This window comes from Pipistrellus kuhlii, unplaced genomic scaffold, assembly GCF_014108245.1.
Source record: "Pipistrellus kuhlii isolate mPipKuh1 unplaced genomic scaffold, mPipKuh1.p scaffold_m20_p_4, whole genome shotgun sequence".
NCBI classification, from domain to species: Eukaryota; Metazoa; Chordata; class Mammalia; order Chiroptera; family Vespertilionidae; genus Pipistrellus; species Pipistrellus kuhlii.
Genome location: NW_023425540.1, coordinates 54,687,984 through 54,760,072, shown reverse-complemented (window position 1 = coordinate 54,760,072; position 72,089 = coordinate 54,687,984).

Genomic DNA, 72,089 nt, shown 5'->3' with positions numbered 1-72,089 from the left:
TATCTTGATTTCCCTGCTCTTCAGGGGTGTGTGTGTGTGTGTGTGTGTGTGTGTGTGTGTCCCTCAGCCTGCCCTGCACCCTCTCCAAACTGGGACCTACTGCTGGTTTAGGCCGGATACCAAAGGGCTCAGGCCTAAACCAGCATTCAGACATCACTCTCAAAACCTGAGACTGCTGGCTCCTAACCACTCACCTGCCTGCCTGCAGCATTGCCCCTAACCACTCTGCCTGATAGCATGCTTGTCACCAACTGCCCCTCCTTGCTGGCCTGGTCGCCCCCAACAGCCCGCCACTGCCAACCTGCTCACACCAACTGTCCCCCCTGCCAGCCTGATCACCCCCAATTGCCTCCCCTGCCAGCCTATTTGCCCCCAACTGACCCCCTTGGCTTGATTATCCCCAACTGCCCTCCCCCCCCTGGTCTGATCGCCCCTAACAGTCTCTGCCTTGGCCCTGCCACCATAGACATCCTGAAGGTCTCCTGGAATGTCTCCCAGTCTAATTAGCATATTACCCTTTTCTTAGTACAGATTGTCCCATAAGAAGGTACATGGCATTGCATTCACCCTGTCAAGAGTTTAAAATCAGAAAATGAGAAACATGACACTGTTAAAAAAATAAACAAATATATATATATATATATATATATATATATATATATATATATATAATTACAGCAGTGTTCTTTATTTTGAACACACTCTTGCATGAATTTTCCAGCACTCTGCCTTTTAAAAAAATAAATAAATGTTTTTATTGATTTTTACAGAGAGAGAGAAAGAGAGATAGAAATATTGATGTGAGAGTCACCCATCAGATGTCTCCTGCATACCCCATACTAGGGATTGAGCCCTGACTAGAAATCAAACCCAGGACCTCTTGCTCCATGGGATGATACTCAACCTAAATGAGCCACACCAGCCAGTCTCAACACCTCCGTCTTCTATCATTCAGGTTCACAGAGGCATTGTGGAGTGGAGGGGAGTAATGGACCAAAAGCTCAAAATCTTGGGTCTAATTTACGTTTAGCCATTACATTCATTCAAAACTTTTTGAGGGCAATTATTGTGCATTGATCTTGTTTTATTTCCATTTTTTTAAAAAAAACTTGGCATGGACTAAGGATTAAATAAATATTGGTTGAATGAGTGACCACATGAGCTCACACAAATTGTTAAGGCTGTCTGAGCCACAATTAACTCATCTGAAAAATGGAAATAATAATATCTGAATAGTGAGTACAATAAGAAATGATATGTGTTTCTTTAATATCTTTATGAAAATGTTCTATAATGTGTGTAAGCTATAAAGTACATGGAAATGTTAAAACATTATTTTTGTTAATTCTGGAATCCTTATTGAAGATACTGAGTGAAGAAAACAAGCACTTTCTAATACTCCCTATGATAAACATTAAAAATTTATAAATCTAAAATAAAGTTTATAAATACAAAAAGTAAGAATACTACTATGCTTCTAGCTTTTGATAAATCTCCCTGAACCAAACACTACACATTTCTTCTCTATGAGGCAAAATGAATACCACTTAATGCTGTCAATAAAATCTTCAAGGAAAAAAAATTAATGTCTGATTAAAAAACTAATATGTCAAATAGAGACATTCCTCTTACACTGCACTGCCATTAAATATTGATATAAAACAGACATTCATTAAAATAAATTAGCCAAGTGATGGAAACAACTCAAATGCCTTTCCATAGATGAGTGCATAAAAATAGCTGTGGTACATTTACAAAATGAAACATTACTCAGCCATGAAAAAGAATGAAATCATAACATTTGTGACAGCCTGGGTGGGTATAGGGGGTATTATGCTCAGTGAAATAAATCAGTCAGAGAAAGAAAAATATCATGTAATTTCACTTGTATGTGTAATCTAAAGAACAAAATAAGTGAACAAACAAACAACATTAAAACAGATTATCAGACAGAAGAGAGAACTTGTGCTTGCCGGAGGTGAGGGTGGTTGGGGGGAAAAAGGTGAAGGGATTAAGAAGTATAAATTGATAGTTACAGAATAGTCACAGGTATTTAAAGTACAGCATAGAGAATATACCCGTAGTCAATAATATTGTAATAACTATGTATGGTATGAGATAAGTATAAGACTTACTGGGTTGGTCACTTAGTAAGTTATATAATCACTGGGTCATACACCTAAAACTAATATAACACTGTATGTCAACTGTAATTAAAAAAGAAAAAAAATATTTAAAGTAAAATAAAGTAGCAAGTTTAACATTTGGCCTATTTGTAATTTTAGAACACTCATGGTGATTGATAAAAAATGAGGTAGTGGGAGCAATTCATCTGCAGTGTAGGCCATTCATGAGGTGCACTGTCTGTAGAGAATTAAAAAATAATAATAATAAAACTTGACTAAAGTTGGTCTGCTTTTTATTAACACCGTGCCTCAAGTCAGTGATAAAATTTTCCATCCAGAAAAAAAATCTGTGTTGTTTAAATAAATCCTAAACAATTGCTACATTTACTGTTGAGTTTTAATAATGGATATGTAAACTTCAAATTAGCACATTTTTATTACTTATCCTTTAGGAAACACTGCATTCTACATGGAATTTAACTCTCACTTGGACAGCTGGGCATGAGAGATGCATGTGTTTTTAGAATGAGTTCATAGAGATATGGAATCATTTGAGCTCTCTCCAAGCTCCACTTAAACAGCAGAGAAGAAATAGCTCTATTTTAACAGCACAGTAGAAATAGACAATGACAGTTAAATGATTATAAAATGAAGAAACAAAACCTAAATTGATCACCTGTATTTTTATCTGTGTTTTTAAATATTAGAAACTGTTAGAAATAATCCTAAATAAGTAGGCCAGTATTGCTTTAAAAAAAATGTATTGTAAATGGGATTTTCATTACCCTAGTCCAAACTTTATATTTTACATTAAAAAAAAAAACAAAAAACTATGTAGCCGAAACCAGTTTGGCTCAGTGGTAGAGCATCAGTCTGCAGACTGAAAGGTCCCAGGTTCAATTCCGGTCAAGGGCATGTACATTGGTTGCGGGCACATCCCTGGTGGGGGTGTGCAAGAGGCAGCTGGTCAATGTTTCTCTCTCATCGATGTTTCTAGCTATCTCTCTCCCTTCCTTTCTGTAAAAAATCAATAATATATATATATATATTTTAAAACTATGTACAATATATCAGTTGTATCATTTGAAAGAATTTTTTTTAAATTAAAGTGAATGAAAAATGGTTGTCAACCAACTATGATCAGAGATAGTTACAAATCTGTCTATATGTCTATTGAACATAAATATTTTAGGAAAATTAATTTTGATAAAGTCATTGACAAATCTGTAGATTACAATTCAAGGAAAATTTTAAGTCATTATAACTCCTTAAAAATGTAAAACAATGTATATCTAATGTAATTTCACATTTAAAAAATGTTTTTACTGATTTTAGAAAGGAAGGGAGAGGGAGAGAGAGGGAAACATCAATGATGAATGAATCATTGATTGGCTGCCTCCTGCAAGCCCACTTCTGGGGATCTAGCCCACAACCAGGCATGTGCCCTGACCTGAAATTAAACTGTGACCTCCTGGTTCTTAGGTTGACATTCAACCACTGAGCAAGACCAGCCAGGCTCCCATTTTTAAAATAATACAATAATACCATTTAAAAATACTAATCTACTATATTATTTCCTTTTTGTATTGTAATAGTAATTCCAAGTTTGTATTTTAAATAGATCACTGACTTCATATGAAGTTCAGTAAAGTTAAACCTTTACTATCTGTGTACTCTTTCTGCCCGTTATTATAATGTCATTTATTTCATTATAGTCCATACTAGATGCCCAGTGCACAAATTCATGCATGAGTGGGGTCCCAAGGGAGACCTGAGGGGGGCATGCGAGAAGCGATTGGCCCTCCGGGAAAGTGGTGGGACACCCTTGCCAGCCCAGGATCCAGATCCATCCAGCTGACATTCACACCAGTTGTTGAGAGCCACCTGGCAGCCCTCTCGCACTCTGGGACCCCTTGGAGGATGTTGGAGAGCCAGTTTTGGCCGATCCCCACAGGCCAGGTTGAGGGACCCCACCTGCTGGAGGGACCCCATTCACTCTGCAGATGCCGGGAGGGACTGAGGGAGGTTAGCTCCAAGGTGTGTCTGGCCTGTCTCACCCAGTCCCACCCCACAGGCCACCTTCTAATTAATTTCCTTTCAATGTGCAGGAATTTGTGCACTGAGTCACTAGTTACTGTTATTGATCTACTCAGGGTGTCACCTATGCTAGGCCTGCTACTAGTAATGATTTCTAACCTATGAATTGTCAAATGAAGAAAAGAATCTTAAAACTGGATATGTCTATTTTCAAACTATATGGAAGGATTAATTTATTTTTAACAATAAATATATTCAGTTCTCAATTGAGGTACATATAATCAAAAGGGAAAATTTTAAGGCTCTCTTCTGTGTTTATACATACAAATGTATAAATTAGGGATGCTGTTGGAATAATTAGAAAGGAAAATATTCCCCTGATTTTGGTTTAAGATTTCTATTCATTAAAAGATGCTGTTCCAAACATGAAAAATGTAAGCCATGGAGTGAAGGAAGATTATTTGTAATACATGTAAACCACCAAAGATTCAAATCCAGAATGTATGAGGTGTTTTCATAAATCAGTAGAGAAAAAGACAGGAAACACAAATGAGAAAAATCTTGAATGGGATATTCAAATGGCTAATAGGCACATAAACAAGTGTTCATTGTCACTGATATAAAGGGATTGTAAATTAAAACCACAATGTGATATCATTATAAACTCATTTCAGTAACTTAAGTTAAAAAAAAAAAAAGAGAGAGAGATTGATAATACCTATTGGTGACAAAAAAGCAGAATAGCTAGAATCTCAGGTTGTAAGAGTGTAAACTGGTACAGCACTTTGGAAAATAGGTTTTCATTATCTACTTAATTGATCATATGCATATTCTGTAATTCAATAATTTCTTATATGCATGACCTAGCAATTCATTCATGATAACTAAAAGCCTTAATCAACCCAATTACTTATCAACATTAGAATACACAATTGTCAGTAGTACACTAATAGAATTGAATGTTACATAGCCATGAAAATTAATAAACTGCTACATGCAATAAGTATATTCTCACAAACATTATTTATATAGGATATATAAAACCTATATAAAAGCATATATTACATTTAAAATTGTAAAACTAATATATAGAAATACAAATTAGGATAGTACTACATTTGACAAAAAGTATTGGTGACTGAATGCGATCTTTAGAAGAAATTTGGGTTTTCTAGTAATATTCAATTTGTTAAAGTTTTTTATATGCATGCTATATTCCAATAAAAATAATTAAATATTGCACTAATTAGAATTTCAATAACATAGCAAATTTATACAAGAACTCTACTGTATAGCAGGACTACAGAGACCGTATCTTCTGTATATAATCACACTAAACATAAATTGACCTTATGGAAGCCGTTGTTGTAATGCACCGGCATAGCTTTTTATAATATGATTTAACCAAAACCCTTTTGAATATAAGGCTCATTAATAAGTAATTTAGATAAAATTGGATTTTGAGATTGAGGGAAAATCTATTACATATGTTTCTTATATGACGATTTAATATCTCATTCACTATTTAATCATTATCTCACATAGAATTACTAGATTACCTAGTGGAATTACCAGATAAAGAGGTGCAGAGAATGCATGTGTTACATTATTCTTAATATTTCCTTTATGAGTTTTCACAGATGTCTTAAAATGTACACTAGAGACAACTTCTTTTCCACATAATTAATGCTTTTAAATTAAAAACTGGACATATTAAAGGTAATATCATATCAGGATTATTTTGACTTTTTCTAATTAGATATATGATACTATTTATTAATAGCAATTTCATTTTTTCCAAGAAAACACAAATAAAAAGGAAAATTCTCTGTATGAAAATTCTAAAAATCTTCCCCAAAGACAGAGCATAAAGTAATAGTAGTAATGTGGTATAATGACAAGAAGTATAAACATCTGCCTTTTTATTATTATTATTATTAACTAAGGTTTGGTAGTGTTTGGTATCCATAGAAGTGAATTTTATCATTACTACAAATCACATGTGAAATTTCATCAAATATATAATTACTATAAGTTATTGGTGATTAAAGCTTTCATCTCAGTGTTGTTTGAATACATTTATCTATATTTAATCAAAAATTCAAAACATAGAAAAAAAACTTTACTAACCAAAATAATGAAATTCTGAAAGGCTTGACCGACGACTTAAATAAATTTAATCAACTATGTCCTTTTATCAAAGATGAGATTTTTCAAGATATGTCTATATAGTAATGTTAGTTCTTCAGTCATTTTTAAACCACAATTCTATTGTATATAAAATAAACTCAGTGAAATTTTCTTATAAGTGTCAGTACCAAATATTAAATTATTTACCTGTATAAAATGGAATTTTTAATGCACTGATATCCCCCTAAATCTTGAAAATAAATATATGACTTAAAATAATTAATGAAATCTGGGAGTCAAAGTTCAAAAGTACAGTCTACCGTTTGTTTAAAAAAATTGAAGGGCATTAACTATGTATGTTCTTTAGTATGAAAATAATGTTATTTGTCTATTAGTCAATAAAAATACAGGGGGAAATATAAAGGGTTTGTTATTCATGTGAGAGAATATTGTGTATTACTTGCTATTGGGACTCATGCTCTTAACTACCTCAGGCTCCCACATTGTTCACTCAGACTCCGTTTCAACTTCATGGATTCACAGGATGAATGTACCCAAGACTTATCTGGTCCATCTATAAAGCTGACTTAGACTCAAATTTCCTGCTGTTTTAAACTTTAGAAAATAATGCTAATAGTATGTGCTCAGCAGCCAATGATTCCTGAAGAAATGTCCTGAGAGAATTTTTTAAAATGTTAATGTCATGATCTTTAAAAACACATGCCCTATTTCAAAAGTTTGCATGTTTGTAACTAATTCTAAGAATATTCCCTTTAGGAAGAACCATTCAGAACAATAATTTCCTAACTATTCAATGTCAGCAATATCTCCTACTGTTTTAACATTTTGTATTTTTGTATTTTTGTTCCTATGTTCTTTTATTGATCTGTTAACTTACAGATGAATACTAAAAATGTAATATACACTGCAGAAAAATTCATGAAAATGAAAGTTAATTCATATACATTGTTCTTATTCCTGAAAGCAGATTGTTACGAGTACGGATGAAAGTTCTTCCTGATGAGACTTACTGTAAAATATTTTGTGGCAGAAAAATTTGGGAAGACACAAGCCCTCTCCCTGGGGCTGATGTTTGGATTATACTTATAAAATGAGGAGATATTTCAATATTTCATTGTGGAGACTAGAGCAGTCTTAACCAACAGACCTGCAGAGTAGTGAACCCTAATTAGCAGTGCTAAGGACCTCTTTATATTTTCTTCTATTGTTGCTCTAGAGTTGTATGTTTATCATAAGCTATTAGAAATTAAGGACAAACTTCTGTCAACTCAGTGCAAAGAAGTACTGAGCATTCAATCTTTCATTGTCCGCACGTTGATTACTTAGGAACTGTGTTAGAAACTCAGGGTATAAAAAATAATGAAAATAGACATGGCTCCTATTTTCATGACATTATTTTTAGTCAAATAAAGAAGAGAAAATAATCAAATAATTATCATAATATAACACTACTAATTAAGAAAGTGCTCTGAAGGGAAAGAATATTATTCAAAAAATAACATAAAGCAAAAGAATCAATTCTTAATAATTAGAAAGAGATAATGAGGACAGGTACAATTTTGAGGAAATAAAAGCCTGTCAGTAAATGTTTATGGAACATACAAATATTTCTCAGCCAATCCTAAATTTTGGTTGAAAGGTCTTTTAAAATATTTGAGCATGGTTCTGACACTCATAATATTAACATTGAATAAAAGAATTATGGCTGAAAGTAAGAGAGATATGAGCTATTTGGTTTCTATCTCAAAACTGATTGAAAAACAAAGCCTTCTTCCACCCACTTATTTGTCATGATGACCAACACATGACAAATTGGGAAAGCAGATAACTATTTCTAGTCAACATTTTTGACTTCTGGATATGTCCAAATACAACTTTAACTGCTATTTCAATACAAACTAAATGGTTGAGTGATTCTATTGACTATATGAGTATCAGGGTAACTTCATCTGACTGGAAATGCAGAGAGATTTATTATAAACCACATGTAAAATAATCATAAATAACCATGTGTAAAACTATGAACACAAGCTGAACAGATTTAGAAATGCAATTTTTCTACACACCATGAAGTATTTCTCTACTTCAGCAATTTTTTGTGTGTGTGTGAGACAGCAAAGACACTTACATAAAGAAATCAATGTGTGTGTGTGTGTGTGTGTGTGTGTAATAAATGTGAATCAGAAGATAGCATACAGGAAATAATTTATAGAGAAAAAGATAAAAAAAACAAAAGAACAATTTTTTATTTAGAAAATATTGTGGCCTAGTATCTGCCTTGCCCACATGAACCATTATTCACAGAAGATAAGTGGTGGCAGATGTGGTTTCATTATGAAAAGAACTTAATGTCCAGGAGCTGAGCAACTATGCTTCTTAAAGAAAATTAATCCTGAGCTCTCCTAATTGGACTTCCCTCTGCGCCTCTTTCCTCCTTAAATTTCCACCTGGCGTTTTCAGTAAACCATACCAGTCTTGATAGAATCTAATGGTCTGAGAAGTAATTTTTATGCTGATCACATTCATAAACACCTTTTGTAAGTACCAGTGTCCATGGTGGAATGATTAATCTGAAAACATGGTCATTTATTTCATCAGAAGCTGATTAGGAATTATATATTATCATGTTTTATTTTTATGTAATATGTATATATTATAATAATCCTTTGTATAGTATATCTTTTCTTTTCTGTTATACTTTCCTCTAAGAGCAATGGGATAGGCATATTGATAATATTAGCAGGGTTAATTTATAAGAAAATAAAAATACCTCTTTTATGTATTTTATACATTTAACCAGGAAATTTGAAAATTCCAAGAGTATTCTCCATGTGACTTTGGAGATATCACTGGGTAATAAGTATAATGCAGTGGAGGAGGAAGCTAGTGATATTTGATATGGGTGCCACTCCAGGCTAGGGAGCTGCAGTTGGAAGGACTGTGATCCAGGGAAGCCTCCCTCCTCTGGGGTGAGCCATCCTCCACAGGGAAATGCTCCCTCATCTCTGTGTCCTCTACTCTGGTTCTGTGTGTGCAGACCTTCACTAACTTGGATTCTGATCTTGCTATCCATCATCTTCTCACAAATGCTTCATGGCATTTCACATCAGTGTTGTCCAAGAGAAATATTATTCAGGCCACATCAGTAATTTAAAATTTTAGAATAACCACATTAACAAAAGTAAAAAGAGTGAAATTAATATGAATAATGTATGTTACTTAACTTAATATTTAAACTACTATTTTAGCACATAATGTAAAAATCATTAATGAGTATTTTACCTTCTTTTCTTACACTAAACTCCCAAATCTGGTAGATATTTTACACACACAGTATATCTCAGCGTGAACCAGCCACACTTCAGGTGCATAACAGAATGACTATTATAAAAAAGGACAAAGATAGCAAGTGCTGGTGAGGATGTGGAGAAAAGGTAACCCTTCTGCATTATTGGTGGGAATGTAATCAGTATAGTTATTATAAAAAAATAGTATGGAATTTTCCTCAAAAATTTAAAAATGTAACTACCATATGATCCAGCATATAAAATATATTTTATAAATATACATTATATTTATACAGGTGTGTTTAATAATATATTATATGAATATACAAAAATTTATATAACAAATATTATGTACTATATTATATTTATATTAGGGGCCCAGTGCATGAATTTGTGCACCTTGAAAGGAACTGTGAGCCAGGAGGCTGTAGTAGTCACAGGAGCAGTTCTCTGCTCATCCTCTGCGCCCCTGCCCTGCCACTCCTGCCACAGCGCAGGTCCCCTGCCTACCAGCAGCCCATCTCTCACTTCCGCTGCTCCTATGCACTGATGGCACTGGCCCCACTTGTACCAGCTGATGGTGTGAAGCAATTGGGGCCAGCACCAGCAGTGGGTGCAAGCAGGGCTGGTTCCATCAGTGGGTGTGAGCAGTGGCTGCTGCCCTGATTGCCCCTCATGAGCAGGGGGAAGTGGAGAAGCCCGCAAAGCCAATTTGGGCCAGCAGCCAACACTCACACAAGCTAATGGTGCCAAGCAGTTGGTACCAGTGCCAGGTGCAGCTGGTGCAAATGGTGGCTATGGCGCTGTATGCAGGTGTGAGTGGGGCCGTTGCTGGCATCAGGTATGAGAGGCACTGCTGGCCCCAATTGTCTCTCAGAAGCAGGGGGAGGTAGAGAAGCTCTGAGGGTGATCGGGACTGGCAGCTGCCACTCATAACCACTGATGGTGCCGAGAAATCAGGACTGCTATGGGGTGCCAGTGGGGCTAGCACTGGCACCAGATGGGAGCACTTTGCAGGACCACGGTGCTGCATGGGAGCAAAGAATTTTCAGTAATCACCAGAGGCTGACCCTGAAAACAGCAACTGGGGCCCTGCCTGGCACCTCTGGCACCTCTGCTCACCTGCTCTACCATCCCACCACAGCTGACGCCCACCATGTTCTATGCTCTGTTGCCTGCTGCTGATGCTTGCCATGTTCTGCACACACCCCCTGGTGCATGTTATAGCAACTGGTTGTTTGGTTGTTCCTTCATTGGGTCTATTTGCATATTATGATTTGATAGAAAGATAGATATAAAAAGAAAAGAAATTTGTCATTTTTAGCAACATGGATGAACCCTGTAGGCATTTTGCTAAGTGAAATAAATCAGACAAATAAAGACAAATATGTACAATCTCACTAATATGTAGAATCTAAAAACAAAACAAAATACAAAACTTGTAGACTAATAGATCAGATTTGCATTGACAGAGTGGAAGTTTAGGGGGTGGGGAATTAGAGAAGGGTGATCAAAAGATGCAAACTTCCAATTATAAAATAAATAAGTACTGGGGGTGTAATCTGCAACATGATGATTGTAGTTAACACTGCTATGTAGTATATTTGAACATTGTTAAAAGAGTAAATCCTAACAGGTGTTAGCACAAAAAAAGGATGTCAACTAAACTTACTGTGATAATTATTTCACAATATATTTAAATAAAATCATTATGTGAGTGTATAGGTTAAATTTATACAGTAATATATGTCAATTGTATCTCAATAAAATTGGAAAAATCTGAGAAGAAAAAAAGATGATTAACATTTTGTATTAAATAATATTTTGAAGGAAAATCATTGCTTTTAACTTTTCCTGTCCAATCAAGCTTATATCAAGGAAATATTTTTGTGTATCTATATTTTCTATTTAAATTAATTATAAATTACTTGGTAATTTGGATGTGAACATATACTAGAGTAATATATCATTATTTTTACACCTGGGCTCTTTACTTAAAGTACTTCCACTATAAAAGAACAAAAACCACTAAAGGGTAAATTTTTCATTGTAATGGCTTAAGAATTCTGGTCTAAACTTTCAGGAGACTTCCAAAGCCAATATTAGAGCTTATGATGACAGGTTTATGTCAAATAAAAGAGATTATAATTCTTTACACATGATCATCTGGGAGAGATTTTAGATGAACTTTCTACTTAAAACTTCAATATATTTTTATTAAAGAGAAGTGGTTGCAAAAATATGCCTCCACATCTCCCCCCACCCTTTCTTTTCCTTCTTTCCTTTCTTCCTTCCTTCCTTCCTTCCTTCCTTCCTTCCTTCCTTCCTTCCTTCCTTCCTTCCTTCCTTCTTCATAGAGAAATAATGCTTCATAGATTGATAGATTGATGTCAAGTGAGTACAAGAAATGAGATCCATACTTCATTGCCTTTAAAGATCAAAGACTATTGCCTGAAGGGGAAATAAGCTTGTCTCTGGTCTTGTAACTACTTTGTCCAAGTGAATGGTATGCACTATCCTGGTAAAGAACTTCCTGGAATCCTATTCTCTATCTGCTTGAAATGCTGTTGGCAAGATATCTAACTTGCAAGGACAGTAGCATATGATCCTCAGATGCCCTGCTCTACCTTCACTGTATCCAGATTCAAGCAAACGTGAACTGGGTTTAATGAATATAGGTCAAAAAGAGACCTGAATTTTCAGGAAACTTAGCTTGAAGATGAATTGAAATTCAAAGGCACTATAAAAAATGAAGGAAGTCATCAAATTAATGAGCATTCTCAAGCCATCCTAGTTTCCGGACCTTTATACAGCTCAAAGTTGAGTCAGAGGACTCCATCCAGGAAGGTTTATAGATTTCTAATTATGTCTTTAAGTTATATAACTATTTACTAAACTAAAAATTACAGAGAATTAAAAAAAAATTCAAACAAAAAGTGCAAAAGATGTTTCTCTCTCATTGATGTTCCTCTCTATTCCCCCTTCAAATATCTCTTTAAAAAATCAATAAAAGAATATTAAAAAAATTTAAAAAGCAAAAACTCTGCATTATTCAGCTTTCTGTGTTTTCAATGAGTCACCTATAAAGTAAAATAATTTGGCTGAATAAATGAAGGTTAAGTCATCAACAGAAAAATAATTACTTTTCTCATTTCAAAAGATCTATAAAAGAGCATAACGGGGAGGAAAACCAAGATGGCAGCATAAGGTAAACACCTGTATGTGCTACCTGTCACAACCACACCAAAACTACAACTAAAAGACAAAGCAACTATCACCCAGAACCATGGGAAAGCTGGCTGAGTAAAGTTCTACAACTAGAAGGAAAGTAAAAAGTACATTGAGACCAGGTAGGAGGTCCAGAGGTGCAGAAAAACAGAAGTATGGAGGCACGCAAATTTAACTGGCAACTGGGTGTGCTGTTTTTTGGTTTTTTTTTCAATCGGGAAGGAGATACAAGCTCCCAACTGCTCTGAATTCGAATTCGTTTCTAGTGAGACTCTGGGGACCCAGACTCCTATGGGGAAAAGCTGGACTGTCTGGCATCGGGTGAAAAAGTGAGGGTGGCTTTTTCGCAGAGGTGCTTGCATGAATCATTGTTTATTGAGCTGGGGTATGGGACATGGGGAGGTGGAAATGTGGAGATGCAGAGGCAGCTGATTGGCAGACATTGCTGTTTGCTATGCCCTGGTGAGTCTCTGATACTCTGCTCCACCCAATTTACAAACCCACCCAAACTGTATGCAGCAGCTTTTGCATATGAATGGTCTGCCCTTTCGCAGCTTAACCTAACAAATTTCAACTGGGTCAGAGAGCTCCAACATTTCCAAACCCCAAACAAAGAGGAGAAATCTGCAGATCTTGCTGTAGCTCCTGATAAGTGGACTCAGACAAGTGCTGACTTGCATCTCCTTGGAGATCCTGGAGCCAGTGTATCTAGTTGTCAGTGTGAGAAGACACCAGATTTCAACTCCTCACATACATAAATAACACACTCAAGATGTAGACTCAATGAGCACCAAAGCCCCACTGAAGCAAGTTCTGACCCATAAGGGTGTTTCCAGCACAGCAGTTCTTCCATTATAGACACAGCTGTTCCTCACAGCCAATTGGCCTGGAGGACAATTCCTCCCAGTGTACCAACAGCAATTAAGGCTTAACTACAACAAGACTGTGCATCCAGCTCACAAAGGAGTGCACCAAGAGTGTTCACCTGAGGTGATTCCTTATATTTCAAAGGAGGAAGGAAAGAAAGAAGGAAGGAAGGAAAGAAGGAAGGAAGGAAGGAAGGAAGGAAGGAAGGAAGGAAGGAAGGAAGGAAGGAAGATGACTGGGAAAAAAAAAAAAGCTCATAGTGGGGCCCTTGATCTGATCATTTGCAAGCACAAATATCTGAAGAAAAAACTTGAAATGTGCATCAAGGTTGCAGTTTCAACAATAAGTAAAAACTAGCTTCTCGCTAAGTCTAGCTTTTCTCAGATACAAGGCAGATCAATTTATAATTTGTATTAAAAGGAACCTCATATTTGGTGACACCTAACCTATACATCAGAATAAATAGGGATTATGTTATTTGTAATTACATTGATTTTACTCCATATTTGTTATTAATCCAGTTGGCATACCAGTATGTATATATTAATTGAGAAACATTACATAGTTATCATAAAAAATAATATATATAAAATACATTCTATTGAACCTAGAGGTGATAGATTTGTGTATAACTCTTGGTGATAAATTTCAATTTTCTGGCCTTAGAGTCTTTATTTATAAAATTATCAATGTAAAAAAGTAAAGGGCTAGAACTAGATGTCTGAGGAGTTAGAGCATTTTTGGGTGTGTGCATAATGAGATATATGGCCATGCATGTATCTATATTTTCTCCTCTTCCCAATATAAAAAGCCTGATTGATTGACTTGCTTATTTTCTTGATACTAAAGAGATGTATTATAAAGCAAAATAAAGTCTGTTTATTTGGTTTTCCAGGTTTTGCTCTGAGGAATTAGTTTGTTTTGTAAGAAAGTATTAGACAATTCTGTGAAGCTGTATTAAGAATAAGAATAAATCACAATTACAAAGCAGGTTTATACCAAGGTTCAATAATGAACAGATGTCCTTGACTCTTTTACTTTTTAAAAACTACACAAAATATTATACCTGACTAATCTAGTTATCTTGAATTCTGATTTATCCCCATTAGATTTTAAGTAATTATCTTTTTGGATGAAGTAAAGAAATACATCATCTCCATTTTATATGAGGTGTTGACATTTATTGATTTAATGTTCTCTTAAATTCTTTTGGGGAAATGGTTTTAAAACTATAATAATAAGTTGACAGAAATTAATGGATCCACCTAAACTAGAATAACATTTTTGATATGTATTTCATTGTTAAAATTTTGGGTGTGAATTTTATTTTTACTCTTTGTTGGAGCAAGGAAAATTATGCAGGCATATGCAGGATTTATTTATTTATTTATTATAATTTGTACTGCTCCTCTGTGAGCTAGTGTTTGAGGATACTGCTCTATTAAGAAACATAATTAATTTTTTCAGATTCTGACCATGCATTATATTTGCTGGCATTGTTAGTCTGAATGTTCTTCAAAAGAAAATCTTTGGCAAAATATTTTACTCCAAATCATTTAGAAAGAAGAAATAGATAAAATATTATAAAATGTACTAAGTGATTAACATTCAGACACTTTTGCATCAATATTTAATAAGAAACGTGTTGTAACATAACATGCAATGTAAATTTTACTAAATATGTAAAAACATGTAGCGTAAAAATCATTCAGATATTTTCTTACCATTCTCCAAGACAGCTGTAACTAAACAAATGGTGCCTTTCTAGAAATACATAAATAGTCCCCCCTTCTTTTTTACATCATAATTCCTTTCATGTTCTTTACCTTGCTGCTCTATCAGCTTTCCATAATAATTTACATATTACCTATCCTCTTTGGTTTTACCTTTAGAACAACAGGAGTGTGGTTTCTCTTTGTCAATATGCAAATATATCACATTTAGAAATAATTACTATTTGTTCAGGTATAATTGCATCTATACATGCAAGCTAAATATAATATCTGCATACAACTGTTTCTTTATATCAGTTCCATTCTTAAGCATCTTTAAATCAGAATTTTTCTAAAACCAATAACAATTCATTGTCAACTAATTATATTAAAGGGGCAACTAATGGAGCATATCAAGGTCACTCAAAACAAGTAGCATGAGCTAAATTTTGCCTGAGTAGGAAATATAGAAATAGTAGGAAGTTCCAAATATCACATTTTTATCTTCAGCTATCTATAAATTCTTGCCTTATTTGAAATCAGAGTAAAGGATAGCCCATTTTAGGAGCCTGCATCTAATTGTATTGCTTTTTTATATAAAACTATTTTTCTTATTACAAGTTTCTATGTCACATTGCTAAATCTGAAGTCTGAGATCAAGGAATATAGTACCACCCAAATGTACCATATGTGGCATTGTTGCATACTTCTGTCCTTAGGATGATGGGAGTTCTAAGAGCTAAGCTCTTAGAATTTACCATAGCTTAGCTCTAAAAAAAAAAAAAACAACAAACACAAAATCCAAAAAACTAAGACATGGAAGGCAAAAGTTAGTCTATGGAATGGTTTAAACAACTTTTACTGCAGGAAATAAACCTTTGGCTTGAAATTTTATTTCATATTGATTAGGCAAATGAGCTTGAAAGCATAATTTCACTTCAAAATTAGTGCTTTTTGTATAATGTTCTCAGTTTGATTTGGAAACCTTTCCTTCTCTGCCAATTATGTTACCGCAAATGGTGGTTGTTGTTTTTTTGCATTATTATTCTGTAGGTTATTGTATTTTGTTGTACAGTTGTAGTATGCCTGATATTCAAACCTTTAAAAGAAATCTTATTTTATGCTAGAAGCCCAGCATGCTGAATCCCGCAGCCCTGCCCACCCACAGCACCCTGCCACGCTCACTGCCCCACACACCCACACCAGTCTTTGGTCATTATGGCATTAGGGAAACAAGACATTTATAATATAGATTAAAGGCATAGACAAGTTTTTATATGTGGATAAATAAAAGCCTTACTGAAAGTAGGAAAATCATTCCAAAGAATGTACAAACCTGACTTGGCAGGTTTTGACTTACTGAGTTAAGCAGACTATTTAGCTGGAGAGTAAGTTCAGGAAATATAATCATTGTTAGAATTATATTAACCCCTCTTGGGACTTGGCCTTTAAAGTTGTTTTAGTACAAACCTTATACAAAATCTCTATGTAAAAATCTGTCCTTAACTTTCTCGTGTGTAGGTCCTGACACCTAGTCATTTCCTATTGAATGTCCATCAAGTGTTATTCTTTTGCATTTTTTAACAATTTAAAGTCTCATATATCCAATGGCACACTCATTCAAAATCCCATCAGCTCTCACCATGATTTCTCACATTCCTGATTAATCCTTGAAGCACAGGGGAGAACTCACCTAACTGCATGAACAAATAAAAATCTATAGCAAGAGAGAAGCCTAATGATTATACATAGAAAAGCACTTTAGTCTCATTTTTTCTATTTCATGTATTAACAAGCACTAAAAATCAAGTAATATGTTTTTATTATTTGATTTGGTAGAAAAGCTTAATTACTTTCTGTTTATAAACCCTTAAGCTAACACATGTCATAAGTTACCAAACAACAAGAATGTTATGGATTCTACATAAGATATATTTGGAAGAATACTTTTTGATGAAATTAGTATTTCAAATTTTATTTTATTACTTTACTTATTATTTGTATTTTAGGCCAATCAATTTTAACATGATTAATTATTGTCAGCACATGCAGTGAGGTAGGTGTGATGCTTTCTGAAAGAAAATTTGTGGTGATTGCAAGTTTTCTGTGCATTGCTAGAGAAGCAAGTGCTCAATTTTGAAGGCAAACATAAAACCTATGATAACATCCATATCAGACTTTAAGATGAGTATATAATAAGATGACAAAAATTCATTAAATCACTGGAGATCTGGTCCACCCTTCTGAGTTAGGTGCAATTGGTGTCACAAAGCTGCAGAAGATCGGATCCTCTTTCAAGCTCCTCTGATAAAAAGGGGTTGTGCCCTATATTTTTCATGTTATTTCAAGGGTTCACAGAGTTACCTATTATTCAGAGTAAACACCACTGGCTTATAAGGAGAGTGTTAACAAAACTCTGAGTCACCATGAGAAAATTTTAGCAAGGCCAATAGCATTATGAGGATACCTGTGGTTTTAGAAAAGAAAGAGAGATGGTTGTTCATGTTGAGAATCTCATAAAAAATCTCAAGTCTGGGCTGCTTCAGCATTCTGAATAATCCTGCAAGTTTGATTATTTCTAAATGTGATCAAGTGAAAAAAATATTATGGAAAATTTCTGTTCAGGCTTTAAATGAATGTAGTTTAGATAAAAGCTGAGACATCATGAAAAATGAGTACCTTGGAGTTATAAATAAATAGTTTAAAACCATGACTATTCAGCAAAAGTTTGAGACAGAATTAGGAATTCTTGATTAAATCAATAGAGGGGACAAAGAACAGAAAAATGGAAAAAACTGAAAATATGATTTTAATGGATTTTGTCAAAGACAATATTCTGTGCTGTGTAGCTTTGTTGAAACTTTTTAGAAGGTCACAATAGTATCTGTTCTATGCCTGAGGACCTGAGACTTCCATTACTTGCTTCCCTTTCTCATCTATGATTCATGGTCGTGGCTGGATTCTTGGAACATAGTAGATATTCTGTTAATAAATCAGTGAAATACACCTTATACCATGTAGTTAGTGGACATTTTGTGTTTATTTTTCCATAAATGTAATATTGTAAACGATTTGACATTCTCAGTTAAATTTTTTTTTTTACCGAATACTCTTTCCATATCTAGTTTGAGACATACTTAACTAGTAGAATGGCCTCAACAACCTGTAATGATATAAAATTCTCTCTCTTAATTGCTCTTTCAAGGACGTGAATTTGTATTTCTTTTCACATTTCCTCCAGAAAATATTTGATAAGTACTTATTAATTGTATTTGTGTTAAAGAATAGGATACATCATTTATAAGAAATATCAAGTTCTTGCCTTTAATGAAGCTTATATTTTATTGAAAGATAAATACATAAAACATAAAATTATCTATACTAATAAAAGGGTAATATGCTAATTAGACCAGATATCCTTGCAGATGACCTTCCAGACAAAGCCAGGGCTGGGAGGAAAGCCTGGGTCCCAGGTGCCGGAGGGAAGTAGGTGCTGGCAGCTGCGGAAAGGAAGGCCTATTCTTGCACGGATTTTGTATATTGGACCTCTAGTATCATATAATATCAGATAAATGAAACCAAAAGAATAGGGAGTAACAGAGGCTATTTTAGAGAAATCAAGGGAGGACTCTCAGCAGAATTGGCATTGAGAAGAAGATATTTCAGGAAAATGAAATGGCAAATATAAAGATTCTAATGCAAGGTAGAGCTCTATAAAGTGGAAGATTAGACATCCAGTGTAGGTAGAAATTATGAGTAAGGTGGAGACTGATAAGAAATAAATTGGAAAAGTAAGCAAAACCAGATATTATATGACCAAGGAGGCATTTGTATTTTATTCAGATTGTGATGGAAGCCACTAGAAGATTTGAACAGGGAGAGGTCTGATCTAATTTAGGTCTTAAAATGAACATAGTGGCTGAAACCGGTTTGGTTCAGTGGATAGAGCGTCGGCCTGAGGACTGAAATGTCCTGGTTTCGATTCTGGTCAAGGGCATGTACCTTGGTTGCGGGCACATCCCCAGTGTGGGGTGTGCAAGAGGCAGCTGATCGATGATTCTCTCTCATCGATGTTTCTAACTCTCTATCCCTCTATCTTCCTCTCTGTGAAAAATCAATAAGATATATTTTTTAAAAAATGAACATATTGACTGTACTGTGGCAAATTGACTGAAGAGACAAGAAAACAGGATAAAGCAAGAAAATAAGGGATCTTCAGTAGCCTACAATGATTAAGGTGGGTCATAAGAAAAGTGGTAAGAACTATTTGGATTCAGCATTTATTTTAGGGCAGGGACAACAGACTTGCTGTATATTGGATGAAGGTAAAAAGAAAAGACAGGAGTCAAATATGACTCTTCGTATTTTGGCTAAACTAACCCATAATAATATTCCTGCTTATCAAAGTTGGGGGGAATATAAATGATCAGATTTGGGGTTGGGAATTCAGGTTTCTGTTTTAAGCATTTTAATAATGACATGCAAAGTCAAGTGGATATTAAATAGCCAATCAAAAATATTGATTGGTATAATCTATGAGTTTAAACCTTGAAAAGATGATAGAATTTATGTTTAAAATGAAAATCTTTAGCATGTAAAAACAATTGTATTACAACCATGAACAATTGGGTCTTCTTACCCAACTTATGCAATGACATTGGAAGTTTATTTGGTACAAAGTTGCCAGTTCTGCTCCCATTTATTTATTAGAGCAAAACCTGGGATTGTGACCAGTCCTCAGATTAACCCTATTTTCTGGTGTTTTGCTTCTGCTCTCTCCACTTGTGTGACTGTTGATGGTAGTGACTCCGCAGGTTTTGATGTTATCATACCTGCTGCATGAATGATTCTACTGAAGGTTTTAAGGAAAAGGTGTTTTAGAAAAAAGAAGTGTCTTTTTCCCATTTTACTCTCAGCTGTGATTTGCTTCTAGAACTTCTCAAACTTTCTCTATGCATACAAATCAGCTGGATATAATTTTAAAAATCAGAACTTGATTCATGGGCACATCTAAGAATCTTAAGTGGCTAGTCCATGAGCCATATACTACCACACCCAGAGACTTCTTGTGTTATGGCTACATAGCTAATGCTGACTTATACTCAGCTGTTATTCCTCATGAAGGCCTATTGCCTCAGAATGGCTGATCAGAAAGGCCATTATTTTAAAAAGTGTTTTATATAATTGTGGAGATATCTTAATTGTCTACATGTTCACAAAATTTACTTTATTGGTCTACTGAAGAATTTTTTAAAAATGTTTCTTGCATTTTAGCTATCCTGCATCCATTTCCTCTGATTTAGTTCAGATAATCTCCATTTCTTTTTCTAGAATTGTTCTACCTCCACTATATCAGGTTATGGTGGATCTTTCAATCAATATATTTTGATTTTTTTTTAATGAAAGAGCAGATTTGTGACATCCAAACCAATTGGACTTCTTCTCCTAGTGCTTTTCAAAAAGAATGAAGTACAAAGAAAAACAACTTATATGCTTTTATACAAAGATAGTTTCTTAATGAAAATCTGGAATGGTCCCAACCAGACAGGTATTTTCCAAGCCTTATTATATAGCTGTTACTTATTTATGTCCCTTCCTATCATTAAATAAATGTCTTTATATCCAGTTATTCAGATTTGGTTTATAAATTCATAGACACTAAAATTTAGCTGTGTGAAACTTTCTTTTATCTAAAGAATTTGAGTATCACCCTTTTTGATTAAGAGAAGATGTGTTACTGAGGTTAATTTCACAAAATAATCTTCCAGCAATAGGCTTTTTTTTTTTTTTTTTTTTTTTTTTTTTTAACAAAGTTACCTTTGAAAAACATAGTAACTAAGATAATCTCAGTAGTGGATTCATGATAAAATATTTCTTGAGGTATGGTAATTAATTATTCATATACCATAATAGGGCCAATTCTTGTTCATTTAAATTATCATTCATGAGAGCTAAAATTAATATCATATATTAAAAAAAACCCTGTGCCCTCAAACTTAAAAAAACATCCTTTTTAATGTTTCATTATATATAACCAGTGATCCAATGCATGGATTAGTGCACACTGAAAAAAAAATAATTGGAAGGTAGTGGCGTGTCAGGACTGGACGAGATGGGCCAGACATGCCCTAGAGCCAACCTCCCATGGTACCTCCCCAGTTTTCCGCACCTGGGGTGGTGCCATGGCTCAAAGGGCATCTGTGGATTGAGTTGGGTCCCTCCGGCAGGTGGGGTCCCTAGGCCTGGCCTGTGGGGATCTAGCTGAAACCAGCTCTCTGAGATCCCCCGAGGGGTCCTGGAGTACAAGAGGGCACTCTGCAAAGTTGCTGTCGTGGAACACAAACACAAGTGTGCAGTACACCAGATTTGGGGCTGACAATGCCCCAGAAGCAACATAACACACAGCCAAAGGTGGAATCTCATGGTCCCTTGAGGAATTGGGCTCCCTCCTCTCTGGTTTCAGGATGTGTCACCTGAGAACCACAGCTGCCAAGTCACTGCAGCTCAGCAGCTCCTGCATTGAGTGTCTGTCCCCTGGGGATCATTGTGCATCATAGAGACATGTCAGAAGGGCAGAGGGACACTTAGCATATTAGCCTTTTATATTTTACTAGAGGCCTGGTGCACAAAATTCATGCAATTGTGTGGAGGGGTGTCTGTCAGCCTGGCCTGAGCCCTCTTGCAGCTTGTAAGCCACCCAAAGGATTGCCACTGCAGAGGGAGGCTCTCCCACCTGCTGCAGCCTTCCAGTTGTGGTCTGGGCCTCCCTCTTTGGGGCAATCATAGAGCCCCCTGATAGATTGCCCTGCTGGCTGGTGGCCTGGGCCTCACTCTGCAAGGGCGATCATGGGGCAATGGATGTCAAATGGATGCCCCAATGTCAAATCTATCAGTATTATGGTTTTTAGTATTTCTTTATTATTTCTTTATTATACCAATCACATAGCACCCATCTTGCCTGGGCAGGCACCATTGGGTGTCATAGTGTGGTCATTTGGATGGTTGTTCCACTGTTCAGCCATTTGGCTGATTTACATATTACACTTTTATTATTATAGATAGGTTAACAGTAAATTAACTGGTGATATATAATGCCTTTCATGAATAAAGCTCTTTCACTCAATCAAATTAATTTTGAATGGCAGTGCTTCATGTTGAGTACTTATTTATTTATTTTTGGTATGAGTAAATTTCCAAAGAGAGTTCTGATAACTTCTACAGTCTGTAAAGAGCCATTTAGAGGCTTTATATATTTGATCAGCAGATGTTCTGGAATTCATTTTTCCATAATTCTTCAGTGCTGTTGACATAAACTCTATCTGGATATCCTGTAGATTTATTTCTACTAGAAATATATTTCAGAAGCATGAAATGATGAGAAACTATTGTAATGTACATCTGGGGCTTATAAAAGTATGTCCTTAATACTCTCAAAACTTTCAAAAACATACATATCTGTAATATTTCTGTTATTTTCTCTAATGTAAAATGAATGCTCACAGCATAAAAAATTCAGGTAACATCTGACTGGCAATAAATTCTTGGTATATAATAACTATTTTAAAATTATAATGCATATGTTTTGAGGGAGTTATCCATTTAATCTAAGATGTCAAATCTATCAGTATTATGGTTTTTAGTATTTCTTTATTATTGTTATGATACCTGCAGGATATTTAGTGATATCTCGTTTCATTCCTAATATTGGCAATTTGTATCTTCTCTTTTTTGGTCAGTCTTGCCAATTTTACCAATATTTTTAAAAAGCCAGGTTTTGTTTAAATGATTTCTTCTATTATGTTTCTGTTTTCTATTTCATTGATTTCTTCTCTTGCTATTATATCCTTCCTGTGTTTTCTCTGTTTTGTTTTGTTTTTTCCCCCCTTGTTTTTCCATATCTTGAGATGGAAGTTAAGATTACAGATTTTATTTAGAATTTTTTCTCTTTTTAAATCTATGCGTTTAGGGCAACAAATTTCTCTCCTAGTACTGAGTTAGTTGTGTTTTATAAATTATGACATATTGTATTTTATTTATATCAATTTATTTATAAATTTCCTTTGACTCAAAGAGCACCTAAATGGTGATTTAGTAGTTTGTTTTAGTTTTCAGGTGTTTGGTGATTTTCTAGTTAAATTTCTGTTATTAATTTTGAATTTGATTCTGTTGTGATTGTAGAACACACTGTGTATGATTTCAATTCTTTAATATTTTCTGATATTTGTTTTAAGGTCTAGAATATGGTCTATTTTGGTATATGTTCCTTGAGTGCTTAAAACTATTATGTATTCTGTTCGTGTTGAATAGCGTGCTCTAAAAATGTTGATTAGTTTCTGTTGGCTGATGGTTTTTCTAAGTTCTTAAATATTCTTGCTGATTTTCTGTCTCGTTTTATCAGTGACTTAGAGAGGGTGTTAAGTCTCCAATTATAACTGTGAATTTGTTTAGTTTCCTTTCAGTTCAATTAGTTTTTATTTCACACATTTTGCAACTGTTTGGTTCGTATACAATTAGTACTGATAAGTTTTTTTTGGCCAGGGTGGTGACACCACTTTAAGTGTGCAAAATCTTGGGAGGGTAAAATCCCTCAGACAAAGGAATTCTCTTCTCTCTTGTTCCTTTTGTTTTACTCCTGCTATCTTGTACTTTGGATTCATGCTATCTTTTATTTTTGGTCTTTGAGGTCTTCTCCTATCTTTCAATCAATTCAATAATGCATTTAGAATGATATTTTAAAATATTTTATCCAGCATTTTTAATTATTCTGAACTAGAGGCCTGATGCATGAAAATTCGTGCAAGAGTAGGCCTTCTTTCCCCTGCTGCCTCACTGGCTTCCCTGCTCTGGCTGTGCAATTGCTGGTTTAAGCTTTTAATGATGGCTAGTTTTGAAGTTTTTATCAGATAATTCCTACACTCTTTCATCTCAGTGTTGGCATCTATTTTGTCTTTTTCATTCAGTTATTCCTGATTCTTTTTATATAAGTGATTTTAGTTTGAAATCTGAATAGTGTAATGTTAAAATTTTAATTTACCCTTTCCTGGTGACTAATAAGATTGAGCATCTTGCAATATATTTACTGAACTTTAGATATCCAGTTTTTGGAGGTGTTTATTTGTGTTTCTTGCTAATGATTTTTAACATGTTTGGATTTTCAGCACCTATTGAAATTATCTCACTATTGTTTTTCTCCTTTATTTTGCAATGGTATGATTTATGTTGATAGGTTTTCAGTATTAAATCAGTACTGCATTACTTCAATAAAACTCTTGTGTTTCATCTATTTTTCTTGAATTCACTGCTGGAATTGATTAACTAACATTCTCAATAGAATTATTGCCACTTTCTTTCATTGTAAAGTCCTTTTAAATTATCTCAATGTTGTTAACTTTCAAGAATAATCCAGGAAGATTTATTTGTTATTCCTATTTCATAAAATATTTAAGTTTAGGGATATTATTTTGTATCTGTTTGGAAGAATACAATATAAAGATTATTAGATTTAAAGTTTTCTATGTAGTGAGATTTTTATTTATAGTTTTGTTAAGTGATATAAAGATATTTTGATTTTGAACTTTTGTGCTTTCCATTACCCCTAATGTTTCGATAAAACTATTCAAGCATACAGAAAAGTCAAAAGCCTCATCCAGGGAGTGCCTATATAGTCAAAACCTGGTTTGTACAACAGATATTTTGCTATTTACTTTCTCATATATTATTCCATGCATCCATAAAACTACCTTAATTTATTTTGCATCTCAGTGTAAGTTGGACATTTCCATATGTGTCAGGCCCTAAAAAGTTCAACATTAACCTCATTAACCATTTTGATATTTGTTTATGCTTTTTAAGTAAAAGTTTGAAATGTATGGGTCTTAAGCTAGCACATACAATAACTTTTTATAAACATGTATCTAGTTCAAGATAAGTAAACTAGACTTTGGTGTTATTATAAATAATAAAAAATTTGTCCTGAATTCCACTTTATCTGATAATATTAAATAATTATAGCTATTTTATACTTAAAGTTTGTCCAACTATAGAGACCCTTCCAAATTCTGCCTACTTTGGTTTGCTCCTCTGTGTAATTATATAGTAATTTTAATATTATTTTACAAAATTTATAAGTGCTAGTTGCAGGAAAATTGGTCTAATGGGAATTTATCAATAACTACTGAAATTAACAAGTTATATGTAGAAGAGTCAGTAAATAGTATATTTCATCTGGAGACTCAAATTTATCGGGACAAAGTTGTTTATAATGATCTCTTAATGTATCTAAGTGTGTAGAATCTGTGGCAATAATCCTTATAAATCTTGATATTATTATAATTTCACATTTTTATAAATTTACCTGCCTTGTCAGCAGTTAATTGATTTGGTTAATCTTTTTAAGGTCAGTTTTTGCTTATTTGGTGTCTCTATAATATATTTATCAATTTCTTTAGTGTCTGTTCTTTCTCATATTCATCTTTTTTTAAATCTTTTTTTCATATATAGGTATTATTAGTAGCTATTATTCTTTTATAATATATGTGTTTACAGATATCAATTTCATTCTAATTACTACAAATATTCTATGTGCGTCAAAAACAGGCAATTGTTTGCTTCGGTGTCCTATTATGTCAAATTATTCCAGTTTTAACCATTATGAACTCCTTTGATTCCCCCATCGATGTGTTTATGTGTGTGCGCTTAGTCACTTTCTTGTTCTCTGGCAATATAAGATGTTCCAGCCTCATCCTGTATATTTTCTGTGCCAATCCTAAAATCAGCCATTTCTCAGGGAGTCCTGATTCTTCTGATTGCTGAATAGTATAAACACCAACTTCTGAGAGCTAGGACTAGATTTTTGACTGACAATTTTTAATAGAAAAAAACCCTTAGGGAAAGCTGTTGGGTAAATTATAAAATCCTATTCAAAATTCTGCAGAATAACCACTGAAGGCATTTTAATTATTCTTCGTTAAAATCCTGCCAATTTCAATTATTTACTTATATTCCCACTAGTGGCCCAGTGCACGAAATGTGTGCACATTAAAAGGGGATTAATTAGAAAAAATATATTAATATTGCTATTTGCCCTTTCTCTATAATAGAAGTGTCTGAGATGAAAGAAAGTTAGTAAGATATATATGAAAATCTCCCTCCTGTCAGAGTCTGGGGCATGCTGCAGGACCCAGAGTCAAGTCCCTTCCCACCCATGCACACCTCAAAAATCATATGAGACCCAGACATGGCCAGATCCACCCCCATCAAGTCCCACAGGCATGGGGACGCAGCAGCCTCAGGTCCCCTGACCCCAGCACGGCCTCAGATCCCCCCTCCCTGGTGCAAGGGTGCAAGTGTGCAAGGGCATGACAATCATTTGCATATTAGCTCTTCATTATATAGGATCATAAGACTTGTGCATGTAAAAATGTGGACAAGAAGTCAGTTTCATTGAAATATTGAGAAACCATATAAAAATGATAATGGACAACAGACAAATAGACAAGAATATTGGCATGACACCTGACCTCATTTTTTAGTGCCCTGGCTAATCATACAGATTTCAATAAAGAAGTTATGTCAAAGTCAGAAAACAAGCAAACAAACCAAAAACAAAAACCAAAACATGAAAGCTTATGTAGCACTTGAAGCAAAGAATAGGTGTGCTCATCATAAGAAGGATTTGCTCAACAGTTGAGTCCCAGGAATTCTGAGGAGGCAGATGTCAAGGGGTCCTATTATAATCTATCTTGAAAATGACATTGGCTGAGTGTGATCTGAGTGACAGCACCAAAAATGTTGGAAGAAAAAGAACCTGAGCACAATTAAAGATAGGATTTATTAGAAAATTTGACAATAGGCTCAACTTTGAAAAAGTTTTTTATGTTTAGGAAGAAAAAGAGAGTTTAGGTAGAGTTTTTTTGCAGAAGGAATACTATGAAATGAAGTCAGTTTTAGGGTTTATTAGGTATAACTATTTATTGGAAAAATAGAGAGATTGTTCTTATAGTTTAGCAGTTGATGGCTAGGCAATTTTGATTTAGCAAAAGTGGTAGAATAACAGCGTTGTGTGCTAATGTCACACGAGGGCCACCTTGAGGGGTAGGAGAAACAGATTTGGAGTTTGAGAACATGGAAGAGTCAGAGTGGAATCTTTTCAATTATTTAGTTTCTCACACATAAGTATATAAAGCATCAGTGTTCCCTAACTTAGAGTAAATACAAATATTATACTCTTCCATACTTATTATTTTTACTAATTTGAATGTTTTAAGTAAATTGTAGTCTTTTCACAGCAAAGGAAACCATCAACAAAATGAAAAGATAATCCCCCTAAATGGGAGAACATATTCACCAATGATATATCTGATTAGGGTTTAATATCCAAAAATGATAAAGAATTTATAAAACTTAGCAGCAAAAACAAAAAATCTAATTTAAAAATGGGTAAAAGACCTGAATTGGCACTTCTCTAAAGAAGACATACTGATGGCCAATAGACATATGAGAAGATGTTTAACATCACTACTCATCAGAGAAATGAAAATAAAGCCACAATACCATATCACTTCATACCTGTCAGAATGGCTATCATAAAAACAAAATCAATAAACAAGTGTTGGCGAGTATTTGGAGAAAAGGGAATACTTATGCACTGTTGATGGGAATGAAGATTCCTCCAGCCACTGTAGAAAGCAGTATGGAGAACCCTCAAAACATTAAAAATTGCCTTATGAATCAGTGATTCCACTTCTGAGAATATATCCAAAGAAACCCAAAACACTAATTTAAAAGAATATATGTACACCTATGTTTATTGCAGTTTTATTTAAAATAGCCAAGATTTGGAAGTAGCACAAGTGTCCATCAGTAGATGAGTGGATAAAAAAGCCATGGTTCATTTATACAATGAAATACTCTTCTGCCATTAAAAGAAAGAAACTTGTACCCTTTGTAATAGTATGGATAGACCTGGAGAACATTATGCTAAGTGAAATAAGCCAGTCAGAGAAAGACAAGTAGCATATGATTTCACTCATTTGTGAAATTTAACCAAGCAAGCAAAATAGGGACAGACTTATAGATAGCAGGCAGACCGTTCCAGTTGGTGAGGTGTGTGTTGCGGGGTGGGGGAAGGATTGAGGAAAAAAAGAAAAAAAGAGAAAACTTATTGTCATGGACAACAGTTTGATGATTGTGGGGGTGGGTGGAGGTGGAAGAGGGCATAGGGGGATAAATGGTGATGGGGGAGAAAAGATGATGCCATAAATAAAAAATCACAGGGATATTATAAAAACTCTGAGATGAAAACATAGATCCACAGCCATAAGGGGAGCTCTCAGGACTGTATTTTTCTCATAAAAAATGTATATGAGAATTATGTACTTTTATATGTAGATATTTCAGAATGCCTCATTGTCCATATTAGGTCTCATATAAATAGTTTGAAACTAAACATTTTAAATAGAAATGTTTATGATTTATTGTTAAAGGACTTCATGCTCATTATAAAAAAATTACAGAATATAAAACTTAGAAAAATAAAAATTTTTCCATTCTTCTTCTTTATCCTTATTCTCTCCCTCACATATTTTCTAGGGGTGACTATTATTAGCATATTTTGTGCGTATAAATCCATATATTAATGTGATGTTAATACCACTATTTAAAGCTTAATGAATAGGACCAGGAAAAGGAATAAGTATTTTTCATATCATTCACATTTATTTCTTACAAAAATCATTGAAGATAGTATTTTTACTATTTTCATTATAACACCTAAAGAAATAGCCCTAGCTGGTTTGACTCAGTGGATAGAGTGCCAGCCCATGGGTCGAAGGGTCCTGGGTCTGATCATGGTCAAGGGTATGCCTTGGTGTCAGACTTCATCCAGGCTCTGGTTAGGGCTCCTTTGGGAGGCAACCAACTGATGAGTCTCTCTCACATTGATGTTTCTCTCTGTGTGTCTCTCTCCTCCTCTCTAAAAATCAATGGAAAAGCATCCTTGGGTAAGGATTAACAATTTTTTTAAAAAAAGAAATAATATAAATAACAAAAGAATAGGGAACTTGCTCAATATACTACATCAAATGTCAGAGCTTGATTTACTAGTAAATTCTGGTATTCTGATTTCAGAGCCCATATTCTTAACAAAATTTTATTACCCATTCCAATATTTAAATTTTTCTACAACTTTCTCTCATTGCTAATATATTCTTCACCTCTTTTCATGTTGGGATATATGAATCCTGCCACTTTTGAAGAGTGGTAAAAAACTCAGTTTATGGACATAGTGTGACTTATTAAAATGCCATTTTATTGATACACATAAATGCTATTAGTTTTTCAGTGAAAATGTACTTTTATACTGTAGATATTTCAGAATGCCTCATTGTCCATATTAGGTCCCATATAAATAGTTTGAAACTAAACATTTTAAATAGAAATGTTTATGATTTATTGTTAAAGGTCTTCATGCTCATTATAAAAAAAAAATTACTAATTCACTAATATATACCTAATACTTTTTTTCTATAATAATTTTAGTATACATTTAGAGAATTAGAACTACTAAGGGAGTTTCAGGATCCATTAGATAATATCAATATAGACACATGTTGGTTTTGAGAGTTTGATAGGTACCTTTTCAAACTGTTACCAACACAAATAATTATCAAATTTTGATCATTGGCAATCTGATAACTAAAAAGACTTGTATTTAATTGTAAGTGCCTTGTACTTTCATTTGCTTATTGGTCATTCATATTCTGTTTATTAACTATTTCTTCATCCTCATTGCTTATCTTTCTAATTAGATCTTAATCTTTTTCTCACTGTTATGAGTTTTTTGTATACGAATAGCATTAGCATTTATCTCTCAGTTGTAACTTTATTGTTGCCAATTACATTTTGACTTTCACACTGTGTTTACTTATTTCTATACATTTGTCTTAACTATTCATATAATCAAATTTATCAAATTTTTTCATTTTTGCTTTTTAAATTTTTATATGCTTAGACCCTACACAATCTATGAGTATAGGCAATAGCAATACATTTTTGTTTAATTCTTATTCTGTTTGCATTTTATTTTCCCTATTTTACTCATTTGTATTTTATTCTCTTGTAGTATCTTTTTCTATCAAGTTGGCCCCAATAATTTATTGATTAGTTTCTCTTTTCTTCACTTATTTTAAATAATCCTGCATAGAATATTAAATTTGCATGATGAAACTAAAAGTTAAAACTGGATACAATCATGGCAGAAATGTTATGGTTTCTTTAGAATTGCATGCATCTACATTTTAAAAATCCAAAAAATATTTTACTTTCAGAAAAATAGAGTTCCTCCAAATTAAGCTTTTGCTAGAGGGCCAAGAATTTAAAACTTTGCAAATAGTGAAAATGATACTATTATAAGAATATCAGAAACACATGAGGAAAGAATATATGCATAATTCTCAATTTTAAATTTAAAAATTACAAGGTCTACACCCTTCGAGGTATACAGGGAAATATCCTTTTCCTCTCCTATATCCGTTTGGACCTCTGGATATAAAACAGTATTGCCCAGACTTATCAGGGCCCATTCTTTTATATTTCTCAAACCAGCTACTTAGGAGTAAGTAGATCCCTAGCCCATGTTCCTATTAGACATCCATAGCAAAGTTGAAAGATCAAATTTCAAAACACTGATACTAAGCACAACTAAATATTACTGGGTAATAACATCTTTAGTTATAATAATAGCTAATTGCCTACTTGGTTCCTAATTCTGGGTGATCCACTGATTCTATTTTTGTCTCATCAAGAGTCTTTTCATTAGAGCTTAGAAAAGTAGTATAATACACTCCTCATTCAATTGTAATATGATAGTAAAATCTGAGGATAATTTGTTAGCCTCTCTGACTTTCCACAGCAAAAGCTGAGGATTAGACAGAAAAGTATGTCTCATTACTACTGTATGACTCTTATCTCTATGAGCAGTATACTAGATATAAAATTGTTGTTCTAAATGAATGGTACAGTCCATCTTCAAAAGTTTATATGATTTTTTATGCCTCTGCAGGAGCTAAGTCATTATTCATGAGTTTATATCATATATTAAATACATAGTCTGTGCTTACAGGCACACATGGAGGGCTTAGTTGATTATTTTTAGATGTAGTGCCACTTTGCATACGACTGTGTATAAACATGAATTAGAAAAAAACAAAAACAAAACACCAATGATGACAGAATTCTAAAGGGCAATATTTAATTTTGCTTTAAAAATTGAGCTCTCACCTATTTTTCATGTATTGAGGATGAAGCTTGTAATTTCCCAAAGGTGTGCAGTAGGAAAACAGATAATATTGAGAAATTCATCAGTGGGCTTTTATCTTGTAATGAAAAATATGGACATAAAAAAAGATTGTTTCTGCTCATCATGGCATCATTTAGGGAAGTATGGAAAGATGTCTTAATAGTAAACTGAACATAAACAAATACATCTTCCAAAATTTGAAATGTTCCATTCTCTTTCAGCTTCCAGTGTGATGGAAACACATACATAGTAAGTGCATCAAGGGGGCAGAGGCTGCATTTTCCCCTCACCTTTCAGTATCGTGGGTTCACTTTTATTGTTAAGTAGTAAAAAGAGCAGCGAAAGGCACAAATGAAAGCAAACGGTGTTCTCCATGATCAGGAGAACATGCCTGATCAAAGCAAAACTTTGATCAGGCATGTTCTCCTCTGTGGGTGTCCTTATTTATTTATTTAAAGGGAAACTTCTGTATGGACTCTAAGACTCCTTCCTTCCTTCCTTCCTTCCTTCCTTCCTTCCTTCCTTCCTTCCTTCCTTCCTTCCTTCCTTCCTTCCTTCCTTTCTTCCTTCCTTCTTCTTAGTAGAGAAATAATGCTTCTTTACCTTTGACCCTATTACAGATGTCTCCATATCTTTATGGATAACTTAATAATTGACTGAATTTTTGGAAGAAAAAGAGGTCTTGAACTACTTTTGCAGCTAGCATTGCTGCTTGTGCTATTACACATTACAGCTCATCAGACAAAGGCCCAAGGTCCAGGGCTATTGTCTCTAGCTAGCAATCAGCAAGATGGACAGATCATATGCATGGCCAAGAGATAGATTATCATGGCCTGTTAACATTCTTACTAATTATCCACACTGGAATCCTTGACTCATCCTCAAATTAGAATGAATTTGTGTGAAGACTTGCTGACTCTAGCTCCCTAATATTAGTCAGCAATCCTATTTAATAAAGATGCAATATGAAAATTGACCTCAATCCATGGCAAAGATGGTGGTTCCCACAGCTAATAAGGAGGGAATACGCAAATTGACGTGACAAAGATGGTGACAGCCATGTTGATGACTCATGCATTCCACTCTGCCCTAGCTGCTCCAGGCCTCTTGGCAGCTCATGAAAAGAGAAGAGGCTCCAGGCCCAAGCGAAGGTGGAAGATGGCTCTGAGCTGGAGCAATGGTGAAAGGCAGCAGCCAAAGAAAAGCCCCAGGTCCTGGGTGCTGGCAGCCAGGGGAAGGAAGGCCTGTTCTTGCATAAATCTTTATGCATTGAGCCTCTAATAAGAGAATGTTAGTGATGTCTGGGGAATCAGTGGTTGAACTACCAAAAACACAACAAAAATCTATCAAAGTTCAAATGTAAATAAACTAATCCCATCTACATAAGAAACAGGAATGGGCATGAGATAACTTTTTGCTTTTATTAGGTAATTTATAATTTGGATGACATTTTTCATGGATTTTGGTAACTTTAAAAATAATAACTGGCCCTGGCCAGTGTGGCTCTTTTGCTAGGAGCATCATTCTGTACACTGAAATGTGGCAGGTTTAACTCCGGGTCAGGGCACATACTCAGGTTGTGAGTTTGATCCCTGTTTGGGGCAAGTGAAGGAGGGAACTAATTTATATTTTGCGTGCTCGCGCTCGCGCTCTCTCTCTCTCTCTCTCTCTCTCTCTCTCTCTCTCTCTCTCTCTCTCTCTCTCTCACACACACACACACACACACATACACACAGTCTTTCTTTCTCCATTCTTCTAAAATCAAGACACAACATATCCATGTGTAAAAATTAAAAAATAAAATAAAATAAAATAACTGGTTTTAGAAATAAAGCTTATACTAGTATTAGAGAAAGAGTATTAGAGTGACAATAGATTTTATAAACATTGAATATTTTCAGAATTTTCATTATTTAAAACTAAAACACACTCATGTTAAAAATTAAGAGTACAAAAGGAAAAATCAGTAAATGTGAGTGTCCTAAGAGTTCCATTTCTCCTTCCACTGAGATGGTAAGTTCACTTGCTGTTTAGGAGTGTTGTAGTGTTACTATGTCATAAGGCAGATGCATGAAATAGAAAAAGGGCAACACTTATTCTTTGTCTAGAAATGGAAAATAGCTTAATCTTACTTTAATATTAGAGTTATAAAGAAAGAACTATAATTTATCATGAATGTTCCATATTATTGACCAATGATCAACAGACTGAGACATTAAAGGCAGAAGAAAGGAATGTTTTATCCTGACAACTGTGCTTCTCAAGAAAACAGAACTTTTAACGTTTAGTTATATTCCTGAAACTCAAATTAAAATCCATTTTATTTAATTTTTCAAACACATTTATTCAATAGCTGTTAGATATCAGGCACTGTACTTAATCCTGAGTACAAAGCTGCAGATAAGATAGCTCTATAGGTACTTCCAAGTATCTGACACAGGATTCCAGCTCTGCCTCAATGTTTAGATACTCCGAGATCTGGTAAACTGATGGGATTGTGACTAATTGCATTTATGACTAACAGGTATGCAATCTAAATGAATCTATATATGCCTGCATAACTTTTTATTCTTCAAATTTAATTAACTATTTTAGTTTTTTTTCTTTTATAAATATTGGTAATGTTTTACTCTACAGTTCTTCAATAGTATTGATCATTTTAATTCTTAGGGGTGTTGGGCAAAGTGCCTTAAAAGTATTAAAGTACCCCTTTCTTTATTTGAGCAATAAGACAGTCCTTGATTTCACCAGGTAATTATGTTATGTTACTTTAGCTTCTCACTAAGGCAGTGTAGGGCTTATCTTCGTGTTTGGAATAATAAACCAGTACTTAAAAGAGATATTAACTTGCAAGAAATGGAACATTTATGGAAAATAGAATGCTTTAACCATTATAATTTCACATCTGTCAGCTGTACACATAAAATTCACCACATACCATGACATTTTGTATATTCATTGGCATTTATAGGAAGGAAGGATTAAGCAAAACAAAAAAGAGAGAAAGAACTCATAGACAAGGACAACAGCGTGCTGACTGGGGGCTGAGAATGGAGGGAGATGGAGGAAGGTACACGGGGGATGAATGCTGATGAACACAGACTTGACTTGGAGTGGAGTACACAATACAGCGTATAGATGATGTGTCACAAAATTGTGTACCTGAAACCTGTATAATTTTGTTAATCAGTGTTACCCCAGTAAATTCAATAAAAAAGAAAGACATATAAAAGTACAGAAAAATGATATAAAATAAGCTACTTTAATATTGCTAGCATACATTTTGAGCAACAGTCAATAAAGAGCTTGAGTTACAGTAGAGATTTTTCTCTCCTGCATAGATGTATTTTGTAGCAAACTTTTATGCAATTATTAATTACAACTTTGGGATGTAATTAATTAAAGGTCTCAAAAACATATACATAGATGCAAGGGTATATGTATACACTTAAATGCATACACACATGTATATGTATATGTATATGTATATGTGTATGTATGTGTATGTGTATGTGTATATGTACATGTATACACACATATATATACACATATATTCATGCTTATGTGTGTATATGTATTTGTAAACTCTAATATTAATCCATATAAGATTGTTTTCTGCCTCTGTTAACCACTCATCACAGTCTCCTTATTAACCCTGGGTAAGGAAATGTATAAGAATAATGGTTGCAATAAGAAATATTACTTATTTAGAGCCATCCAATTCTTTCTCAGAAATGTTTTTCAAATACCTAACCAACTAAACAAGATTTCTAATCTGTGTGTGTCAAAATACTTTATGAGTTTTCTAATTTACTATCCAATAACATACAGTTTCTAGAGCAACTATGTAGGAAAACATATTACTTGAAAAAAGAGAAATGCTTCATAGGAGCACAAATACATTTAAAAAATTTATAATAACCTGTCTTCCATTGAGTAGTATACCATGTTATACACACAAGTAGAACTTTATATTGACTTTCCTGTAAAATAATTGTGTTTGTATTTATATCTCTCCCTATTCATATATCTATGTACAAGTCCACTTTCAAAGTTAGCTAGATTCAGAATTTGCCCATTATGAAATCCTAGAGGCCTGGTGCACAAAATCCATGCACTCATGGGTTGGGGGGGTCCCTCAGCCCATCCTGTGACCTCACCCAGTCTGGTATCCCCTGGGGGTTGTCCAATTTTTGTCTTAGCACTGCCACAGAGTCAGGAGAGGCTCCTGCCACCACCACTGAGCTCACCAGCCATGAGCCTGGCTTCTGGCTGACTGGCACTTTCCCTGTGGGAGCACACTGGCCACCAGGGGACAGCTCCTGCATTGGACATCTGCCCCTGGTGGTCAGTGCGTGTCATAGCAGCCAGTCATTTCACCATTCAGTTGATTTGCATATTAGCCTTTTATTATATAGGATTATATTCATTACTAAACAAGTGACTGCTCTTCTTCATCAAAAGTCTCTCCCAGCTGAAACTGGTTTGGCTCAGTGGATAGAGTGTCGGCCTGTGGACTGAAAGGTCCCAGGTTCGATTTCAGTCAAGGGCATGTACATTGGGTGTGGGCACATCCCCAGTAGGGAGTGTGCAGGAGGCAGCTGATCGATGTTTCTCATTGATGTTTCTGACTCTCTATCACTCTCTCTTCCTCTCTGTAAAAAAAAAACAAAAAAAAACAACCCTCAATAAAATATATTTTAAAAAAAAGTCTCTCCCACTGTTACTTATTTTTTCAGAAGGCAAGATTAAATAATTCATTCATTTTTTTAAAGATTTTAGTTTTTAGAGGAGTTTCAGGTTTACAACAAAATTAAGAGGAAAATACAGACTTCCCATATACCCCTTGACCAGATACATGTAGAGCCTTCCTCATAATTAATATCACTCCCAAAATTCCACTTTTTTTTCTTTTACCAAAGATGAACCTACATTGACACATCATAATACCAAAAGACTATAATTTACATTACATTTATTCTTACTGTTGTACATTATAATGATTCGGATTAATGAATAATGGCATACATCCCCCATCATATCACCAGAGTATTTTTACTGCCTGAAAATTCTCTATAACACTGACTATTAATTACCTCCTTGCCCAAGTCCTGGAAAAAGCTGATTTTTTTCTTGTCTCCATAATGTTCCTTTTTCCAGGATGCCACGCAGTTGGAATCATATAATTTGAAGCCTTTTCATATTAGCTTCTTTCACTTTGTAATGTGCATTTACATTTTCTCTATGTCATTTTATGACTTGATAGTTCTTTACTTTTTAACACTGAATAACATTCGATTATCTGAACATACCACAGTTTATTTATCCATCACCTGATGGAGTAAATCTTGATTACTTTCAAGCTTTGGCAATTATGGATAAAGCTGCTGTAAATATCTCTGATCAGGCTTTTGTGTTGACATAAGTTTTTAACTCCTTTGGGTAAATACCAAGAAGCACAATTGGTAGGTCCTATGATAAGAGTATGTTTACTTTTTAAAGAAATTGCCAAACTGTTTTCTAGAACGGCTGTCTCATTTTGCATTCTTATATGCAAGGAAGAAGATTCCCTGTTGCTCCACATCTTCACCAGCATTCGGTGCTTTGTTTTTTGGCTACTCAAATAGGGGTGTAATGGGAGATTTAATAAAATTACCTCTTCATTGCAATCCCTGGCATTTTTGTCTCCTTGCCTGTTTTTTGTTTGTTTGTTTGTTTGTTTGTTTGTTTTTGTTTTGTTTTGTTTGTTTTCTCTTGATGCCTTTACTTAGTTGGTCTTACTATGTCATTAACATGTCATTATCACACATGTTACCAACTTCTGGTTGAGGAATGGAGATATCATTGTGTTGGTGATTTTGAAGTTATATTGTACTCCCAAATTTTCACAGATATTTAGCCTGTTTGCCATTCCTACAATTCCTTCTGTAGCTTCCTTCTCCAGACTCAGAACAGTATGCATAAAGGCAGATAAGATATTTATTTACTCAAACATTTTTCTCAGGTTACACATGCTATTTTTGCTCTCAACCCCTGTCTTTCCTAGTTTATCTTCAATGTCTCCCACTTTCTGATCACCTCAATTATTATGAACATTTTAGTGAATACATCTTCTAAAATTGAATTTCAACTAACCGAGTTGAAGGTTAATGTCCTGTATATTGAATATAACTTTGAAAACTTACTTTACATTACATTTATTGCTCATAAATCCATGCCTATGTCATTATTGAAAAAAAATAAGGTTTTTTTCAAAGCTTAAATTTATACTAAAATTGAATATAATGTAAGTAAAAGGATAACTTAAAACTTCCATCTTAATTTTTAAAATTTTAAAATATTTTGGTATTGTCATAAACCAAAAATAAGACAACTATAATATAATTAGAGTCCAGGTGCATGAAAATTCATGCACTGGAGGGGGGTGTCCCTCAGCCCAGGCTGCCCCCTCTCACAGTCCTGGTGCCCTCAGGGGCAGGAGTTGACCCAGCCATCAGGGGAAGGCGATACCCCACATGCCTCTGCTGCTGCCAGTGATGGCAGCAAAAGCCTTGGCTGGCCTTGTTCACCTGTGCCTTGGGCTGGCGCTGGGCAGCTCAGGGGCTGAGGGGAGTGGGGGACTCCAGAGGCAGGCATGCAGAGTGACCAGGCCGCCTGGGGGTTAGCCCAACCTTGCCGGGTACCTGCCACCCCAGCAGGGCAGAGGTGACTGGGCACTGCCATCTTGGGGCTGTGGTCACCACCATTTTTGAGGGTGGGGCAATCAATTAGCATATTCCCTCTTTATTAGATAGGATCCTGAAGATCACACACATATACTGACTTTTCCCACTTTCACAGATCAGATTCAAAACTCTAAAAAAATGAATGTTTCCAAATATTCACTAATTAAGTAAAAGAAAAAAAGAAGTCTACCTATTGTTCAGCATTTTGGAAGTGGGAGACACAGAGATCCATATGACTATGCATTATGTCAGATTTTAATGACAAAATGTCCTTAAAATATGTTAATTGGACCTTGTACTATTTCTTAAAAAGTTAAAACTTATGAGAAAAACATAGATCTCAAAATCTGCTGTTAACTTTTTAAACAATGACATTTGGCCACCCTGCACTGTAGGATAAAGAATCTGAAACTATGGGGCTGTTAGAATTGTTACCGCTGCCAGCTATAATATCAATATATACAATGTCCAAATGACTATTGTCACTATTAAAGTTCTCAGTCATATTCATGCAGAGGTTATATATTTTCTATGGTATCACTTAAAAGTAAACAATGTTAGTATATAATCGAAAGTATTAATAGAAATTGCTTTGTGAGCCAACAAGAATTATTATTCAAAATCTCAATGTGTTTTCCTGATGGCTGTTTAAGCAGTCTCTATTTTTCAAGTAGTTTCTTCTCTGCTAGTGAAGAATTACTATCTAAGTCTGGCTGAGTGGTGCTATTAAATTTCTGCACCTGGACGTCTTCTCTCTTTTCAATCAAATTGCTTATCTTTAGGGACATGGAAATATTGCGTGCCAATAGCAAAAACCATTTCTAAAAATTTGATCCTGTGTTACCGTGAGAAAAAAAAAAAACCTTCCTAATTTTTTCACACAAAACATTTTTATTCTTTTTATAAACTAATAAAATGAACTGAGATTGAACCACCTAAATCAACTTTGCATTAATATAAGTTATCATTTTTTGATCATGCGTAACTCACAGTGGGAGGAAGGTCAAATCTCTTGTTAGGCAATAGTCTTGAACTCTAGTAACCACCTCATAAATTCTCATCCAGCCTACATTTGGATTGTACTCAGAACTTTGAAAATATTTACACCTGGGCTGGTAAATTTCCTCTTATGTTATTTCTATTCAGTCAATAGGCAATTTCAAACTCTTTTTCAAACTTTGAGAAATATTTGCTTTTTCTGGACAATAGTCAAAAATCTTTCTTTTTCTTGGGTCTATTTTTTTTCCTGTCCTTTCTTCCATTACTATTATACAACTTCCTCCTTAAGTAACTGAGATATTATAGCTATAGGATTTTTAACAAAGTTCTCCTATTATGAAAACCATTCTAGATAAAAATGATCAAGCTATATCTGCACTTTTTTATCTTTGATTTTTGTTGTTGTTGTTCTATCTGCATGTCTGAGCTTTGATTTTTTTTATTGAGGTTTCTTTGTTGCAATTGTCCACCCAATTAATATATCTATACATCTACACTTATATCTACATAGTTTTCAGTGAATTTATTCATCATTGTAGTTATAGAAGTTTTCACACATTAAAATAGTTGAATTTTAAAACAGTACAATCTTGTCAGTCTTTACTTCTAGGTGCTGCTCCAGAATTTCCCTTTCACTTATTTTTCCTTTACTGCTAAACATTTTTCAATAATTTTACCACAACTTAATTCTTTTTTAAAATTTAAGTATAGTTGGAATACAATTATATATATACATACACACACACACACACACACACACACATAATAGTGCCTCAACATTTATATACCTTATAATGTGATTATTTCACTAAGGAATCATCTGTCACCATGCAAACATCACAATATTATTTTATATAGTAAAAGCCTAATATGCAATGTGTTCACAACCAGTCACTCCTGCTGGGATGGGGCCTAAACTGGCAGTCAGACATCCCCTGAGGGGTCCCAGATTGGAGAGGTTATGGGCCAGGCTGTGGGATCCTGCCATGCATGAATTTCATGCTCTGGGCCTATATCAGACTAGGGACCCAGTGTACAAATTTATGTACCTTGAAAGGAACTGTGGGCCTTGAGGCAGCAGTGGGCATCAGGGTGGGTCTTGGCCCATCCTCAATGCCCCTTCCCGGCCCCTCCTTCTACACAGCCCCTGGTCCACTGTCTGCCAGGAGCCCTGCTCCCATGAGCAGATGGCGCCAGCCCTGCCCACACCCGCTGTCAGCATGGAGAGATTGGGGCCAATACCAGCAGCAGGTGTGAGTGGGACTGGTGCCCTCAGAGGGTGCAAGTGGCAGCTATTGCCCCAATTGCCCCTCAGGAGCAGGGGGAGGTAGAGAAACCCTTCGGGAATGAATGTTGGCAGCCACTGCTTACACCCGCTGAGGGTACCAAGTGATTGGACTAATGCTGGGTGTTGGCTGCAGGTGAGATGGACCTCAGTAGCAGGGGGAAATGGAGAAGTCCTGAGGGGCAATCAGGGCCAGCAGCCTCCACTCGCACCTGCTGATGGCAAAGAGTGATCAGGGCCGGCACCGGTCACTGGCAGGAGGTGTGAGCAGCTGGTGGGACTGTGGTGTGTGGGAGCAAAAAGTTTTCAGTAACCACCAGATGCTTGCCCTGATAACAGCAACCAGTGTCCCAGTGCCCCTCCTTGGCTGGTGCCCCTGCTCACTTGCTTCACCATCCTGCTGCAGCCCATGCCCACTATGTTCCACACTCTGCTGCCTGCTGCTGAAACCGATCATGTTCCATGCACGACCCCTGGTGCTCATAGCGACTGGTTGTTTGGTTGTTTGGTTGTGCAGGCGTTCGGTCTATTTGCATATTAGAGCTTTATATATAGATAGCTAGATGTGTTACTAGCATAAAAATTGGACTATTTGCTATTTCTGGTTTGACTAGGTAAATAGCTGTTTCCCTGTTAGGACATATGCACTGTACTTCAGCTATTCAAGGATGTTGCTTCCACGTGAGCCATAGATTGACTCCTTTGATCAGAAACCTATCTTTCTTCCATTGAGTCCCAGTCTAAATTCCAATTGCTCTTTGACAATATCCTGAAAACATCTTGAGCCTGGCAATCATTTCTGTTTTTGTTCTTTTATCTCTCTTTTTATTGAAAAAGCTAATTTGGAATTTAGCAGAAAGATGACATGGTTTAGCTAAATCGTCAGTCTCCCAAGTGGATTATAAATCCATTAAGCAAATGGACCATATTTTGCATTAATCTATATACACTGTTTTTTAGTACAATACCCTGAACACATAATGATTTTTATAAGAGAGTATCCTATCCTACCTGTGGTTTAGTATCTAAGAGAGTGCTTCTATTTTTTTTTTTCCAAATAGAAATTCATTTTAAATGAATATATAAGACATTCCAGGTACTACAAGTTTATATCTTTCTTCTTAACATGTTATGGAACTGTTTCAGAAGGCGCACAAGAAAACTCTTGATTTATAGGAAATCATGGTAAGGTAATTATATTTGGTTCCAATCATTGGAGTTAAATATTTGCAGGTAATTTGCAAGATGGGGATCCAGGGGAAAATGTAGAAAATTGCCACAGGTACCATTTTTGGTAACAAGAAATTGCCTCTGCTTAAGTCATGATTCATATGTACCATGCAAATACACTCAAAATTAAGAAAGCACATAATACTCCATGAAAAGCATACTTTCATTATGTAGTCAGTTGAACATATTCTATATATAAAAGCCTAAGTGACTGTGTGACCGACCATTTGGCTGATCTACCAGTTCCTTTGACAAGCACTGATCACCAGGGGCCAGATGCTCAATGTAGGATCTGCCTTCTGGTGGTCAGTATGTTCCCACAGTAGGAGTGCCACTCAGCTGACTAATAGGAGCCAGACACAGGGCTCACGGCTGGCTGCCGCAGCCCAGAGACCACAGCAGAGTGTAAGCAAGTCTACTGAGCATCAGTGGCAGGTACAGTGAGGCCAGGATGAGTAGGAGTGGCAGGCAGGAGCAACAGGCAGAGTTGGACTGCTGGATTCAGCCCAAACCCTGCAGGTCACAACTAGTGACCCACCAGTACATGAATCCATGTACCGGGCTTCTATTATAAGACATAAAACCATGAATGAAAAAAATCAAACCACATAGATCACAGAACTTCAAAGCCCTTAGATTTTAAATTGTAGCTTCAGTGTCTTCAAACACAGTTTGGATATTTTCTAAACCATAAAGATCATCATGCATAATTACTCTAAAATTCCTCACCCTCCCTTTTAAAAAATATTTTAATTGATTTTAGAGAGAGAAAAAAAGAAAGGGAAAGATCAAAACATCAATGAGATTGATTGGCTGCCTCCTGCAGAACTCCTACTAGGGATGTGTCTTGACTGTGAATAGAACAGATGACTCTTGGTACATGGAATGATGCTCAACCAACTGAACTATATAACATGGGCCTCACTCACTATTTATATGCTCAGTATCCTCTACCCAAAAGGACATTGAATTCAGTTCATAGGGGATCCTCTTACCAACTGCAATAATTTATTACTAAATAAAATTTGACCTCACCATTTTCAAAAGTGTCCAGCTTTGTGTTTGACATGGTCCATATAAGGAATGAAGATTAGAGGCTAGGAAAGTTGTTCACTAGCCAGGAAAGTTGAAGAGACTCCAACTCTCAATAGAGTACTTGATAGGGAAAACTATAAACTATAAGAATTTAGCACCCCAAACCTCTAGCCTAATTTAACTGTAAGAAATTATTGTCCTAAATTAAATAAATCATCTGTTACATCGCTTTTACTACCTAGAATTTATTGAACTAGAGGGAAATTAACCATGCACAGGAAGAGTAAAATTTAAAAACTTAAAAAAAGGGGGGGGGTGAATAAGAATAAAAATAATTAAGAACCCATTGAAAAATATGTTTTAAAAATTGAAAGGGAAGTACATATCAAATAAGTATATTTAAAAATTAATGAGAAAAATTAAAATGAAAGATAAAGGAATATAAAACTATTATAAAAGGAGATAACATAAAAATAAAATAAACAATATTTATAAAATAAAAACACAGTGACTATATCATGCCAACATTCATTTTCTTGTCAGAATTATTTCTCCATTTTCCTTTCAAGAAATTATATATTATTTTTTAAAATATTCACTATTTTTCCACCTAGTTCACTGCTTCATAGGATACTAATTCAAGCCAAGAAGAAGTCTGATCAGTATAAGAAAAATCCCACTATATAACTGATGATTTCTATCTGGATTAGGAATATACCACTATTTGACTCAAAGAGATATGATGGGGGGAAATATTCCATGTTCCTAAAAAAAAAAAAAGTATATTTTTACACTGAATTGTTGTATGTTGGTATTCTGCTAATTTATTATCTATAATATATTATCTTAATTAAAGAATAACATGTAAATTAACCATCATTCCATCACAAAGATGGAGATGCCCATAGTCACAAGATGGTGGCACCCAGTCCTCTCAGCCCTGCTGGAATCCCCAAGTCCCAGAGGGCGACTGCTGAGAGTGGGCTATGTGAATGCTTGCTTTGTCGCAGTTGCAATGAAGCAAGCATCTGCACAGAGCCGCAGACGGTCGGTCGGGCCTCTGGCCAGACTGGGGCACAGAAAGATGGATGGGAATCTGAACTGCGGAGAGCCTCTAGGCAGTGGGCACAGAGCGGCTAGGCCCTACAGAGAGCTACTGGCACATGGATTCCTGCACAGGGCTACTAGTATTTATGTAATATAATACTATGATATAAATATATATTAGTATACATAATACACTATTATACATTATATATTATATATTTGGGTACCAAGGGAAATGGCAAAGCAAGGAAACTGAAAGGAATTTGATACTGAAGACATAAACTGAACTTCATAATAAATGTATTCTGGGAGCTATATACTCTCCAGACTTTTTATTATGCAAGGTGTTTAATTCTAGTTTCTGTTACCCACAAGCTATATCTTTAACTGACACACATTTAAATGTAAAACTCAGTGGATAGTTTAATAAGATTACATTAGATAACCATAAAGAGAGCATAAAGATGATGATAAATAATATAAAGGGATTATTACCACCAGTTAAAATACATAAATAATATTTCACTATATATATATTACCATTATGTACTATCCCCTTCCTAACTATCTATATAAAAGCCTAAGTGACCTTTATGTCCAAAAGACCAGGACAACTGGAATGACCAGTCCAGCAGTCACTATGATGCTCACTGACCACCAGGGCAGACCCTCAATGCAAGAGCTGCCTCCTGGTGGTCAGTGTGCTCCCACAGCCAACCTCTCCCAGTTCCTAATCTCAGCTGACAAACCTCCACAGTCCCTCTCCCTGGTCCTCCCTTCATTCCTCCCCCTGTCTGGCAGGCCCCAGCTGGCAGGCCCATCCAGTAGCCAGCAGGCCCTGGCCAGCCCTGCCCTGATCAGGAATGGGCAAGATGGCTCCAAAAGGCCCTGATCACCGGCCAGGCCTAGGGACTCCACTCATGCCAGAATTTAGTGCACTGGGCCTCTAGTATTTATAAAATCTCATAAAACATATGAATATATACCTATATGTACATACATATTCATACATATAAAATCATCCATATATAAAAATGCCAAATACATTCACAGCATACATAAGGGAAGTGAATGACTGAGAAGGACAGAAAATGAAATAGCAAATTTTATTGGTGTCTATGTTATCAATTTGTACCTTCTTTACAAACCTTTTCTCAAAATTCAAAGCAAAAAGTATACTTTACTTTTCTGAATTAATTTGTGCTTCTACAATCAATGTCCCAGACCACAACAATAGTCATGCCATTTATTTTGTCATTTAAAATAAATTAAATGTTGGGGAAGGGGCTAGGGAAGGGGCTGGGTGGAGGTAGAGAGGGTAAAAGGGGGACACATGGTGAAGAAAGGAGACTTGAGTTAGTATGGTGAAGGACATAATAACTACACAGATGATGTATTATAGAATTGTACACCTGAAACCTACATAATTTTATTAATCAATGTCACTCAAAAAAAACACAAACCCAATAATATATAAAATAAATTTTTGAGAATGGAATATATTACAACTGAACAAAAATCTACTTCATTTATTTAAACTGCTTTATTGGTTTATTTAGTATCCTATTGTATAAATTTATCTATTCCCCTTATTGGTCAATTAAATCTCTATTCTCTAACATAGATTGGTATGCAAAAATTTAATGTTAAGTAAGGAGATCTGTGTATTTTCAGTATGAAATAATTTATATAAAATAAATATACTTTTATTTTTTAACTATAGGTAAATATCTAATATTAAAACATGGGTAGTGATGTTACACATTAAATTCATTAATATGACTTCTCAAGGGGTAATAAAAACAATGGAATTTATAAGAAAAGCAAAAAGGTATCTGTAATTCTTACTTTACATATAAGTATATGCTTAAAGCAAAGAATGAAAATTTAAACCTTTAAATATCCTGGCTGATGCATGTGTGGGTATTCATGACATCATTTTCTTCAACATAATAAATACTGCCAAACAAAAATATATACACAATAAAAAGTTATACAGGATGGGGCAAAAGTAGGTTCTCGGTTGTATGTGATAGAGTTTATTCTTGTATTATTATTTATTAATTATTACATTATTTTTCATATGAACTGTAAATCTACTTTCGCTCTACCATGATTTGTACAAGTAAATTCTGAGGCCTCACTGGCTCCTTTGTGTACTAGATTGCAGGGGTGCATGGTTACAGCACACACAATACTAGAGGAAGAGAGAAGTTAGGTAGATAACCTCAGACAAGTAGTTTAATATTCCTGAATCTCTAACTCCTTATAAATAAAAGTAAGATAATAACAGTGCTTGGCTTATAATATTGTTTTGAAAATGAAATGAGGCAACATATATAAAGTTCCGGAAGTACAGAACGGAATAAATAAATGTTAGTTCTTTCCCCATCAATAAATATCCAGTTTCTTTTATAACTCATTCCAGTTGAAAGAAGTTTTGCTTGCCTTCATTTTTAATCAAGTATTCGAAAATATTCTATGATATTCTGACATTCTGGCTAAGCACCACAACACTTTAAATTTTTCAAAAAGCCACATTAACCAGAATTCCAGAGTAATAATACTTAAAATATTTGTTATACTACATATGACTAGCTAACAGGGTTTAGGTATATTAATTTGCTTCTTTTTGTTTGTGTTTGAATACTACATATCTTTATCTGCTCATATTGATTCTAGAAAATTTACCTTTACTTAAACAATGTTTAAATTGTTCACATTTTTGTATTATAAGTAGTATTTTCCTTTTAAAACTAACAATTAAAAATAAATATGGGTTTTGATAATGGGCAGGTCTGTTATGGTAACTCTTTCCTGTGAAATGTTGAAGTCAGGACAATACACAATGACAATACTATTCAATAAGACAAACTGGCTTTGAAAATAGCTTTTCCTTTGAGAATTTGTCCCTTTTCAGTTTGATATTCTTTGACTGATATTTAATAATATATTGCCATTGAAGAAGATAAAAGGTAGAAAGTATGTAAAAAGTGGGATCCAACATTGCATATTAAGTTCCTTTACTTCCTATACACCAAATTTTATTTAAGGTTTGATATATAACTGTCACTTCATATTTTTTTCAAAAGAAGTAATATTTTGACAAGACAGGAAATTGCACACCGAAATATATTTTACCCATTCTCACACACACACATGAATACACACTCTCTGTGTCTCTTCTAAATTTGAAAATCGATCACTTAGAGAACAATTTTCAAATATTTCTATTAGATCACTTAGAGAACAATTTTCAAATATTTCTATTAGATGCCACCTAATAAACAGAAACATAAAAACAAAATGTACATTGTATGTGGCAAGTTTAGGATTATAAATCTACTTCCTAATGTTATAACACTCACGGTAGTCTGTATCCCATGGCTTTCTAATAATTGTAATCTGCTTTGCCCCCTGTGTTAGAGATATAATTACGTTAACAGCTTTTCTACACAGGCACCATGCATTGCCATTAAGAAGCTAACTTCATTTAATTAGCATCATGTAGTAAATTAGCAGTTATAAGGACCGCTGGGTACAAGGGGATCTCCATTTTCTCACCATTTACTTAATCCTCAGCCAATGTTAAGATTAATGCTCACTGAATTTCCACAGCAAAATCACCATCAACCTTCTCGGATGCTGTGATTCAGCATTTGCATGGATTTGGACCAAACAGTTTTCTCCTGATGCCCACAAGTTAGGATTACTGAACACCCATCATGCTCCTAGTTGGAAAGATATAGGAATGCAGAGACACAATGCCCATGGGAATGCATTATTTTTTCTTTCAAAGCAACATTTTTTTAAACAATTTAATAAAAAGAGCAGTATTAACTAGGGAGTAAATGAAACGACAGAAGGATTTCCTTTAAAAATAAATTTGCAGATTTTATTAATATTTTTGTAATAAGACTTTTTTTTTAATGTCTGGTGCTTGGTGGAAACACATAAAATTACATTACATTATTAGTTATCCTGTCATTAGGCTTATAGAGTGCTATAAAAATGATTAAATATCTCTGTATGTGTGTGAATGTGTGCTTGAAAATTCATTGTGTTTAAAATTTGTTAGAGTTATTTTTAGTGTAGCAAAACTACTAGTTTTAAGTGATGTTATCAAAATCACAGAGCATCACAAACATGTTACATATTTAAAATGTCATCTCATCTTGGTATTTCAACGTAAGTTAATTCTACGAAAATTTCATAAAGCTATATATGAAAAACTCTATAAACAACTTTCAATTTGTGGTTTTATGATCGGAGTCTGTAACTACTCCAGAAGTAGATACTGAAGAAAACCTTCCTAAAGCATTGTAAAAAGTAATTTCAAAAATTATGTTGTCTACCTTCCCTCTGGTTCTACACATGCTCTGCCAAATAATCTATAAACCCTAAATATCTCATATGTGTATAAAACAGTTCATATATGTTAAAAGTGAAACTATACTGAAAATGTATACTGCTCATCAAACAAATGAAAACAATGAAGATACACTTTAGATGATCTGTTTGGGTGTTCCCTCACTGAATAAGAACTTAGATTATTTGGACCCCTCTGTCATAAACGGCTTCTGAATGCTATGTCGATCCTTAAGAAACATCACCTGGGACCAGGAGCACTTCCGAGGCCCAAAGGATATTTCTTTTATCATTAGAACCAGGCTGGAGGAATATCTTATCTTTTATCGATACTTTCAGAGATGCTAAGTTTTTGTGGCCATTAACCTATTTGGATGTCCTTCTGCATTTGTTGCCCTCATACTCTCAAATCTCTCAGAGTCACAACCTAATAGTAACCTGCTTTTGCCTTGTTCAAGGCCTTTCAGCCTCCCCAGCAGAAATTCTCTATTTCAATGGGGCCAGGAGAGCACAAGATACCTGCTGTGAGCTTACACAATTGACTTAACTTGCCAGGCCTACTGCTGAAGGCTGCCAGTTCATACCTGTGGATTATACTTGGGAGTTGTGATCTCTGTCTTGAAACCATGTGTCTCTGGTAACCACTCTAAGAGTATAGATAGTATACTGACATGTGTAAGGGAACTGACCACTTTGAGGCAAATGATGATCAATGAAATGTGGAGACCAATGAGGAAATTCTTCTCCCATCATTTTCCTGGAGAGATTCTTTAGATATTTTCATAGGGTTTCTATGAAGTTATACATTCTAATCCTCACTTTCCCATTTTCCTCAATCTTGCTTTTCTTGAAATTTACATTTAATAAAGTATAAAGCATCCAGTTCAATTTTTCAGAAAACTAAACCAGCTATCTGCCCATCTGAAGAGAACGCATAAGTCTCTGGCTGGACAGCTAAAAATGAGAGTCAATATAGTAAGTTCACGCCCTTTACTCATTGGGAACCACCCTCCTCCCCCATCTCTTTAGTCAGATCTCAGCTACTCTTCCATTGCATACAACTTAGATGTGCTTCATTATTTTGTTTTGAAGCACATGGCATTGGGAAGCAGATAACTTGAAAAGATGTTGAGGGAGTTCTACATTGTTGTCTTTATGAGAGAAGGTGACAGTGAGGTATTAAGGAAAAGAAGAATTAAAAAGAAAAAGAAAGAAATATGACTAATAACGTGCCAAGAGTTCTGAAAACATTAGTGTATATTGGAATCATTACTGTTGTAAAGCACAATATAAAAACTGATTTTATAATAATGGCCTGGATTATTAGGGAAAACTTGAATTATGTCTCTATATTCTATGTAGAAAAGGCAGGTAAGTTGTTTAGAGAATTCTCAACTAAATGGTTGAAGTAAAAATGTCTTGATGCTTAGATTTGAGACAAATATTCTGACAAATATGGCTATGTATAACATTTTATACTCTAAGTTTCAAGATTATGCTTAATGTTGTCTTTTTTAAGGAGCTAAATATTCTTTATGAAAATTGGAAAATGTGTAGATGCATACTCATATCTAGGAAAGATCACATAGTGGCATGACAAGTATTATATTTGAATCACATTAATATTTCAAGTACAAACAATACACCAAAAAATAGGAAATATAAATAGACCCATAACTATTAAGAATAAATTAGTAATGCAATTAAAATTCTGACAATGAAAATCCCTGGATCCAATGGCTTCTCTGGTGAATTTTACCAAACATTTAAAGAAGAATTAACACTAATACTTCTCAAACTTGTCTATAAAATTGAGTAGAAGGGAATTCTCTCTGATTCATTCCGTAAGTCCAGCATTATCCTATACTAAAGCCAGACAAATGAAGGGAAATATTGATGCAAAAATCCTCAAAAAAATACTAGCAAATTTAATTAATAGCAAATTAAAAAGTTATAGACCACAATCATATAGGATTTTTTGTGTGAAGTGCAAAGATCCATCAACTTATGACTATTGATTTATATAACACAGCATATTAACAAAATGAAGAATAGAAACCACATTATCTCAATTGATACAGAAAAATTATTTTGACAAAATTTAAAACCTTTTCATGATTTTAAAAAATCAGTCAACAAACTAAGAATGAAACCACTTTAAAATAATAAATGGCATATGAAAAACACATAAAAAAAACTTATATTCTATGTTGAAAGACTGAAAACATTTCCACTAAGATTATGAACAAGGAAAATATGTCAATGCTTGCCATTTCTATTCAACATAGAACTGGAAGTTATAACCACAGCAACAGAAATAAAGGGCACTCAAATCAGGAATAAATAAATAAAACTATCTCTGTTCCCAGATGTTATGATCTTGTACATGGAAGACTCTAAAGTTTCCCCTGCACCCTCCCAAAAAACAACAACAACAAACCCAAACAGATAAGAAAAAAGCAAAAAAACAAAAACAAAAACACACAATTGGAAATAATAAACAAATTCAGCAAAGTGGCAGGATATGAAGAATACAAAAATCATGTGATTACTACACACTAACAATGAATACCTGAAAAAGAAAATAAGAAAACAATTCCACTTTTAATAGCATCAAAAAGAATAAATATTTAAGAATTAAGTTATGTGAGAAGATTTAAGACTTATGCAATAAAAACTATAAAACATTTCTGAAAGTAATTAAATATATAAATAAAAGGAAAGATGTCCTCTGTTTATGGACTTAGAATACTTAATATTGTTAAACTTTCCCCAAAGTGATGTACAGAATTAATGCAATCCCTATAAAAATTCAAATGGTGGTTTTCTTTTTTCTGCAGAAAAAGAAAAATCCTCCCTAAAATTCATGTAGAATTTCCCGGGACTCCAAATTGCCAAAACAATTCTAAAAAGGTCAAAGCTGGAAGACTCACACTAATTTCAAAGTTTAATATAATAGCCACAGTAATCAAAATAGTGTAGTACTAAAAAAAAAAAAAAAAAAAGATAGCCATATAAACCAATAGAATAGAATGCAGAATTCAGAAAAACAAACAAAAAAACCATTTCATCTATGGTCAAATGATTTTTCATTAGTATTTTTAAGACCATTCAATGAGGAAAAGTCAGTCTTTAGAAAATTGGCGCTGGAAAAAAAAAAGATCTGAACATGCAAAAGAAAGAACTTAGACTCTCACCTAATATCATACATAGAAATTAAATCAATCAAATATAGGTATATAAATGTAAAACCTAAAACTCTAAGTAGAAAACACAAGGCAAAACTTCACAACACTGGGTTTGGAAATGATTTCTTGGATATGACACCAAAAGCACAAGCAACTATAGAAACTGTAGACAAATAGTGTTCATGAAAACTAAGTATTGTATGCATCAAAAGACACTATCAATGGAGTAAAAAGGCAATAAACAGGATGGGAGAAATATCTGGATATCATATATCTGGTACGGAATTAATATCTAAATTCTAAAATTTAATAACCAAAAGTGAACAATCTGATTCAAAAGATGGCAAAAGACTTAAAAAGACATTTCTTCAAAGATATAAAAATGGGCAAAGAGTACATAAAAATATATGTTCAACATCACTAGTCATTTGGGAAAGAAAAAAAATCAAAGCCACAATGAATTACTACCTCACACCCATTAGAATAGTCTTTATTAAATCACACACACACACACACACACACACACACACACACACACACACACACCACAAAAACAAAAGCACAAAATAAATGCTGTTGAGGATGTGGCAATTTTAACATTTATGTACTCTTTATAATTATGTACTGTTTATGACAATGTATAATGGTACCACTGCTGTGGAAAACAATGTAATAGTTCCTCAAAAAGTTAAACAAATAATTATATTATCCACCAATTGCACTTCTAGGTATATGCTTATAAGAATTCCATGTCCATAGCAGCATTATTTGCAATGGCTAAAACATAGAAGCCACCTGTATCTATCAGTGGATGAATGAATAAGAAAAATGTGCCATATATAAAAGATTATTATTCAGCCTGAAAAAAGGAAGGAAATTCTGACATATACTAAAACATGAATAAACTTGAGCTAAGAAAGATAAGCCATCCACCAAAATACAAACACTCTATGATGCCACCTATATGAAGGACTTTCCTGTCACAGAAAATAAAATGGGATGCCCAGGGCTGGGAAGCGTGGGAAATTGGGAATTATTGTTTAATAGGTATAGATTTGTTGGACTTAGGTTTTTTGCTTTATTTGGGTAAACTGAGGCAAGGTATTATTTTTGTTGAAATATTGATTTAACTCAATTCATTAAAGAGAATATATATTTTTAATTAATCAATTCCCTTTATTATTATAGCTTATTTTTAATTTATAATTCTGGATGGAAACCTCTTACTGAATTTATACTGTATTTTTTAATTTGAACATGTTCTTATAAAATGTATAATATTTTTTCCACATATGCATTTCTTCCTCCAGAAACTATATACTCTTCATTCAGTAATGAGAAACAAAAGTATTCTCTTTACACCTTTAAGAGACTGAACAGGGTTTACTGCAAGTTATTAATATATTGGTAAACTCAGTGCACTGTCTTCTTCCTATAGCACATGAAGTGTATTGCTTTTCCACTGAGGGGCCACCTGGTATTTATTACTTTGATGAATCCAAAACCTTTCTCTTAGTCTGCCATTCTTACCCAGAACCTGTCAGTGTATGCCTCGTATTTGTAAAGCTTATTTTTTTCAAACACAGTAAGGTGCTTGATTTTATTCAACAAGTCAAAATAACTAAAACTATGATTATTGATACATTTAAATTTGAATTTTCCATCAATCTGTGTAAATATTTGCCTACCATTTATCATGTTCAGTGTGCATAGGAACTTGAGGGAAAATCATTCAATCATCACAATTAATATAATACTATTAAGCCACTGTCATATTTGAGCTTATAGTATGCTAACTCTAAGAAGAATAATTATCTGTAAAATCTATGCCAAAAAATAAGAATAGCACATTACTACTGGATTCATACTGACCTTCTACATTAGAATAAAATAGGCTTATGATTTATTTCAATACCAATTAGCTAGAACTTATGAGAAACTGCTAGCCAATTAGGATAATATAGAAAATGACCTTAAAGGCTATTCTTGTGCTCAGATATAATTCAAAATATTGTGGATAATCTATAAAACTCTATTTTATGGTATAGTTAATTTAAGTTTCAAGGTGAATTATAGAACAGAAATAAGTAGCCGAACCATTCAGACATAATGTCTTCCTTTTAATCTACCTTTGTTTTTTGATTTTCCCAAATAAATAGCACTTTATAGTAGACTTATTATTATATATTTCATTTATTAATTTTAAAGATTACATAATACTTCATAAGGTAAATTACTTGAAAATGACATGCTTTTGTTCTTTTATTAATAAAAATATACATTAATTGTTAACAGTCAAATATTTAATTTGGACTTAGATTTAAACTTTTAAGTTCTAAGAATTAACAACCTTTTTATTAAAAAGGTAAAAATACCACTACCAAATTGAATAGATATCTGTTTCCTATTAGAAATAAAATTATAGGTAGTAAAAATTATAATAAAAATTTTCCTCTCTAGGTTTCTAACTCAGTCTAACAAATGTGGTGGATAATACAATGATTATCTGCATCAGTATGTGCTTATCTAAATCATAGTAATAATTTGTCAAAAGGTAGATTCTATCATAAACTAGAAACATGGTGATAAAAATCCCTAAAGGGCAGAAGAGTTTTAGAAATTTCAATTTGATTTTGTTTTAACACATCCCTTCTATTTATAATAGTGCTTGGGGGGCGGCATTTTTAAAATTTTACCTAAGGTACAAGGTTTGGAAATAAAATTACTACATTTCTTTTCTTGTGGCTAAAAACTGAGCATTTTGAAAAAACTATGTGATAACCAAAATACTGATTTATAGATTTAGGGCTTGGTTATTTATACCAATTATCTAATACCTCTAGAATCTCATCATTATCCCATTAGTAGCAATAGGATGTTTAATGCCCCAAACTGACTATTTAAACACTTCCTGTATTTCCCTTCCCTTCCCAGTTGTGGCCTCCCCTTCTTTCCTCCTCTCTCCTACCCTCTCTTCCCCTTCTCTTTCTCTCTTCAGATGAGACTCTTTCTTCACCTTATGTTTCTCCTAAATCAACTCTTGAGAGCTTAATATCTGAAACACATATTGAACTTCTCACAGCTCAAATGTTGACTTGTTTATAAAGCCTAAAATATATATAAAGATTTTTCCTCTCTTTCAATAGATTTCCCTACCTCTTATGTAGTAAGCATTACATTTTGTTCAATCACTTATATCTGTGCCTATTCAATCACCTGATCAAGAGACCCCCCAAAAGTCAAGGCTAATGTTCTAGTTTTCGTTGTACTGCGAGCCTTACCACAATTTGTGAAACAGGACAATTTATGAGTGCTTATTTTGTAGATGGATACTTGTATTTTTAAGCCAATTTTCCCAACTGTTCAAATATGTTAATCTTGTTCTGCATGGATACTTTCAAGGATAATAAAATAGGGTTATATGTACTAGAAAAGGCATTTTCCTCTTTATAGACGCCTACTCCAGGTGAGAAGATATTTAGAATATGCTTTCTGAAACATAATAGAATCTCAGAATTCCAACATTTGTCTTCCTAACCAGAGAACTTGGGAATCCCTTACATGCCACAGTTGTATCAGGAAATATCTGAAATTATGTTTACCTTCTTCCACATATCTTCTGACATAGGTGTTAGGATAGACCATATAGTGATAATAATAATGGCAGCCATGATAGCAACAAAAGCAACTTTCCATAACTAAAACTGCTAATAGACATCAGGTAGTTCTTGGGATTATGATTTATTTTTCTAAGTGAGTATATAAATCTTTCATTTAAGTTAACTCTTGACATATTTGCATGGCTACCTAATTTATAAGAAACACTATAGGGGCATCTACATGGACTTATTTGAAAATGTTGGCCAATAAACACATAGCCAAAATTCACATTCTTCATGATTCTATCACACAGATTCTGCATTATATATATATTACACATGAACATACAAATTAGGGTTCAAACATTTATGTTGGGAATGTATTTAAAGCTATCAGATCTATTCTTGATAAAGCACTAAAACAGACTTTTTTGTAGTCCCCCCCCCCCCCCCCCCCCATAAATCAGAGAGCTTGGACAACAGAATGACTCTGATATAAGCTGTCTCATAAAAAAGAGGAATGAAACTTTATCTCTACTGGAGTAGAGGCAAACTGGACATAACTATTTGCATGGCTAATAGACATCAGATATTTCTTGGGATTATGATTTATTTTTCTACATGAGTATATAAATCATGCATTTAAGTAAAATTCTATATATTTGCATGACTACCTAATTTTACATGGTTAATTTATAAAAAACACTATCGGGCATCTACAAGGACTTATTTGAAAATCTTGGCCAATAAAACATGGCCAAAATTCACATTCCAAAGATAAAATAGTTTTCATCACCATTATCGATGAAAAATATTAGGAAGTGAAAATGGGTTTTAAATAAAGCAGTATAAAAAACACCGATATTCTATTTATCAACTACTTGATACCTGTCAGACAATGTTCTATTATACTTTTATTTTACTTTTTTATTGAGTGTTCAACTTTTAAATATTTTTTTTGTTTATATCACTTCATACTCAATGAATAAATACTAATAATATGCCCATCTTATATAAGAACAACTACATAAGAACAACTACATAAGTAATTCTACCTTGTGATTTAACAAGTAGAAGTATAGATTAAATTCAAACCCAGTTCTGTCTGCCTATTTTAAAAGGCCATGCTTATTAATTATTAAGTCCTCCGCTTTTTATAGTAAGACTAGAAGCACAGTTCATGAACATTCACACACTGGAGTGTGGGGGAGGGTATCCCTCAGCCTGGCCTGCCCCCCTCACAGTCTGGGAGACCCAGTGCTCAGAGGAAGGCAATGCCACCCCCCCACCCCCCCATCACACCTCTGCTGCTACCACTGCTGGCAGTGCAAGCCTTGGCTGGCCCTGGTTACCTGAGTGTTGGGTGACCAAAGCGGCTGGGCAACCGCCATCCAAGGCTTGCCTGCGCCGCGGGCATCAGCTGTGCAGCCACCATCCGAGGAGGATTGCCTGCCCCTTGGGCTGGCCCTGGGAGGCTGGGGAGCTGAGGAAAATGGGAGACTCTGGAGGCAGGCACACAGAGTGACTGGACCTGACTGGGAGTAGGCCTGGCCTTGCCACACACCTGCTGCCCTGGTAGGGCTGAGAGGATTGGGCACCACCATCTTGTGGCTGTGGATGCCGCCATCTTTAAAAGCGTGGCAGTCAATAAGCTTATTCCCTCATTGACTGTGGGTGCTACCATATTTGTGATGGCATGACGGTCAATTTGCATATCACCTCTTTATTAGATAGGATGCCTTCTTCATTACTATGCCAGAAATATTTGTTCTGTATTTTTATCCTCACTAGGAATTTGGATGTTCTTCTATATTTATTAGCTAATTACTTAAAGAGATAGTAGGGGAAGGATTTGAAAGTTAATTAAAATTTTGTGAGAGAACAGAGGGATTTCTCTGTTAGAATAAAAAAATACATGAAGACCTCCTTTCTCTTATTTATTGCATATCATATTCTTTAACTGAATCAGAAAACAATCTAGAAGTAACAGCTTTCATATACTGAGGACTCAATGTGTGCCAAGTCATGTTAAGTACTTTACATATATTGCCTCTGAGGGTTAAAATACTGTGTTAAAGTAAATATTAGCTCCTTGTGCTACAAATGAGAAAAATGAAGCTCAGAGAGATAGAATGATCCGCCCAACAATTGTGGAGCTAGGATTGGTAGTTGTTGGTGTAAATTACAAACTCAGAGTTTCTATAGATGAAGCAGTGACCCATTTGAAGGGATGATACTAATATAGTTATTGATAGTTATACCTATCATTTAGTGACCATTTAGATTTATTTCCTTATAGTAATCTCCATTTTTGCATGAACTTTGTGGGATAGATAAAGTATGCATTTCTAACTCTAGGTTATGGAAGAAGTGCCAGAGACTTAGAAAGTTTCCAGATATTGTGAAAAGTAATGCAGTCAATTAATAAATAGGGTAAGAATTCAAATGCATCACTGGTTAATACATTGCCATACACTCTTATTTAAGGAAAAATCTTGTTAATAATATCCTATTAATGATATGCTATTAATAACATATTAAAAGGTGAATATAAGACCCAAAGTAACATGTCTGGCCAGAAAAGGGAGGCTTTGGAGCTGATGGGGAGTGTCTAGTCCTAGCTAATCAGACTTCAGTCCTACTCATGAGCTGCCATAGACATTAAGATCCTGTATTCCAGAAAGAAACCATATTAGTTGGAAATTGCTGAGTTGAGGAGAAGTAGGCAAATGATTTTGTGATCACTAAGAACACTGCTTAGCCCTGTAGCATATGCATCAGAAAAATTGCTATCTCCTGACCAACTTTTAGTTCTAAGAATGACTCGTAGTATTCTGTGATGTCAGAATGTCATTTCAATTATAACTGGTCAGAGCTAGCATGGAGAGAAACTTAACTGCATATTTCTGAATGGGTTATCTCAGAAGAATATAAAAATAAAAATAAATAAATATGCATTTGATAGTCTTTTATATTTTTTTAGTATAATGGGAAAATGCAGACTTAGTCATAAGAAAACTAAGGAAAAATCATGTTTTTTACATTCAAATATAACTGAAAATTTGGACCAATGACAAGAGGGAGACTCTAGAAGAGAACTATAGGAATCTGCAAAATATCTTTTTTATCAGTGACTTGAATCATGGCATAGCAGCCACCCTTTTGATATTTGTGAATGATGGCTTTAGGAGGATTATCTAATATATTTCATGACAGGGGCATAGTTCAAAATCTTGATAGGCTTGAATGATGGACTAAAACCAATAAAGAAGGATTTGACAAAAATAAATATGATTCCCTATATAGATTTTAAAATAGGTTACAGAAACTTAGATTCAGAGAGTTCTATATCAAAGCAGCTCCATGAAAAAGACTGGCAACAGAAGCCAATAATGAATCATACATTAGAAAAAAATGAATTCTAGGATGATTTAATAGCCATCTTAAATGCACATAATTCTTATATGGCAATGTTTTTCAAAGTAGGAATCCAAAATTTGAGTCTTGAATCAATTAGTAGGTTGTAAAGGGCAACTTACTGTATTTTTTATAACTTAAAATAAGAGAATAGGATAAAATGAGTAGAATAAAAAACATAAGATTGCATTGCTCATACAAAGAAATGAGAGAGAGAGAGAGAGAGAGAGAGAGAGAGAGAGAGAGAGAGAGAGAGAGAGAGAGAGAGAGAGAGAGAGAAACATTAGCAATAAACTAGGTTTTACTTTATTTTTGTTTTTATTTTATTTTTTTACAGAGAGGAAGGGAGAGGTAGAGAGAGCTAGAAATGTTGATGAGAGAGAAACATTGACCAACTGCCTCTTGCACACCCCCCACCAGGGATGCGTCCCAACCAAGGTACATGCCCTTGACCGGAATCGAACCTGGAACCTTTCAGTCTGAGACCTACGCTCTACCACTGAGCCAAACCAGTTTTGGCTAAACTAGGTTTTAGATGATATAGGATTATTCCTTTACAAGGTACTATTTTGTTTTGGTTATGTTTTTTAAAAAAAGTCATTATCTCTTAAAATACACACAGAACTATTTATTGGTACAGTGATGTGAAGTCTGAGATTTGCTTAAAAAGAAACATGAAGCAAACAAACTCATACCAAAATCAAGGTTTGCATATATGTGTTATGGGGGCAAAAAGACACAATGGCAAAATGTTGATATCTGTAGTAAGTATAAGAGGCATAAAAATGACCCACCACCATCACAAAGAGGCCTGGAACTTAATCCAGGATGCTTGTGATTATCTTATTATTTGGCAAGGTATGATTAAGTTGCAGATGGAAGTATGCTCATCCACTGACCTTGAGATGGGAAAATTTACTTGGAAGATCATGCATCATAGTGGATGGGGGGACAGTAGGCAAGAGGTGAGGGAGTCAATCAATGAACAGTAGGTCCTTCAATAATGACCTTTCAATATAACCTTGATAAGATGCTATAGGAACTTAACTCTTGCTTATGTTAGTTAACCTGTGGTAAAATTGGTTTCTTTATATAGTGCTCATGTTAAAGTTGTAACCTAGCTAGGAAGTTGAGTGCAGACTTACTGTAATCATAAACATGTTTCTTTATAAATGGAAAAGAAGGTGGAGATCTAGGCAGACGACAACATGAAAAGACTTGGCCTGATGTGGCTGGCTTTGGAGGCAGAAGAAAGGCACTATAAGGCTGCCTCCAGAAGCTCGAAAGACAAGAAAAGAGATTCTCTTCTAGATTCTCCAGAAATTGTATTGAGCCCCTTTTTTTCAGCCTCATGAGATAGATCCATTTCCAACCTCTGACCTCTAGAAATAAAAAGTATGAAGACTGCTTTGTTTTAAGTCACCAGATTTGTTATATTTTAAGATTAGCAATGGTGCTCAAACCTCAGAGGGAAGGTAGGGACAGCTGGAGGTAAGGGGAAGAGACCAACCAAAGGACTTGTATGCAACACAGACAACAGGGGGTGAGGGTGAGGACTTGATAGGAAGTGGGGAGGCAATGGGGGGATAAAGATACATATGTAATACTTCAAACAAACAAACAAACAAAAAAAGAATAGTAGTGGGAAAATAATACACTGTGTTGTGGGAATCAGGATTTCATTATTTCTCCTACTTTTGTGTTTATTTTAAACATTACATAGAAAAACTTTAAAAATATATTAAGATCCTAAAAAAAATTTTCGTCACCATTTTTTTTTTTTTTTACTAAAGTCCAATAGCAAACCTTATTTTAAAGACGTGAAATCTAACTGAAATAGACTGATGGACTATAAAGATGCCTTTCAGATACAATCAGATATGTCATAATATGGTTTAATTATTTGAGTAATATGGTACCATTAAATAATTTTTATAAAGTAGGCAGTGTCTTCATAGCAAATTTATGATGTCTCATTTATACAGGCAAGTATACCAAACTATATTGAAAACCGCCTAATGATATAATCAATTCACAGACCAGAAGAGATAAGTACATAATATTTATGTCATTTTTTTTGTTTTGTTGAGATGGTGCATGCTTTTTATGCCATTAACAGCAGTCACTGTTAATTTTAGAATTTTTGGAAGTGAGGCATACTTAAAACAATAAATTCTTCTATAAGCTCCACATATTTAGACCAAGAAAGGGTAATAACCTATTATATTCTTAAGCTATAATTTAAGACTATAATATTTTACTGAATATAATTATGTTCTTATAAATATTTTTATTTGTCACAGAGAAGATGTGACTTTTTTAAAGGGTGAGAAAATTTTTTAACATCTGAAAAACAATTCCCTATATCCTCAAATAAAATTAACTTGGATTTAATACATTTAGAGATTTTATAGAACAAAGGAAATGGAGATTACTTAATGAAATTTCCCTTTAAACATAATTTTAACAATAATAAAAGGTGACATAATTGTAACAATAATAAAAGGTGACATAGAAGCAATGGCCTTTATATAAGATTCTTCTGCATTGTTTTGACACTATCCAACTAAAGGGCAAATACCTTTACTTACTCTATGAAACTTTCAAAGGGTATCGTATCTCTTTCACCTCAATAACCCAATTCCTCATTTCATGTAGAAGAGGAAAAGAGGCAAGAAGAAGAGATAATGTCAAATTCAGTCATAGGAAATTGATCTGGTGGCCAAAGCAGAGAGCACAGTTTCATTTTTTTAATCAATATTGTACATTTTGGTGAGACCCTATTTTGCTTTTATTAGAAAATGGTTAATAATTACATTGAGTAGGTAGGCAATTACCTCATCTATAAAGTAAAAAATCAACTTGGTTTATTGCATACCTTTGCCTTCACAACTTGTATACTGTGCTTATAGCAACAAGTGCAAGTGATATTGCCATTATTTCTAACATTCTTGGTAATTAAGGTTTAAGGGTGGATATAAATATGTGAGTGGATACCTCAGAAAAAAATATTTAAGGTTTGCTTTTATGTCCACATTAATCTTTGTCCTGTACTTGTCTGTTACAGGGGATTGCTGAAGAGCTGAATGACTTGGCTTCTGAAATTAACCCTGAAGGGCTACACAATTCCTGGGCTAGACTGGCTGGCAGCTCATTAGCATAGAAAAGGATATCCAGGGAAAGAAACTCCATTTGCAAGTAAAATATGGTACTGATGAATGAAGCAATACAATGGTGAGAAAGGCTGCTTCCTATCCATGGGGAAACACTGAGGCAAGTGTGCTAAAGTTTTATGCTCATATAAAATGGTCAGCAAAGTATATCTAGTTTTCTAAGCCTAACAAATTGGTGCCAACTTATTGAAACAGTCTGACAGCAGGAGGGGGGGAAAAAAGTGAAAACTGTTCAAGGACAATCTGTTTAGAAGAAAAGTCTGGAATCATTAAAAAATGTATTTAACGTAAGATAATTAGTAGGAGTGAAATAAACTCTGACTTACCGTCAGATATATGACTGGAACAAAAGCAGCGATAAACCAGCTATGATGACGAGCTTCTCCAGAGCAATTCCCAAAGACACCAAAGGAAAGACCATTCCCCAGAGCTGACAACCCTGGTGGACCCTCCCTGCAAGGGACGCCAACCTGCTTTTCTTTTCTTTCTTATTTTTTAAAATTAAATCTTTATTGTTGAAAGTATTACACATGTCCCGTTTTCTCCACACTAAACCCGTTCTAGCCTGCCCCCACCTCCTGCCCCAGGCCTTCAACCCCTTTTCCATCTGGCCATAGCTCCGGGCCCCAATCTGATAAGTTGCCAAGCTAAGTTATCAGAACACAAAAATAGAGAAACAAAGTGGCAGTAATTGTCCTTGGTGAGCAAGGAACAATAGCAAACGCTTTTCCCCACCCCCCCTATCAATCTCAATTTGGGGGGAAAAGAAAGAAAAAAAAAAAGAGGGAGAAAGAGACAACAAAACTTTACCTTCTCTGTTGAGCAGGTGTCACAAAGATGTGGAGAGATGACTTTGGTGAACATCCCGCCCTTTGCCAGCTTCTGCCATTTTTCCAGGTTCCTGGCAGGCTCTGGAGGAGTGAGGTGCCTGGGTCTCATCTTAGCCACCAGGTTCTGGAAAGAAAAGTAAGTTTTCCCCTCACTCACCCCGCAACCTGAGCGCTTGGCTGAGCTTCCCTTTCTCTGGAACACCTTGTGAACACCCGAATGATTAAAATTCTCCACGGTGGCCACGCCACTAAATGTTATCACTGGGAAGGGGAACCTCCTTGTTCAGACCTAAAAACCAAATGTTATTCAGCTGAGGTCATCCTGAAATGAGCCCAGTTTACGTCAGACCCACTTCCAGTCCCGGAACCGGTCCAGTTCCCACGTGGAACCCAGTCCAACCGCAGAGCCGGTCCAATTTCCAAGTCGGACCCATTCCAATCCCGGAACCGGTCCAATTCCTAAGTGGGACCGACTCTCTCAGGTGGTTCCCTGTCTGGAAAAAGAAATGCCCAATGAAGGCCGGACGCTCTGAACACTGCAGCTGCGAGCCCGGGTCCGAGGCAGAGGGACTGAGTGCCACCCCGGGGGCAGCGGCGAGCCCACCTCCTCCAGCTCAGCAGGTACTCAGCCTGGGTGCTTGCTGCTGTCTGGGGGCCCTCGGGGGCCTCCTTTGGTGTCCTCTTCTGATACTAGAACTATAAAAATATTACCTAAGGCATATTAAATATTTTAAGAGTGCATTTGAGCAAAACTCTATTCGCTTGGAGCAGCAGGAATAGAAACCCGAGGCGGTTAGGAGCCCTCCACCCACAGGAGCAGGGAAAAGGCAGAGCAACCTGAGGGAATGCCAGGTGGATGAGAGCTTAAGGCCCCGTTGGCTGTTGGTGATGGGTTGGATTTAGCGGTTTTTGATTTTATATCCCGGAGGCATTCGCAGGCTTACATTTTGGTTTGCTTACGCAGGCTGCCTTGGCATTAGAGCCACCTCCGCCTAATGGCATTCTTGTTTAATTAACAGACCAAATTCAACATTAGTTCCCCATCACTAACTTTCAGAGCAAGATCCAGAGTTTTGCCTGCAAGCAATTTGAGTCTGAGTAACTTTTAGCCAGCAGTAGAGATAAAAATATTTTAACCATCTGGATATAGATGATTATTAGAGTAGCTCTGTTTTATTTTTTCCTGTTTTCTGAATTTATTTACTTTCAAAAAAACAAAAAATAGTTCTTTTATTATAATTATATATTAATATGCTATAATTGTGACATTTTGTGAGTAAAATGGAAACAGGTTATTTAAAATTATACTCTTACGAGTTATTTCACAGTAATAGAAAGATCATTAAATAAATAGAGGGCAAAAAAATAGAAAAATATTTTTAAACTGGTGATATAATTGTGTCAGTATTAGTAATTCAACATTTACCTAGAAATTCCATATATAGGCTTTATATGGTAGCACTCAGAATGATTTCAAAGAAGCAAGTGATGATTCTTCACAAAAATACATATATATGGATGGGTTGGCATCTTTAATTTTATAATTGCCTTATTTATATAATGAAGCAATATTTTAATACCCACAATGAAAGCTGTCTTTGATTTTTGAAAATAGGTTTTGTTCATATTTATATTCAAAGTCTTTTAAAGTTATGTCTACATGTATGTTTAAAACAAAGCAACAGATTGCAGAATACAGAAAAATTAGAAAAATGATTCACAAAGTAAAAACTCATTTTTTTCTCTATCAATTGAGTGATCAGGTATAAAATGATTTTACAATAAAAAATGACTGATTCTATTACATCCTTTAAAAAGTAAAGAAAACATTACTAAAGCTATCTAAGGAGTATAATACATAGATTTATACAAAGTTATTAAATAAATTACACCACTATTTATATTATCTTTTTTCTCTTTTTATCACCATATTTCTCTTTGTATTGTTATATTTAGATATTATTTTTAATATATAGGAAAGACTACTGTTTTTATTTTTTTAAAGAGAGGAAGAGAGAAAGAGAGAAAAATAGAGTGAGGGAGACAAAGGGGGATATATATATATATATATATATATATATATATATATATATATATATATGAAGCATGAGAGAGAAACATCAACTGATTGCCTCCCATAAGGTCCTCGATTGGGGATGGAATCTACAATCTGGGCATGTCTAGGAATTAAACTTGTCACCATCTGGCACACAGGATGACCCTCCAACCAACTGAGCCACCCTGGCTAGGGCAAAAAGACCACAGTTCCAAAGATGATTGCTCTGTAAATTCATTTAGACATTATTTTTTCAGTTTAATAATACATAAGGATCTTCAAAACTATAAGCCTATTAAAGAACATATCTTTGGTTATATTTTTTGATATTTTCCAACTGGAGCTCTGGTTTAGGCATACAAATTTTCTTGTTATATCCCTGTACTGGTAAGAAATATCTTCCTAATAAATCCTCAATTCCTTTTCCAATGAAGCTATTAAGATCCAAATTCTTGAGAGAAGGTTGAAGAAGATTCCCATGTTATCCACACATACTTCCACCTAACCCCTTTGGCTTTTGACTTCCTCTTCCTTTTGGCCACTTAGAATATTTATTTATTTATTTATTTATTTATTTATTTATTTATTTAACTTTTTATTTTCCTATGAGCTTATTTATAAAATTGAGAGTAAATTTATAATATATTTATTCAGAAACTTACTAAGTGTCTTTAGAGGGTAATTTAAGTTATTGGTTTTGCCATAGTTTAATAATATTTCTCTGTGTGTGTGTGTGTGTGTATGCGCACAGTAAAACATTTTTCCTGAACAATAGGGCCAACATAGATAGAGTTAACTGATGAAAAAAAAAAACCACCTCAGTTCATACATGCTAATATGCATTATTAGTTGAAGCGCGCGCACGTGTGCACGCGCGCGCGCACACACACACACACACACACACACACACATATACACACACATATGCTATATACAAGACACATTTTTTTTTTTTAATCTGTGCTTTGCAAAGGGCATTCCAGTATAATGCCTTTTTCCTTTAGAAATGGTTATGCGGTTGAACATTCACAAGCTGTAATGGCTTGAATAGGTGAAAAAGGCAAATGGGCTTCAAATGACACTTGAAGTTTTATTTATTTATTTTTTAGTTGTGTCTTAATTTAGGAATAAACTCCTCATGATTCTTAATGAACCTTTGGGAGTTAAGCACTGACAGTCTATGGGAAGAACAAACTATAAAATTAAGACAATGGGAAGATTGCCTATAATTTCATCTCCAAAGGATAGTATAAATATAAAGCTATTTATGGCAAGTACAAAAATGAGAATTTGAATTCTTCTACAATGTCTAATTTTTACCTGTTTTTTTAAAAATAGGGAGTATAACCTAAGACAAAAATATATTATGGTAAAGATTACTATCTTATGATTACATAAAAGTTCCCCCAGCATTTCTTTGCTTCTTTTCTATTTTCTTTTCTTTTATCTTAAATCTCTAATGACCTAATTTCCAAAAGCCACAGTCCATACTGAAGTCATTTACTAACCTGATGGTCTTGGTATCATATGCCACATTACATAACTATATATGCCAATATACTCAAAATCTTAATGAATCCAAATTAAGCTGTCTGTATTGTGGTTCTTCAGTTATCTTGTCTCTTTATTAGAGAAGTCAATCTAATTTGTTAAGCCTTTTATAAATTTGAACTGAGGCAAGAATATTTAGATAGTAGTTATTCATTAAGATCCTGGGAAAATAAACCAATTATTTTCTCTATATTCTTAATACTTTCCTATTCTCGGCTACCCCCTTTTTTTGTACTGTCCTGTGTTGTATAAAGTATGAGTTGGTTTGATTTTTACTACTGTCTAAAATAACACAAGTCTAGTCACAAGAGTACATAAAATATATATATAGTTTGAATAGTAACTGTTAATGAATATCCATATAGAATATTTCTAGCACTTTTAAAAATATTGTATGCTCCATTCCAAAATATTTCTTCTTGCAGAAATGATCACTCTTCTGATCTCAGTTATAATTATTTTCTTGCTAATATTTTTTCCATTTTATTATGCATTTATTACTAACAGCATTGTTTTATTTTGCCTGGTTTTATACTCTATATGAATTAACCTATAATATGTATAGTTGTGTGCGTTGTTTGCAATGTTAAATATTATAAACTAATTTCATGTTGTATGCTTTCTATGTTAGTCAAGGTTCTAAAAAGAAACAAAACAATAGGAGATATATGTATCTCTCTCTCTCTCTCTCTCTCTCTCTCTCTCTCTCTCTATATATATATATATATATATATATATCCTCTGAGGTCCTACTTTTAAAGATAAGTAGTATGGATGGTGCCAGTCAGTGAGAAACAAAATTTCTTTTATTCTCAATGTTCTTCAGGCTAGTCTAATAATCAAATAGATATGAGACAGATTATCAAGAGAAAAATAATCAAATTATATATATATATATTAATATATATATATATTAATATATATATATAATTTGTATGGGAACTCAGCATGCATAATCAAATTATATATATATACATATATATATATTAATATATATATATATAATTTGTATGGGAACTCAGCATGCATGAAAGCAGAGACTCTACTTGCAGGAGAGATTTAGAGCTAGAAAGGGGGATTTGATGTATATAAGACATTGTGAGCTAGAGCAATGTGCTTTGGGTCTTCCCAGGGTCACGCAGGCTGTTAAGAAGAGCAGATATTTAATAAATAATAGTTTTCCCTGCCATATAAGGTAGGTCAAAAAGTTATCTCTAATTCAATAAGCAGTCACTGGTGGGGTACAAAAGTTTCTCCTGAACCTGTAGCTAAAGTTGTCTTAAGCTCAAAACAATCTTCAAATTACACAAGCACATAATGTGGTGACTTGTTCTGGACCCCCCAATGGATAAAGGAAAATTTGGGTAGAAGATAAACATTTACTAAATATCTCTTCAAAGCAAATGCTAGTCTTGATACTTATGGTATATAGATGAGTTCTACTTATTAAAATAGTTTGAGTGCTATTAATTTTACTTGATGAAATATTGATATTAGATTTCTGTTGGTCTTCAGCATAGGGTCTGATAATACTGTAGCTAGAATTTTATTTCTAATTTTTGAAAACTAAGTGTATACTTTTTATGCTTAAAACAAATGTTTTTATTATTTTCTTATAATCCATTATGAAGGAAAAATTGTGGCCATTATTTATACTTTGTTCAATGAATCTATTTAAAGTAGTGAAGTTTGTGGGACTAGAATGACATAGTGCTTCCTCATCTTAAAAATATGACATTGTCACTCTGTAAGCATAAGTTATGATATGGTAACCATCGCATCTAAATTCTAGGTGACATGTGACAACAAGTATGTTTTGTGGGTATTTTTGTTGTTGTTATTCATTTTTATTTTCTGGTTGTGTCTCGTGTGAAAAATACATCATATTCAACAGAGCAACTCAGTTCAATGGAATTTCAGAGTCACAAGTGAATCCAGGCTGGTGGGGTAAACACATTTTTGGCATATTGGTGGTCACTTTGTCAGAGGAAAAAATAAAGCTCTGTCAATTTGTGCACCAATTAAATATTTGACCAAGATGTATTACAAATAGTTTACATATAAAAATTTTGACTAGAACTCAATTGCCCTCCTGAAATGATGTGCCTGAGGGGCTGAGAGTCAGAAATATTCAGTGAACAACACTACACTTTGCCCATGTTAATTGCTGCACTTTTCTTCATATAACTGATACAATACTGTCTTTAATAATCAATACACTTCTAGTTATTCTCTTTTATTTACAGAAATTTTATAAACAACTGAACTTTTTCTGGTAACATTGCCATTATCTAAACTCCATAGGTTATTTTCTCAGTTTCTCCCTAATGCTCTTTTTCTGTCCCAGGATCTCATCCAGTACACCACATTATATCTAATCATTACATTTGTTTAGCATCCTCCCTTCTGTGACAGTTTCTCAAACCTTTCTTGTTTTTCATGATGTGGATATATTTGAGGAGTGCTGGTCAAGGTGGTTTTTTTCTTTTACTTGGTTGTTTGTTTTGTTTCCCTCAGGATTAGGCTGGAGGGATAAGGATTTGGGGAGAAGAATATAAGGGGGAAATGATACTCTCATCACATAGTCTCAAAGATATATACAATCAAAATAATTTAGCACTGAAGATGCTAGCCGCAATCACCTAGTTGAGGTAGAGTTTGGCATATTTCTCCACTGAAGTTTCATTGCTCCTACCTTTTCCATATGTTTTTCTTTCAGACGTTCAGGGGGAAAAGGTATGATGTCTAACCAGTAAAAGTACAGAATAAAGCAGTAAAGATACTATTGAGGTCAAATTCTTACCAAAAAAAAAAGTGTACTTGCTCAGTCTAGAAAAGAAATAATGCCAGTTTATATACTAGTATCTTCAAATGGAAGGTTGTCTTTGTTTCATTAAATGTTCATTATTGCTGTTAAGATTTAGAATGTTATACCTTAATGAAGCTTAACTGCGTCATTTAAATCTTTGGTGAAAGTGTTCTGGAAACATTCACTGGAAATTGTTGAGGAAGAGATTAAAAGGAATTATTACATAGAAAAGTAAAACAGTAAAAAAGTGAAAGCATTCTAAAAGGATTCAAGTCATTTAAAAATTAAAGAACTACAGAGTTAATGATTATAATGTATGAATAGAGAGATGAATTATATCCTGAGAATCAAGCTTGCTTGAACAGATAAATATAAGCCAGCTAAGAATCACAGTATTTGATATTTCTAGAGAGTATTTTATAATCTCTTCATCCCAGGTAATCAGAACATTATTAACTGACTTGAAAGTTAAAGATTGGTAGGTATTCCAGGATAAAAACAGACAAATTAGTTAAGTAATCCTAGAAATTAATAATATTTGATGGGATAATAACATTTTTAATTTATTTATTCTCATTTTAGTTAATTAGGAGAATATTTTAAGTGGATTCTGGCAGATTTATTGCTAATTAATTTGGCTCAAACTTTCTGCCTACTAAAGGATGTAGTGTCAGCCCTATTGTGTGGTTCTGTTTATGAGGAGAGTAAAATCACTGGAGTAAGGGCTTTAAGTAAGTGCTTAAATAAATAGTTTAATAAATTCTCCTCCATTTTATTGTGTTCTTCAATAGGAATGGTCATCTGAATTAAAATGGTAACTGTTTTCTTGGGTTTTAATATTTTATATGAAGTACAAGAGGCCCAGTGCACAAATTTTGTGCACTGGGGGAGGGGGGGGCGGACAGAGTATGTCCCTCAGCCCAGCCTGAACCCTCTCCAATCTGGGACCTTCTTATAATCCAGGACTTCTGACTCCCAACACTCACCTGCCTGCCTGCCTGATTTCCCCTAACCACTTCTGCCTGCCAGCCTGATCAATGCCTAACTGCTCCCCTGCTGCCCTGATTGCTTCTAACTGTCCTCCCTTGCCAGCCTGGTCACCCCTAATTGCCTTCCCCTGCCTGGCCTGATTGTCCCTAACTGCCCTCCCCTGCAGGCCTTATCACCCCCAACTACCCTCCCCTGCTGACATGGTCACCCCTAACTGCCCTCACTTGCCAGCCTGGTCACCCCTAAGTGCCTTTCCTTCTGGCCTGATTGTCCCTATCTGCCCTCCCCTGCTGGATTGGTCACCCCTAACTGTCCTCCCCCACAGGCCTGGTCCTCCACAACTGCCCTCCCCTATAGGCCTGGTCCTCACCAATTGTGCTCCCCAGCAGGCCTAGTCACCCCCAACTGCTCTCCCTTGCATGCCTGATCACCCCCAACTGCCCTGCCTTGCAGACCTGGTCCCTCCCAACTGGCCTATCTTAATGGCCTGATCACCCACAACTGCCCTCCCCAGCTGGCCATTTTGTGTCCACATGGCAGCAGCCATCTTTGACCACATGGAGGCAGCCATTTTCTGTGTCAGCATTATGATCAATTTACATATTACCTCTTTATTATATAGGATTCCAAATGTTTGTCTATTCACATCATATGAATTCATTGAAGATGTACATTTGTATCAGTTATACACTATTAAAATAGTTATATAGAATGGTACAAAAGTAGATTTATATTTGTTTGTATGGAAAATAATACAATAATTAATAGTAATATAGGAATAAACTGTGTTTCACGTACTCACAATTGCAAACCTATTTTTGCCTACCAGTACATAAACCTATGGTATATTTCAACTTTGAAACTTTACTTTTGTTAATTCAAAATCATAATAGAAACGGAAAGTTTCTACAGAAATTCGTGTAAGAGTAGAAGGTCTTCTACTGGCTTCATCCAGAAGGTCATCCAGATAGTTTGGCTGTTCAGTCAATCTGCCTATTATGCTTTTATTATTATAGATTATTATAGATTTGCAGTGAAATCAGGAGAAATAATTATCTTATTGAAAAATTCTTTACAAATTAAAAAAAAAATAACTTTTGAAATAGTGTCCTTGCTCTTAGTTCAGTCCTTTGTCCCACCACTATGATAGGTTGATCTCCCTGCTGTTAGCACTAATCTATTTCCCAGTCCTATAAGGTTTATCATTTTAAACCTCTCATTTCATCATATCACACTTTTTACAAACTTTTACTACACAGTGTACCGGGTTGTGGGCTCTATCTCAAGGAGGATCTTGCAGGAGACAACCAATTTCTCTCTCTTTCTTGCTCTCTCACTAATAAATAAAAACTATTACATAGCCCTAACTGTTTTGTCTCAGTGTATAGAGTGTTGGCCTGTGGATTGAAGGGTCAAGGGCACATGCCCAGGTTGTGGGCTCGATCTTGAGTGGGGAGCATGCAGGAAGCAGCCAATCAATGATTCTCTCTCATTATTGATGTGTTTTTTTTCCCTCTCTTTCTTTCTTCCTCTCTGAAATCAATAAAAAATATATTTAAAAAAACTATTACATATTAATAAATATATATTCAAATGCATCTGAACTGCTAAACAATAGTTTGAATCTATTTGTATATTTTTGTATATTTTATAAGGCTGACAAGTAGGAGACTCTGGTCTTCCTTGTAAAAAATTAGGATTCAGTTATGCCAGTGTGTTTATAATGTCCTTAGTTTCTCATCATTGTGCTTGCATTGATATCATTTCTACCCACAGTTTTACTTTTACTTTTCATTCTTGGAGATTCTATTAGGCACCTCCTCTGTAACCTTCCCCCATATTTCCCAGGAACATCCATGAGTAATGTGCACTCTGTTGCTGAGGACCTGCTTATTTAGTCATTTTTCTTTTACTCCAGAATGTGTAAGGAATTTTGCATTTTGTATTCCTCATCTCAAGTGAATAACACAGTCCCTGCCAAAGAGAAACCACTCAATAAATATTGATAGAGAAAAGACACAAAAATGTATAGTGATTTTAATTGCAATGTGAAAAATAAATGCCTTCCAGACATAACTAAAT